This window comes from Equus quagga, chromosome 2 (assembly GCF_021613505.1).
Source record: "Equus quagga isolate Etosha38 chromosome 2, UCLA_HA_Equagga_1.0, whole genome shotgun sequence".
NCBI classification, from domain to species: Eukaryota; Metazoa; Chordata; class Mammalia; order Perissodactyla; family Equidae; genus Equus; species Equus quagga.
The window spans coordinates 23,539,423-23,610,123 of record NC_060268.1 but is presented as its reverse complement, the minus strand read 5'-3'; the positions used below and the strand labels follow the sequence as shown (position 1 = coordinate 23,610,123).

Here is a 70,701-nt window from a genome sequence, read left to right as displayed (position 1 = left end):
GGATCCTCTCCTATGAGGGCGCTGTGGGACTGTGCTTTGGTCTAACGTTTAAGGACAGGAAAGCAGGCAGGTGAGGATGACACTCAGCACGGAAGGTAAGCCATTTAACCAAGATGGGAGCCAGCTCTGAGGAGCCACCTGATTTGACTGCTGCACACCCAGGGAGCAGTTTTCTAACACCTGTGCCCAGCGTGAGGCAGAGTGTTGCAAATTCATCATCCGGATGGAGCACCATCTTGGATGCATCTCAGGCCCCTGGTAGGCTCCCAGAAGGCCTGTGACTCCACACTCTGGTTGCTCCTCCCTTCTCTTCCCAGGAGAAAGATCAGAGTCTAGGGGGTAAAGAAGTCCCTGCTGCTTGGGTCTCCAGATCCCCAAACACCCCGCTCCCCAGAGCCCAGCTAGGAAGATGCCCAGTCTCACCGTAAAGGAAGACTTCTTTTCCTTTGGGTTCCCCACGCACAGCTGAGTGGTACTGTTGTGATAATTGTGTAAGTAGGATTCACGCTCCCTGTCCTGCTGCGCAGTCAGCTCCACCTCCTGCAGTGTGTCTGAGAAGCTGCCCATTGGGGTGACTTTCCCCCATCCCGCCACACTGCACACCTGTCTGGGCCTCACCTGGGCCTTGGACCAGGGCAGGCGGAGGGGCCACACAGCTGCAGTCAGCTTGGTCTTTCTCTCCAGCTGATGGGAAGAGGCAACAAGGCCTAGCTCAGCCACTGGCCTCTTGGGCCTGGACACCGTGATGGGGATGAACTGACTTCCTTCCCCCCTGAGCCACTGGGACTAGTCTGGTGGCCAGGATGGGAAGGAGGGAAGGGACAGGTCCCATTGGGAGGGGAAATAATGTGGACCCAGGACAGCAAGAGCAGCGGGGAGGTTCCCTTACCATTAGTAACATGATGTTGTTGGAGAATTTCAAACGACAAAAGTCTGGGTCGCGGATGGCTTCTTTCACAGGGATGACGTCCTGGGTCCTCTCCTGCTTCTTAATGTTGTGGGCCCCCAGGGTAACATTGATTGAGCTTCACAGAAAGTACAGTGGGGATGAGGGGGCATGGAGTCACAGGAGATCCAGCCCTGGAGCCATGAAGGGTAGGTGACAGCCTGGGAAGGGCAGGGCTGCAGCTAGGGTAGATTGAGACAACAAAAGGGCCCAGTGCTTAGGGACACTGTGCCCTGTGCTTCTCAATGACACTGAGAGCAGAGATTCTGGAAGCTTTCTCTTGCCCTCAGGCAGTATTGTGAAAGGACTCTGAGTTTGCATTTTGACTGTAATACGTATTTTCCTCCTCCAGAGCTGCTTTATTTGGCCAGTGTGGTCTCTCTTCTCAACTGGGCCACTTGCTCTCATCTCTGACCCTCTGATGCCAAAGCTTACCTGTCCTGTTTCTCACTTTCCATCACCCAGTCATGCTCTCAGATGGCCCCTCTCAAGAGCTCTCATGGCCCTGAGTTACCAGGAGCCAGGACAGCTACCCTGGGCTGTAGCCCCTGGGCAGAGGACAGGGGTCCCTGTAGGGGTCTCAGGAGGTGTCAGTTGTCTGCGGCCCCTCACTTTCCCCAGCAGCGACCTGCCATCAAAATAAAGTACTTTCTTGTGAGGACACCTCCACATTTCACGGTCTTCTTTTCAATCAGAAACCTAACCAAGGCCATGTAGGGGCGGGAGTGGGACCTGGCCTCATGTCCTCCAGTGATGATTCCTGGAAGAAAAAACTGGAAGATGGGCTTTCTGGAAGCAGCTGTGGTCAGGAGGGAAGGCTCTGGAAGGTAGTGATTGAGGGTGGGGTCTACAGTGCCCTGCTGACACTGGGGACAGTCCTCCCAGGTCCTCCTTGCAGCAGATTAAACTTTTCTGAATGTCAAGCCCCAGAACCCCCTGTGTTAAAAGGGAGCACAGTGCTTGTTGTCCCAGTTCTGCTTCAGACCATTCATGGAGGAGGTAAGAGGTGTCTTCACGATGGTGGAGCCCAGGGGATTGTGGACGGGGCTGCCCTGATGCCTTCTGTCTCAGTTAGTCTCCCAACCCTTCTGAGCCTCTGCTAACATCTCGACTGGTGCCCGTATCTAACAACCTGTCCATGAGCTTATGGTGTTGGGTTTTCTGAAATCCTCATGTCATAGGGTCTAACCCAACCTAGGATCTCAGTAAACATTTTTTGACTGTGTGAATGAATGGCCTTCAGTTAGCTTTCTGCTGAGGTTTGGTGGGGATCATTCTTGTGGGATTGAAGGTCATCATCATGGGGGGAGGGCCCTGTGTGGAGCAGCCTATGGCTTGGGAAGTTGGGGGAGGTGTAGTGGAAAGTGGCGTCCTTGTGCCTCTTGTGAGCCAAGGCAACAGGGGAGCCCTGCATGCAGTCACCTAGTTCTTTCTGAGATGAACTGTTCCCTGGGCTCCTCACCTGGGCAGGGGTGACGGGCTGAGGGCACCGAGAAGTGAAACTGCTTCTTTAGCTGGGTCCAGGGACAGGTCCCACGACTGCAACCAGACTGTCTGAACTTCCCTTTCCTGAGTTGGAGCGAAGAATTTTAATTACTTATCTTTTGTATGGCCATTTCCTCTGCCAAATGCCTTTCTGTGAACAGCCCGCTTTCCAGTTGATAAGAGAGAGTTTCACAAGCTAAATCTTTTAGTGAATACCCTTTCTTCATGCTATCCTTGATGAGTGTCTGTGTAACATCTGTTACATGTGTTAGTCTAAGTTTAGGATGGCAGCTGAGTTCTAGAAAACTCTTGGTCTGAAATTGAGGGAAATCTGTGACTGTGCTGGGTGGAAGGGTCAGGAGTCTAGAAGGTTTTGTGAGATGGGCTGGAGCCTCTGGAATGGGGATGGTCACTCACCTGTCCCAGCCTCAGGAGGCAGAGGAAAGGCCAACAAGAGCAGGAGTGGCTGCATCTTCCCTGAAGTTCTGCCCAGGTCTGAGCTGCTGGTGTTTCTTCCTTCCAGACACACAGCCCAGGAGGGGAAGGCAGGGGTGTGGCTCAGGACCTCACAGACCTCCTAGAAGTGTGCTTCTGGTTTTCCTGCGCCATCTGGTAGGTAGTTTGTCGAAGTTCTCTGGCTTGGGATAGGTGACAGTAGCCCTGTCACCACACTTGCACTCCTAGTGCTGAGTCACAAGGTGAAAGCCAGAACAAAGAATAATAAAGGGTGGCCTTTGCTGCAACCAGCAAAGAAGCTGGACCCTAGAAGCCCCTCAGTAACTGAATCTAGAATGTCTCTATTTCTCAGCTCTTGGCTCTTTTTCCATCCTGATGAAGTCATGAATAATTATTTAGCAAGCTAGCTCCAGGGAGATGAGCGAGATGGCTACTGCCCTTGACAAGATGATGGTCAGCCAGAGTAGACTGAGAATCTGTGGTTAGAGTACAGTCTGGTAAGGGCTGTGGTGGGGGTGTGCTTGGTGGTGTGAGATAGACGCTGGACCTGCCTTAACAGCATGTAGATCTGGACACACCCATACACCCCAAATGGTAACCCCACTTCCTCTCTGACCACCAGTCCAGACTGGTAGTTTGGAATATTTAGAATCCCCTCTTTAAATGTAAATATTCTGTGACAAAGAGAGATTCTCTTATCCTACACTTTTGAACAAGGTTCCTGGAAGTGATATTCATTGGACCAAAACAAACCATCAGCGGGTCTCTCAGAATTGAGTGGCCTGATTGGTTTATGCTGGAGTCTTGTATCATGCCTGCACCCGAGGTGGGGACTGTTCCTCCCAAATCATAGTGCCTGTTCTCTGGGGCAGGAGTTCACTCAAGAAATGCTGGTCACTGTTGCCTGGTTATGGGGAAATGGATGCCAATTGTCCTAATAATTACTATGCACAAAGAAGTCTCTGTCTAGGGTCCAGTGAACCATAGCTCTGATATCTCTTGGCCTAACGGTTATAAATATTTGCAAACAGATTATCCCAACACTCTCACCAGTGTGATGACAGATGAAGGAGTAATGAAAAGAAGGCATTATGAGTTCCAAACAGCCCAATTCCAAGTCTGCTAAAGGAACAGCATCCTATGAAGATATAGAAAAAGAGAGGAAGGCAACTTGCTTAAGCATTAATGATGAAGATCTCTGGGTGGTGGAATTCTCAGGGGTTTTAATCTGCTTATTTCTGTTTTCTGCTTCTACTGTGTTTCTCTGTTGTATGTAATACTTTTCAACCCAGCATACATTTTCCTGTAGTTGAAGCATGCTTATTAATGGCAAGCATTGAGCAGACCAGGTTGTTCTACTCTAGCTTTCTCTAAGGTGGATGCTTTAAAAAATGTTTTAAAATTAAAGGTTACTTTTATGAATCAATTCTTATATAAAAAAGACATTCTTGATAAATAGAAGAAAAATTTACTCAGTAAGCTACAGTCTATAGGACATTTTGGTGAGTAAAGGAGGAATCAATGATTTCCATTCTAGAGGTGGAAGTTTTTTAAGTCCCTAGCAGCCTCCCCTCCACTCTACTCTGCACAGGGCACTTCTGGCCTTGCCTCAAAAAAGATGGGCGGATCAGTCCTGGGGGCACCTGAGTCTGGGCCCTGCCACCTGAAGTATTGGGCTTTTTATCCAGGGCAAAAAGCTCAAGATCCTGGTGAAGCTATATTGAAGCTTCCCATTCTTTTTTGCAAAAGAGACAGTGCCCTGAGTCACGTTGTTACACATGAGGGGGTCCTTGGAGTCCCTCTGTGCACAGAGAATGGAGAAGTCTCACTCAGAGCCCTCTGGCTTCACCTAGCTCCGCATCCTTTTCTCCCTGGTGCTCTCCTGCCACCCTCTACGGGCCAAGCTGTTAATAGGGGTAGTGGCTGAGTGGTTACCATACATCTTGGCTCTGAGTGTCAGGGGGATTGGTGGATCCTCTGTGATATACCCGTACCATGACCTGGTGTCATGGCTGTGTCCTCTCTCCTGCTCAACCCAGTTCCAGAAGCTCCTCTTGTTGTCCATGGGCAAAGGCCAAGAGATTGGCTGCAGGGAGATGCCTGGGCTCCACACTCTGGGAACAGCATGCCTCCACCCATGACTGGACCCAGGTCAACCATTGGTTGTTCAGTGGAACAAGTCCTGACAATGTCGCCCCAGCCTCATTGTGTCCCTGGGCAAGGTGGGAGGACACTTGTCTCCTTATGCTTGCAGTGCCCTTCTTGTCCTTAGAGTTCCCCATTCCCAGCTGCATGGAGTTTTTTGCAGTTTTAGAGGAGGTCCTTGCACTTCTGCTCATTCTGCACATCTAGATTCACCTCCCAGTGCATGTTTGCCTTTTTGCCATTTGCTAGTTGTCCCCAGACTGCCACACTGCACACCTGCCCCAGCCTCACCCAGTCCTGGCTCTGCGGCAGGGCAATGGTCTTCACACCCCAGTTGAATTGAACCTTGTTTTGCAGCTGGTCAGAAAGGTGAGAGATGGCAGGTCAGGTCCCGCCCTGGAGCTGGGCTCAGAACCAGGGGTGAGGTTGCCTGTACCCATGCCTGGAGTCTCCCAAGCCCCCTTCTATTGCACTGACTCAGTAGAGTGGACAGGTTGGAGGAGAGGAGGGGACTGAGACCCCAAATGAGCTGTCTGCTCCCTCGTGACCTGTGTGAGTAAACCTGAAAGTTGGTACCCTCAGTAGCATGAGGTCATTGACCTTTGAATTATCATTATAATCTTTGTGAGGGAAGGTTTGAGCACAGGAATGACCTGCTTGCTGTTTTTCACTTTTCTGATATTGTGAGCACCCAGGATGACACTTATTTCTCTGTAAAGAAAAGGTGGATTGGGTCAGCCACAGGAGCTACAGCTCAGTCTCTGAAAGGCAGGTCGAAGTTCCAACCTAAGGCACACCTGCAGCTGAGTCAGATAAGGAGGAATGGAAAAGGGGACAATATCGCCATTCTGTGCCGTGCAGCAGTCACCCAGCCTGGTTCTTCAGCAGCCTGTCTGTCACCAAGACTTCTTTCCATGCAGTCCACCCCTGAATCCCACACTCACTGTGTCCTGGTCTGAGTAGATCAGATTGCTCCTCTGATTAGTCATTTGCTCTTTGTGCACAGTGACCTTCCTGATTATGGGCCATGGGACCATACCAGGGGATCCTAGAAAGACAAGGACTCATTTGTGCTCATTCCCTTCGATTAGAGTGAGCTGCTGTCAGCAGGAAGTTGTCTTGCACCAGGACCCCTCACATCTACTCCAGCCTTCTTTGTCATTGTAGGAAAGCCCCTGTAGGGCTGGGAGGTGGTCTGAACTTTCTGCCTCATCTGATCTTCCCCGAAAGAGAAAATTGCCCTGGATCTCTGTGTTCATGACAAACATGGGCCAAGCACTGCCTGGTGGCCTCAACTCATGGGATGTTTAGAGGCTGGGATGGCTGTAGTGTCCTCATGGACCAACACAATGAGAGGGGCTGCAGGTTTCAGAGGGCAGCTGGCAGGCTTGCAGCATGACTTGTTTCCTGGCTTAGTTCTCAGGCTCCTCCTGTAGAGATGAGGAGCTCAGCCCTTGTTCTGGAGCAAACCTACTTCATATACATGTTAAGGGGACTCTCCTAGAAGATCTGGAAATTACTCTCTCTGACCTACCCTGGTGAATTTGTCCCTGAGCTGCTCAGACCCCTGTGACCTGCTTACTTCCAGGATGTGTCTGGTCTTAGAGCTGAATATTTAGAGCTCATGGAGCAGAAGACTCTGGCTTCTTTCTCCCCACTCCTGGATCAGGCACACAGTACATACCCCAGAAACGCTTGCTGGATTCATAAATGAATGGTCCTCAAATCTGCTTGGATCAGAAGCTGGGGAGGAGTGGTTTTATTGTAATGTGAACTCCAGCACAGTTTATCTTTCAAAGGCACCCAGAGGACAAAATACAAAGGAGGTGGAATCAGAGTGAGATGGGGACTAGGGTAGAGGGGGCTGGAAGGGAGCCAGTCTGCACTAGAGTCATGGGAACAGTGGTGAGGCAGCACTCTGACGGCTCCTTTAGGTTATGGATGTGTGCTCTGGCAGAACTGAGTGGCTCTATAGAATGTGGCAAGGTGAAAATGACACCTAGGAAACTTAGTATTAGCTAGCTCTTCTATTCTTGATCCAGACAATAGCTCCTGGGATAGATAACCACACGTACCTTTGTAGAATGAGAATTATAGTGCTTATTTCAGCTTTCTCCTTCCACCAGCATCACGTGCTATCCTAATATTATGTCATTTTCCAGGTGACAAGGATGTAACCCTTGGAAGGGAGAGGACTTACCAGGTATCCTTTGGAGTAGCTTTCTTTTCTTTAATTTCTCCACACTACATATCCAATGAAGATATAGGGATCATCAAATTTCTGGGAATGGACCGAGGCAAGAAATGGTCATAATGATAGTCTCACTGGGAGACTGTGGAAGTGTCGCTGTTGGAATATTCTAGGCCTCTCAGGATCTACAGGGACACTTAGCTCCTTCAGCCCTGGAGGGTAGGAGATTGGCCAAGAAGAACAGAAGCAGCAGCATCTTCTCTGAAAGTCTGATCAGGTCTGAAGTGCTGTGTGCCTTCTCCTCCCAGGCTTTTCAATCCTAGAGGTGAAGGAAAATGAGGCAGGCTCTGTGACCAACAATTTCCTCCCAGTTTTATTGATTCTCAAGATTGGAGCTTTCATCACATCCCTCTTCCCCTTACAGTGAAAGGGCTGTGTGGTGAGGGTTTTGCAAGAACCATGTTCGAAGGCTGTTGATAGCATGACCATGTTTATCAGGATAAAGTACTGGACACTTTGAATGGAGAAGGAGCTTTGGGGTGCTTTAGCATTAGCCAGACAAGGTGTCCCCTTTGCCTAAGTGAGATCTTTCAACAACAAGAATACGACCCAAACGTGACTTGAATTTGTGATTATGCAGTGTCTACCTCCTAAAATAGAATGCGTCTATACAATCCTACTATTTGGAGAGCTTCATTTTTTTGACAACCCAAGGTTTTTCATTCTTATTTTTAGTATAAATGCTGAAGTACCAAGCACTGGTGTCTCCTAAAACACACCAGCCAAGAGCCTAGTCATCCATCAACTTCATGGTTGTTGCAGGTAACTGCAAACTGTTGGGGATGGGAGTGAGAGCAGCTATTGGGGATGAAGTGTAGATGGAAGGCTGATGAGAGTGCTAGGAAGAGAAGGCAATGACAGAGTAGGAGAGTTTGAGAGGAGGGGTTTGACAGACAAATGCACTTGAGTTCCCTATGTGGTCCCAGGTTGCCCTGATAAAGCTAATGTTGGCCTCAACTTCGGGATATTTCAAAGCTTTAAAAGACCCCAGTGTTGAAGTAGCTGGGGACATGCAGTTAAAGACTGAAAGAAGACAAACAATGCTTTGCTACTCATTCTGATTTTCCTTCATAACTCCTGTCCCACCTAGAACAGGTAACCTGATGCCCCAGTGCAGACTTGATTTAGGAAAAGGTTCTGTCCCCGGGGCTCCCTGTCCCTGGTGAGGAACCTGGCATGGTTGCTCTCAAAGTTCTCTGCACACAGGAGCTTGAGGGATGTCAGGTTTTGGATGGGAAAAGTTTCAAGGCATCATGCTACTAAGAATACAAGCAATCAGCATGACAGTTTAAATTATTTTTCTTTGTTCTAATATAATTTAATATAGATATAAGGAGACTTTTGAAGTTTTGTCTCAAACTGGGTATATTGCTTATGTTGCTTTTCCATCTGTTGGATCAGTCATTACCCAGAAGGTGGAACATGTCAAGTATCTTCTCATTTTCATTCTCTGTCCAGACATGTTTGCTGCTTACAGGAGATATCATTGTTCTCCTACCTTTGGTGTTTTATGCCTCCTCCCCACCCTCAATTTGGAAATCACAAATATGTTCAACAATGTTGTAGTGATTTATTAATTAAATGTCTGTTAACCTCTTGGGTTATGAAGTACCTATTAAATAATGTCTGAAGTTTTGCAAGCACAGACAACCAATCAAAGATGATAGAACGTAATTTTGGCTCTAAGGAGGTGTTTATCAATTGAGTGCATCTTGTCACATAAAACCATGAGAGTTTTCACAATTTACATAGCTGGTTTTCTTATTGAAACTGAAGAAGGTTCCCTCCTGGCAAGTTAAATCAGACTCTCCACAAGAAGTAGTTGTGTCACAAATTAAAGTATATTTGCTCCAAATAGGAAAGAAGGGGAATTATTTCCAGAGGCATGCCGTCCCCAAACAAAGGGCAGCAGAGACCTTTCTTTTGAATGGGGAGTGAATATTTAAAAGGGAGAAGTGAGTATTCTCCTGTGCAGGCTCAGCTGGAAAACATGCTTCCACATACACTGCAGGTTCCTGGAATAAGGCCTAAGCGTCTCCTGGAGAGATCTTGGCATTAAAATTAAGGAAAAATGTCATAAGCATAGCCGTCTGGTGAGGCTTGGTCTAGTTCAGGGTGGTTGATGATTGCATCTCCTTAATATTACCTAAGGTAAAGAACAATTTGGAAAAACAGTCAAAATATCCAAACCCACCATTGGGTTCCTTGGAGTAACTAGTCAGTGACAGTTTCTTGTACATTTGGCTGCGCTATCACATTTTTCTGATAGATAACTTTCCTCTGACTACTGGCACACTACTCAGAGCTATTTGTCGATGTGGGCTACACATCCACCCCACAAATGACACAGGCCCCCATTGTCTCAGGGTGACCCATGGATCCGGATCATATCAGCAAGCAGTTGCCTCCTTCGGCTCTCCTGCTGCCCCTCTTTGACCCCTGTCTCATCTGACCCACACCTAACTGATCATGACTCTGATGCCCTGGCCAAGAGCTGAAGGCACCTGTGCCTGTACTTAGCTATTGTGACTGGAGAGAAGTTGGCTGCTCTTCTGAGGCTCTCATTACTACATGTGTAATTGCTCTAGAACTTTTCAGTGAAAGGAGGAGAAAAGAAAGAAGTGAAGTGAACAGAGTGTCAGAGATGTGTGGGACACTGCATTCAATACACGTGTAATGGGAGTCCCAGAAGGAGAGGAGAGAAAGGAGCAGAAAAAAAATTAGAAGAAATATTGGCTGAAAATTTCTCAATTTTGTTGACAAAACCCCAAAACAAACCAATAATATTAATGTACACACCCAAGAAGCTCAGTGAACTCCAAGGAGGATAAAGTATCATAGAAGAATGGGCAAGATTTCCCCCATCTCTCCTCTTTTACCCTAGATCTCGTGGTCTCATTTCCAGCCCAGCCCTCTCTCCAGACGTCTCCTCTGGATCATTCTTCCCACAGCTGCTGCTTCTATGTCATGTTAACAGGGGAAAAACTCTGGATGGAGCCACTTCTGAGTCTGTGACATCAAGCACACATTATGCCTCCTCTGCTTGAATTAGAACCCAGAGAGCTCAAAGGAAAATGTAGCTCTAACAATGTGTACATGTGCAAAGCAGGTCTCTGCCCACTTTCTCCAAATAACTCTACTACCATTAGAACCTTATTCCTTTTTGTATTACAAGAGATTCTTTTCCACTGTTACTTTTTAAATTGTAGTAAAATAAAAATAAAACTTAACTCTTAACTATGTTTAAGTGTACAGTTCAGGGACATTAAATATATTCACATTGTTTTGCAGCCATCACAACTATCCATGCCCGAATTTTTCCTTTTCGCAAATTGAAACTCTGAATCCATGAAACAGTAACTTCCCTTTTCCATCTCCCCTTAGTGCCAGCCTATCACCATTCTACTTCTTGCTTCCATAAACTTTTGAGAAATTCTTGTGTAAATGTAAGAGCCTTGAGCATGGTCTCATCTTAAGCTTTACCCGTTACTTATCCATTGGACATCCTTAGGCAGTAGGCCAACTCTAGGCAATGAGATTGAAAGAAAAGTGGAAAGGACAGAGGAAGAGCTGGGGAGTGGCAAGTGATAGCACACAAGCCTGCCTGAATTCATCCTTCTGCCCCCGACCACATGAGGAAATTGAGCTTCCTCCTAACTTCTCCAGAGTGTCTTCAGGTGGGATAGAGAGGCCTGGCTCTGCACACTTTTAGATAATTTGGAAGATAAAGAGAGAGATGAAGGGCGAATTTCTTCATCTGAATGGGATTTTGATGTCATCAGGGACAACTGACCAGTGCTTGAAGCCTAGCGAGGGCTTCTGTTCTTGTTTCCAAGGAAAAAACAGTCCCAGTGAAGAGTGACTGTCTCCACCTGGGCTCTGGTCCTCTGCCCTTTCTACAAAACTCACTGTCTTGAGAAGTGGGAACATAAGCGACATTTCCTCCAGAAACCACATCCTTAGTCCTGATCCTCAATGGAGCTTCTCAGTATAGTGCAGATTGGGCTCTTCCTCCACTTTCTGGTTTCCTTCACTACCTGACAGGTTAACTTGGGACAAGGTGTGAGACACCTCACCTTGAGGCTGGGTCTTGGAGGCACATGCCTTGGACTCTGATGAAAATTCTTGAAACCACAGGACTGCTGTTGTGGCCAGACCTGGTTAGTCTGTGGAGGTGGACGTGGTAGGGAATGGAGCCTTCTCTCAGGACCGCTACACGTTGACTTGGGGCTCCTGGCTTCTCTTGGCAGAATGGTGGCCTTGTGATATGGCCTGTTTCCTTCCTTTGTTCTCGATTTCTTCCAGTTGTGATGAAGAGCTCAGCTCTGGTCTGTATCAAGCATGCTTCAGATACATCTTACAAGGATGGGTTCTGTCTTTAGGGTAGACTGTCCAGAAGACCTGGAAAACACTTTCTCTTGCCTATGCTGGCTGGTTCTTTGTCCCTGAGCATCTCAGATCCATGTGTCCTGCTCCTTAACAGGTTGAGGCTGGTCCCTAAGACCTGAATATTTGAGATTATTGGGCAGAATACTGTGGTGTCTTTCTCTTCCATCCTGAGTAGGAGACATATGAAATACCCATAAAGGTTAGTTTGATTCATAAGTGAATAATACATAAATTTGCTTTAGCTTGCATGTTAGTGGGAGATGTCCACATGGGTTTCTGAACTCCTGCATGGATTTAACTTACTAAGGCATTGAGCTCTCAGAATAATGAGGGCAGACTGCAATGGATGGGACATCAGAGTGAGATGGGTAAATGGGCAGGAGGGGCCTGGGTGGAAGCCATTCTCCAACAGGGCTATTGGAGCAGTGGTGAGGCAACACTCTGATGGCTCAGTTAGGTTCTGGGTATCTGCCCTGGTAGAACTGAGTAGTTCAGCAATAGAGGGACAGGGTGAAAGTGACACCTAGGAAACTATTAGTGAGCTCTTCTATTCTTGATGCAGAAAATAGCTCTTGGAATACATAACCACTCTTAACTTTGGACAATGGAAAGTTGTATCCCCCTTTTTCAGTTTACCAGCCACCAGAGTTAAGTGCCATCTTAATACTTGCTCAGTATCTTGCCTACAAGTGAGCAAGCCATGAAATGGAGAGGCCCACCATTGCCCTTTGAGAAAGTTTTCATTTCTGTCCTTTCAGTGAATTATTGTCAACAATAGTGCTGGGGTTCAGAAAATTCCTTGGTAGGAGTGGGGCAAGGATGGCTCACAGAGATAGCTTGGCTGAGGCTCTCTGCAAGAGCTGAAGGTGTGGTGAGAACCCCATTCTTAGGCAGTTGCTGAGTCAGCCTGACCACGTTCACCAGGAGGAAATACTGGGCTCTTAGAAGGAATGAATAGAGCTTTTGGGGACCCTGGCCTGAGTCAGAAGTGATGTTCCCTACCTTAGTTGAATTCTGGGTGTTCAAAGAGGCTGAATATCACCCCACATCGTCCTGCATGTGTGATTAGCATCAAGCTACTTCCTAAAATATCATCATTCGACCCCATCCTTTCCCTTTTAGTCTCTCACTGTTTGAAGCCTGAGCCCTTTTTTCACATTCATGCAAAAGTGCCCTTGTGGCCTGCCCTGTGTCAAGTAGTTAGTTTTATGGGCTCCTTTTTGGCAGCCCTGGGTTCTCCAGTTCTGATCTTGTGTGCAGACCTATACACTGCTCATTAAGCCATGCTGTGATGACATCCCATATAGAAGAACTAGAAGAACCTACAACTATGATATACAGCTATGTAGTGAGAATTTGAGGAGGAAAAACAAAAAGAGGAAGATTGGTAGCAGATGTTAGCTCAGGGCCAATCTTCCATAACAAAAAGCATACTTAAAACAAAACAAAACAAAACAAAACAAAACAGTGCCCAGCTCTGGTCTCGCCTGAAACATGCTAGCTAAGAGCCCAGTCATCCATCAACTTCTTGGTAGTTTCAGACAACGGCAGAATCCTGGGTGTGTGGGTGGAGCATGGAGATGAGATGTTGAAGAGAGTAGGAGGAAGGTAAGGAGAGGCCAGAAGGGGAGCCCTTAGAAGAGGGAGGGTTGAGGACTAATGTACTTGAGTTCAGCATGTGTTCCCTACAGACCGGAGGTCTACTTTATTTCCAAGTGAGATTACTAAGAATGAGCTTGTCATGGTTTTGTGACTTCCCAGTCACTCAGTAGGGCCTTTAAAGAACAGAGTCTGCACCAGGAGAAAGAGTGGGAGGAATTGTGTCCTTTTGCACTAGAGTTCTGTGTGCAAAACACTAAGGCCAGAATTCTGCTGCTGAGGTTTCCTGAATACAGAAGAGTGCAGAGCTGTGGGAGGTGGTGGGCCTGGCCTCTGGGATGGTCAGGAAGGAATTGTCTCCTGGAGGTGAGTGCCATGAGGCATGGAACTCTTTGCAGCAGAGCAGCTGGAGGCAGAGAGCTGCCTGGGAAGTGCTGACAGGCAGAGAAAGACCTGGAGGTGAGACATGTCTGCCCTGGGTGTTTCCTGGGGACTGAGTCCTGAGACTGGGTCGTGCTCTGGGGCTCTGGGTAGCTGTTGCAGAAAGGAAGGGCTATCTGGGGGACTCTTCCAGTGCTCTACCCTACCCCTCCCCACCATCAAGTATTCTTTCCGTTTGCCACCTGAAATATTTAATGGGACTGCTATCCTCCCAAGCAGGATAGTAAAGGAAAATTCCTGTGGGTAGATGGAAGCAAACATAGAGAGTGACTGAGTGTTGTCAAAGATGTATTCTTGATTAAAATTTCATTGATAAATGGCTTACACTGAATATTAGCCTAGTGAGTTTGTGATAAGCAAGACCCATGTAGTAATGGTCACATTTACCAGAGCATTTCTGTGCATAGTCACCTGGATTGTATGAAATATGTCCTCAGTGATTATTACATTTAAGATCATGGAAATTTCAAAAGTTCAGATAGTATGTGTCATACTGCAATGAGTAAAGACATTTTTTCCTTTATTTTATTGGGATCATGAAGGTTTATAACATTGTGTAATTTCAGGTGTACATTGTTCTTGATCAGTTTCTGTATACACTGCAAGAGTAATTTACATTTTGCTCGAGGTAGAAAACTCTGCCAGCTCATTCTGTATAGTTACCTCAAGAAGGTCTTTAAAACATGATTTTAAATTAAATGACTTCAGTAATCTTTTCTTTGAATTTGGGATTATCTTTAGTCTAAAAGTCATTTTATTTTGGTCAACATTTTGTGTGGCATTTTCTATATCTTCAGAGCATCCAAAGACGAAGTTGACCCTCCTCACATTGAAAATGAGAGCATTGCTCCACAGTACGGTGGGGGTCAGTGTGTTGAATTGTTGAGGAGGGGGACTCTGGCTGTGATGGACATGTGGGTTCCTTCTATCTCTTGGCCATTGTGAATAGTGCTGCTGTGAACATGGCTACTAGCTGGTTAGCTATCTTTCAGCAAATAAATCTTTTTTCTTCCAGTACTTGTATGGTTTAATTTTTTGCTTTTAGACATCTGATCCACTTGAGGGTTATTTTAGACTATGGTGTAAGGAGTGGATCCAACTTTCTCTTTTTCCCCAAATAACTACCTGGTTCTTCTAACACCATCTTTAAAGGTTTATTGTTTCCGAGTGATTTGAGATGCCACATTTACCATGTATTAAATTAGGCCTCGTATGGCATTTCGGTTCTGTCCCTTGTTCTGCCTGTCCCACACACACACCAATGGCACTTAGTGTTAGAGTTTACAGTCATCCCTCAGTATCCAAGGGGGATGGGTTCCAGGACCTTCATTGATATCAAAATCTGCAGCTGTTCAATTCCTTGTATAAAATGACAAATTATTTGCATATAACCTATGCAAATCCTCCCTATCATACATTTTAAATTATCTCTATTACTTATAATACTTAATAGAATGCAAATGCCGTGGTGGTTAATACTGTAATTATTGTTTAGGGAATAATTACAAAAAAGAGTGTGTACATGTTCAGTACGACACAACCATCACAGGCTTTTAGATCTCCATTGGTTGAATCCTCGGGGGACACAGAGGTGGATTGTACTTTGATATGGGTTAGGGGGTCTCTGGTAGGGTGGAAAGGAGGAAGCTTTTCCCTGGGGAGAGAGATGTCCTTCCATCCCTTCCCAAGGCCATGTGGGGAGGGAGGATAGGGAATGGGCGGCTTAGAGGAGGGAAGAAGCTGATCCTGATCTCCAAGACATTGAGGGGGATTCATTTATCCTGAGGAAGAGGACTCATTTTCCTGGATTTGCTCAGACTTGGTCCTGGCATACATTTGTTGTCTACTGAATGATGTTGAATGAGCAAATGAGAAATCGGCTATTTCTGCTCTAGACGAGGTTGTTTATTAAGGCTCTGGGAACCCCCCTGGAGCTGGCCTTTACCCCAGAGAAGAAGAGTAAGTCATGGGGGGGGGTGTCTCAGTCTGATCCCACTGTTTGAAGTATCTCATTGTTCTCCTTATGCAGGGTAGGCAGCTGGAAACCCTGGTGAAGACTGCTGGAGGAGTCCCCATCCTATTTCCATAGGAGCCAATGCCCTGGGCCTCCTAGTGGCACACCAGGGAGCCTGTGGTGTCCCTCTGTGAGTGATGAGAGGAAGGGACATGAAATCAGGCCCACCAACTCCTGGCATCCTAAGGCACAGTCTTCAGAGGAGATAGGGATGGGGGTCTCCTTCAATGCGGGGTGTGTGTGAGATGGGAGGTTGTTGGATGGAGAAGTCAAACTTCTGGATCTTTCCATCGCTAGGCTTCAGTCCTTACTGTGGTTACTGTCTGTATTCAACCAAAGCAAGGGTACCTTCCCCTTCCCCAGGCTGTACATGTACAGGTTGTGTGTCCGATGCTCTTCCAATCCCCCAGAAATCCTACTGATAGAGGAAAGCCCCATGTCACTCAGGTCTAGGCCCCAGACTGAAGCTGTGGGCATGTGGTCTGTTCCAGCTGGTCAGTACTGCCGAAGCCTGTCTGTTTTGTAAAGTTTTGCAGATGCCTGGGCCTTACCAGGAAGGTGGACTTCCTCATCCTAGGCGTCCCCACACAAATCTACATTGGACAGGTGTAGAAATTGAAGCGATGGTTGCACCGCTGGTCCCTCTGCACATTCAGCCGCACATCCTGGGCTATGTCTGTTCTATCATACAGCCGAACCAGGCCCCACCCCTCCACGATGTACTTGGCCCCAGGACTCAGCCTGGCCTTGGTCTGAAGCGGAGCACTGGCCTCATGACTCGGTTCAGTCTGGCTCTATTCTCCAGCTGGCAGGAAGAGTGCAGGCCATCAGGGACCCTTGGGCAGAGCTCACCCCTTTCCCCCACCACTACCTGGACTCTGTACCTGCTTCCTATTCCATAGTTCCAACATAGGGTGGAGCCTCCCATGCTGGGAAAAAGACAACTGGGTTGGAAAACCAGAGGTTCAGCTGGTGGTACCTGCAGTAACATGATGTCATTCAGGTTGTTCTGCTGACATGGATGCTCCGAGCACTGATATGCGCTGCTGGGTGCTTTCCAGCCTCCCCATGTTGTGGGCGCCCACAATGACATTTACAGCACTGCTAAGGAAAGTTGGCCTAGAGGTAGGTGTGAGCCCCAGGAGCTCAGTCCCCAGAGCCGTAGGACAGGAGGACAGCCCAGGATGCTGAGACAGTAGCTGAGGGAATTAAAGGGACAGTAGTGCTCTAGGGCTGAGCTGTCTGTGCCCTCTGATTCTCCAAAGCCCTGAGCTGGGGATGGTGGGGGTCACTGGGACGTTGAGTTTTACTCCCTGTAGAATCAATTGAGAGAGTGCTGGAATTCATATTTTGGACCCCAATATCTGTCTTCCATTTCCACCATTGCTCTTTTTCATCATGTCCTTTTCTCCTGTTCTCTGGTCTGTTCTCTACCCCTAAACCTACCTGGTGCCCTTGTCATCCCTTCATTGCTAAAACCCTGCTTTCGGATGGCCCTTCTCCTGAGCTCTTCTGCGCCAGTGTGATTGGTCACCCAGGAAGCTTCTTAGTGCCTCACATTCCTCAGCAAAGAGCTGCCATCAGCACAAAGTCTTCTCACACCAGGAACACCCTGCAGGTGCCCGGACCTGCTGGCCACTGGGTCTGAGGGTTGGCCATGTAGGGATGGGAATGGGTTCCGGCCTCTTGGCCTTTGATGACTTCCTGTGGAAGGAAGCATTCAGTCGTTATCTCTGTGCTCTCAGAATCCTCAATGTGGGTACCAGCTTGGTGCTCCAGAAAGGCTAGAAGATGGGAGGCAGGAGAGATGATGCAGAGGACAGAGGAGTCACTGACTGCAGGGGTCTGCTCCACACATCAGAAGAGCACTCCAGGTTCTTCAGGAAACACTGCTGACTCTCCATCCCAGACCTCAGCTCCCTCCCACCTCCCTCAAAGGAGGAGAGGAATCCTTTGTCCAATCCTGGTCAGCTTCAGCCTCCTCTGTTGAGGAGAGATGTTCTGCTGTTGGATGGGAGCCCAATGGACTGGCTTCTTCCTGAAGTCCCTGGTACTTTCTTCTCAGGGAGCTTCCCAGATCCCTCCGAGTCCAGCTCATGGCCAGCTCACGACCAGCAAGGGACTGATTTGAAGATTCTAGATGCGAGCCAATGAGACTGTTATTGCTGTCTCCTTATCTCCTAGGCTCTGACACATGGATGTCAAAGTGAATTTAGAGAGCACATTTATATAGCACGTTCTAGGTGCCAGGGGCAATTCCAAGAGTTTTATGTACACCAACTAATTTAACTCTTATAGGAATCTATGAGGTAGGCATGAAATGATTCCTATTTTAGGGTGAGGAACCTGAGGAATGTGAATTCAAATAACTTGCCCCGTGAAGCTGAGGTAGGCAGTACCTAGGCAGGCTGGCTCCAGGGTCCAGGGTCAGATCTCTGAGGTTGGGGATGGTCACTCACCTGTCCCAGACCTGGGGGGTTGAGAAAGGCCATGAGGAGCAGGAGGGTGTGCATCTTCCTAGGATGGCTGCCCAGTGAGTTACTGCTGGTACTTCTTCCTGACAGACTTTTAGCCCCCGAGACAGGAAGGAAGCCTAGGGTAGGGGGTCAGAATTCACAGTCTCATTAACCTGGTGGTACAATAGGTTTCATCACCCAAGGTGCCCAGGAGGCTTGCCCCCTAACTGCCAGTGATCTGGAGCCAAAAGAGTCATCCCAGCCAACACCCGCAAGCCCCCTCCTACTGCTGAGTCAGTGCTGGCAGCAGAAACTGGAACCCAGGGTGATGGAGGGCTGCTTGGAATTTATGTCTCAGAACGCTAAACCCACCAAATTCAATAATTTCCCAACAACGCATGAAAGCTGGTGGCTGCTCATTTCCTCTATTTCCTGTGTCTCTGGGATTAGACCTCAGTTGTTTGGAATTTCAGCTTCTCTGAATGAATATAAGTTTGCTGGATTCCTTCTTCATTTCTACTTAGTAATGAATGAAGAAAGGTGAAAGAAGCACAGGTGTGTTGGTGGGATGTGGTAGGGCACCAGGAATCAGTTGAAGGAGATGAAGGAGCAAGGATGAAACCTGCCCGTCTTCACCCTCTGAACCCCAGCCACCCTGCTGAGACCCTGGCTGCTCCCACTTCCTATTTGTTTATTTATTCATTTATTTTTATTTTAATGAAGTCACATTAGTTTATAACATCATGTAAATTTCAAATGTACATCATTATACTTTGGCTTCTGTAGACTGCATTGCATTCACCACTGAAAGTCCAGTTTCTCTCCGTCACCATATATATGTGCCCCTTATTCCTTTTCACCTTAGTCTACCTGCTTACCCTCTGGTAGCCACCACTCTGTTCTTGGTATCTATGTGTTTATTTGTTTTCTTATCTTCCACACATAAGTGAAATCATATGGCATTTGTTTTTCTCTGTCTGACGTATTTCGCTTACTGAAATGCCCTCGAGGTCCACCCACATTATTGCAAAGGGCAAGTTTTGTCATTCTGGGGGCTGAGTAGTGTCCTGTTGCATATACGTACCATGTCTTCTTCATCCATTCCTCCTTTGATGGGCACTTACGTTGCTTCCAGGTCTTGTTTATTGTGAATAACACTGCAATGAACACAGGGGTCCATATCTTTTTGAATTAATGTTTTCCTGTTCTTTGGAATAATATCCAGAAGTGGAATAGCTGGATCATATGATATTTCTATGTTTAATTAATTTTAATTTTTTATTTTTTGAGGAAGATTAGCCCTGAGTTAACATCTGTTGCCAATCCGCCTCTTTTGGCTGAGGAAAACTGGCCCTGAGCTAGCATCTGTGCCCATTTTCCTCTACTTTATATGTGGGACGCCTACCACAGCATGGCTTGTCAAGCGGTGCCATGTCCACACGGGGATCTGAATCTGCGAACCCGGGCCACTGAAGTGGAATGTGCAAACTTAACCGCTGCGTCACCAGGCCGGCCCCTCTATGTTTAATTTATTGAGGAATCTCCATGCCGTTTTCCATAGTGGCTGAACAAGTTTGCATCCTCACCAGCAGGGTATGAGGGTTCCCTTTGATCCATATCCTCTCCAACGCTTGTTATTTCCTGTCATTTTAATAATAATCATTCTGAAGTGTGTGAGGTGATGTCTAATTGTACCTTTGATTTGCATTTCCCTAATTGTTAGTGACGTTGAAGACCTTTTTAGGTGCCTGTTGGCCATGTGTGTATCTTCTTTGGAAACATGTCTGTTCATATCCTCTGCCTATTATTTGATTGAGTTGTTCGGTTTTTTGTCGTTGCGTTATATGAGTTCTTTATCTATTTCAGGAATTAACCCCCTTGGATATATGATTTGCAAATATTTTCTCACAGTTACTGGGTCGTCTTTCTGTTTTGTTGATAGTTTGGTTTGCTGTGCAGAAGCTTTTTAGTTTGGTGTAGTCTCATTTATTACCCTTTCTTTTGTTTCCCTTGCCTGAGGAGACATGATATTCAAAAAGATACTGCTAAGACCCAGGTCAAAGAGAGTACTGCCTATGTTTTCTTCTAGGGGTTTCATGGTTTCATTCTTACATTCAAGTCTTTAATCCATTTTGAGTTAATTTGCATGTGTGGTGAAGATAATGGTCCACTTTCATTCTTTCTCCTGTGGCTGTCCCGTTTTCCCAACAGTATTTAGAGAAGAGACTTTCATTTCTCCATTGTATGTTCTTGGCTCCTTTGTCAAAAATTAGCTGTCCTCTATGGGGCCCTCTGCTGGTGCAGCAGTCAAGTTCTCACATTCCACTTCGGCCGCTCGGGGTTCACTGGTTTGGATCCTGGGTGCCTAACCTAGGCACACACCAGTCATCAAGCCATGCTGTGGCAGGCATCCCACATATAAAGTAGAGGAAGATGGGCATGGATGTTGGCTCAGGGCCAGTCTTCTTCACCAAAAAGAGGATGATTGGCTGAGGATGTTAGCTCAGGGTAATCTTCCTCAAAAAAGAAAAAAAAAAAAGACAAATTTAGCTGTCCTCCCATTTCTTTCTATGAGTTGTTCAAGGAGAATGGGAGGTATGAGAGTAGATAGGGTTATGTATGTTTTTAAAATGCATTTATTTTCCATTTTAGTAAAAAGTTGTAACATCAGATCAAATATGAGTGTGAAACATTTCACAACATCCATAGCCCGTTACATCTACTTTGGACTGTTTCATTACATTTCTGTCAGTTACATCTTTTTCTCCTCTCAGATGTTGTGACATTAAAGTTGTGTGTTCCCGCCTTCTCCCGGAACCCCCTAGGCCGCCAACAATGTAAATCTTCTGGGCAGGCTGCTGCTGGGTCCCTTCCCCTTCATCCCTCTGATGCTGCTGTGGTCAGAAACCAATCTTGGTGCTCTTGGCTTTGTAGGAGAGCAGTGTACTACTGAGCCATTCCAGACATCCTCAGGGCTGCCTTAGTGTCACTCTCAGAAGGACGTTTTGGAAGCTCCTTGAGAAGTTTCTTCTGATGAGCCTGTGATGTTTTCTGGAGTGTCAGTGCTGGGAGAAGGCTGTGCCCACGCCATTGTCTTCCCACCACACGTGTCTGTTGGGAGTGAGAAACTCTCTTTCCAAGAAGTGGCTGGTGATGTTGTCCTTGTAGGAAGGAGCAGGTGACACAGGACATTCAGTGACATCAGCATACAGTCTTCCCCTCAGAGTAGTCAGTGGAAAAGAGGGCCCCAGACCCTGGATGTGGCAGAGAACAATTTGAAAAAAGGTGCAAGACCCTCAGTGTTTCCTGGCAGAAAAACTTACTTCTGAGACTGAGCTGCTGACCTGGGGCCTCTCCGTAAACATAGAAAGACGTGGAGGTGGACATATTCCCTAAGACCCTCTTCTGCAAATGCTCAGACAGTCCAATTGTTCAAGATAGGAGAGTTGTAATATACATTGTGATATGTTCCTGGGATGGAATGCTGACCTGCTGTTAAAAAGCATCATGTTTTAGATGACTGCTTAGTGGCATGGAGCGGTTTGTGTCATCCAGTGTTAAGGAAAAAAAGTAGACTGTAGAACGGTGTATACAATTTGATACTATTCTTTTAATGTGAAAGACAAGAACCAGAACAACCATTTTATGTGACTCTTATTTTCACCTTTCCATTATCCAATTTTTTTCTATAATGGAAATATATTAGTTTGATAGACAGAAAAACAATTTAGGGCCCGCGGTCCCTATAAACAGCAAACACTATTAAGCATCGCGGTAGAGATGAGCTAGCAGTTTACCCAGACAATTTCCTTTTCTTCCAGGGGACACAGGTGAACCCCATTGTGCAGCCTCACTTGAGGTCTCATGTGGCTGTGTGACTGTTACTGAAAATGGAATGTGAGTGGAAATGATGTGGGCACCTTCCAGACTTGGCCCCAAACAGAGGCCTGTGCCCGACCATGCAGATTTCTCCCCTTCCAAGGTTTGACGCAAGTGATCATGGGGAACACAGATACCATCTTTAGGGGACTGTGCCTGGTCCTTGAGCATGGGTTGACCATCTAATTATTGTCCAAACAAGGACACTTGAAAGTAAGAGGGGGCACTACTCTCCAGGAAACTCCTTTTAGATGGTGTGTGAGCAAGAAACAGACTTCTCAGGGCATCCCTGTGGCACAGCAGTTAAGTTTGCATGTTCCGCGTCAGCAGCCAGGGTATCACCCGTTCAGATCCCGGGTAGGGACATACGCACCACTTGTCAAGCCATGCTGTGGCAGGCGTCCCACATATAAAGTAGAGGAAGATGGGCGTGGATGTGGCTCAGGGCCAGTCTTCTTCAGCAAAAGGAGGAGGATTGGCAGCAAATGTTAACTCGGGGCTGATCTTCCTCAAAACAAATTTAAGAAAAGAAAAGAAAAAGAAATAGACTTCTCTTGTGTTAGTCACCAAAATCCTGTCTGTCATTTAGAATAGTTAGAGTTATCTTAACTAACATATGGACCATCTTACTGAAGCCTTTTTCTGAATTTTACTATTTATAAAAATAAAAGTATTTTAATCATTGTCCATTTTCAAAAAGTAAATAAACTAAAAAATAGAAAGAAGAAAAATATCAGCCTTAATGTCACCACCCAACTGACCATGGTTAACAGGTGTTTTTCCACAAGACTTTTTCTATGTATGTTTTTATATAGGCGTGATCACAACATATTTAGTTTTTCTTCTTATAATTTACTCAACATAAACATTTCCCTCATTTTGTTAAAAATCTATTATTGAATATCATTTTATGATCTCCTTCGTATTTAATAAATACACTTTAAAGTGATCTAAATAATACAGAAAACTTATGAAAAAGAATATGTAGGAGGAATAAAAGCCAAAAGGAAAATATAAGCAAAGATATGATTGTAGTCTATACTGACCTTTAACTAGTGTTCACTTCAACAGACCAAAGGAACATTCTTCCATGTGATGAAATGAAATTCTATCTCAAAACATTGAAGTTTCCATAGTGTTCGATGGTATGAAACTTTTCAAAAACGAATCCCCAAATTGGTGCTGAACATTGGCACTTATTTAGATGATTTGACATTTGTAACAAGTCTATGAGGAATAACCTTGTCCACTTTTCTCAGTGTGGTTGATCACGAGGTGAAAGACTCTTTTTGTCTTTTTTTTTTTAAGGACCTTTGTGCTCAAGGTGTGAAAATGCCATTTTCTCAATGTCCATACTGAGTGTAAACATCACTGGTTTCGTAAATCCTTCCCAATTAGAGAAGCACAAAATTACTAATATTTTAATTTGCATGATTTTTTAGTGAGCTTTTCCTTTTTTGCAAACGTTTATTAGTTTTTTATCACTTGCCTATTAATGTTCTTAGCCGAGTTTCTTAGACCCACGAATAATGTGGATGTTAAGAGCTGTAGAGTCAACAATGAGCATGCACCATATGTTACCCTTTTCCTCCTTGGAAATTAATACTGATTCCAATTTGGGGTCTATTATTGAATAATGGTGTGATGAACATCTGTATGAATAGCACACAAATACATACACACACACATGCTTTTAGACCTCATGTAGGAATAAGAAAAATCGCTAGATCAAGAGAGAAATAGATGTAAAATAATGTGGAAGCCATTTTAAGAAAAAAGGTGCCATCAGGAGCAGCCAAGTCTTCCTGATGCTACAGGTATTAGAAGGTCATCGTTTTCCTTCATGATGTGTGTCATTCAATATCAAGTGTTCCTGTCAGGTGTGATGGGAAAGTGACCCACCAGGCACTGTCATTTGAGGACACACATGCACGTCTCTGGTGGCGTATTTCCCTGGCTACTCTCTCGCTGGCTCTGGCTTACACCCTGGGACTCTGTGGGGCGCCTCATGGCCGACTTTCTGGGGTTTCTAATTCTGTAGTGTGATGGCTTCTCCTAAGAGTGTCCATTTCTACTGCTGGGACCCAAAGTTGTCCCCTGGCTTGTGCACCTTCTACTATTCACTTGCTTGTCTCCGCATGTGCACTCAGCTCTTCCCTCCCCTGTGCTTCTGCCGGTGCTGTGAGCCCCAGGGGAGGCTTGGCAGATGGACATGGGGACAGTCATGAATGGAAAATAAGCTTTCTTTTGCTTTTCATCTTAGTTTTCAATGTACTGGCTTTTGCTTTTCATATCTGTGCGATTTATTTGTTATTCTTTTTAATGATGGTGCTTCTCTTTTTGATGTTGGTCCCAGTTGATTCGGTGTTTGTCCAGCTATCATGAATTTGCTGTGTTCTGTCACATTCAGTTCACTGGTGGTGCTGTTTGAAGGATGCAGGATCCTAAAATAAGGTTGTCTGGGTCATAATTGGTGACAAAAATAATCAATGACCAATCTTTAGATAGGAAATATGGAGTGATATTTATTGAGCCAATTTGCTGCAGACTAGCCTGGAAGTGCTGTCTCCCCCAAGGAAGAAAGCTCTCCTGAGAAGCATGGTCACCTCATGGCTATAGACCATTCCACAACAAAGAACATACAGGAAGCATGATAGGAATATAATGTTTTTCCAAGTCACAAGGCATGTTTTTCTGCAGTTTAACACATGCATAGCAGGTCAACTTGACCTTGGTCCTCTGGGAAGAAGAGCTTACCTTGAAAGAAGTGCTGGTATTGGCGTCAGAGAAAGGCAGACATTCATCCCTGTCTTTAAAGAGTGCATTCTTTACTTTGGGAAAATGTTTGAGCAGATGTATAATGCGTGTTTTGTGGGTCATAAGTCAGGCTATGCTGGGAAAAACAAGTTTTAGGTCGATCACGGTTAAACCAGAATGCCTTCCCCATACACCTCAAGATGTGAAAGCTTCTTATTACTCTTATTGTTTTCATCACAATGAAAGGGCTTGCACTTGAAATGTGGCACTTTGTGGGTTTGTGGACTGAGGGTCATGCCTTCCACATGTAAATAAGCAAAAATATGGCTGCCCCAAGTGCCTCTTCCCTCCCTCCCCTCCAGACATGGACTCCACTGAGCACAGACTGCGAACTTCAGGACCTGTGGGTCTCGAAGTCTCTTCATTTTCACACTGACCTTCTGGAATCAAACAAGATCACCCATGTGAAACTCTAACATGCACTCGAGATAGAATACAGAGAATTTAATTACTTTCAAGGCAAGATGTCTTGAGGATTCCAAACACTGATCCATTGGCCAAACTGGCGGGCCTGGGGAAAGAGGAGGCACCAGGGGAGTTTAGAGGAAATTTCCCCTCACTGTAAGTTTCCCAGTATCAGGGACAGAGCCTGTTATGTGCCTGGCACAAAGACTCAGGTTGCCAGCAGGGGGAGTCCGGATAGTCTGCCAGGGCCTGAGGCTCTTGGAGTGACTCCACAAGCCATGATGGCAGAAGGCCCCGGGATGCTGGGCTGCATGGAGGACCTGAACTGTCTCTGCTCAGATGGGAAATGGGTACTGGGTGTTCTGATTGTCATCAGGTGGGCTGGTGGTTATGGTATGACAAGGACAAGCTATAGAGGAGAATTCAGACGGGGCTTTAGGATCTCTGTTAGGGATCCCAAGGAAGCAGGAATCACACACCTTAGGGAGATGAGAGAGAGGCTGGTGCAAAACAGGGGGGGCTGGAGGGAAAGGAGCTGGTGGGCAGGGCAGTCACATGGAAAACAGGGGCTGATGTGGGACGGCCAGTCAGGAGGATGGTTGACTGAACTCAGTGCTGGGCACATTGTAGGGCAGGAAATGGGACGAGAGTGAGGCTAGAGGCCATCTAGGGAGCATCTGAGTGTGTAAAGCTGCAGATGGTCCTGGCTGTGGGAGAAGCTGCCCCCACAGCAGAGAGAGGCCCTGGAAATAGGAAGCTCAGTGTCCATGGCCTGGCCCCTGCCCTCTTGGGTTCTTGGAATTACTCCCTTTCCACTGCCCTGCTTCTCTTCCTGCCAAATTGTTGGGGGGGGCTGGTGACGGTGGTTGGCTTAGAGAAGGTAAGAATTTTCAATGTCCCAAGGAGGAACATATTTTGGGGAAGAAGTTTGTCCTTTTGTAATGGGCACCCTTCAGATTCAGCCATTGCATAGGGCTAAGCACCACAGAGGTGTGACTGAGAAACTATTCAGCATGAGGTTTAGGGGGAAGCAGGACTGGAAAAGAAAGGAGGAAGGCCAGCCCACAATTGACAGCAGAGGGCTGCCTGGAGCATGCTGTAGCGTGTTGAAAGTGGTTCAGTGAGTCAGTGAGACTTCAGTCACACTCGCTAGAGATCCATTTACTACGGCCCTGCAGTCCCACTGCCCGCCCCATGGGATTCCTGTCTCTGCCCCAGAAAAGGTGGTCAGGCACAGAGGAAGGTCAGCATCACACCTGCTATGAGAAGAACTTCATTGTTCTCTTTATCCAGTGCAAGTAGGGTGACACCTTCATGAAGACTCCTGGAAGGGTCCCTCTCTCTTGTACATGGGAGGAGATACTCTGGACCACATTTTCACAGACAAGGGGGCCCCCTGAGTCCCCCTGGAAGCAGAGAGAGGAAAGACTGAGCTTGCATCCTCGTGGCCCTGCCCTTCTCACCACCCCTAGGGCCAGTGGTATCTTAGGGGGCCATGTGTGAAATCAGAGCAGGGCGGGCCTTGTCACCTCCCTCATCCCAGGGCTCCAGCCTGGCTCTGACTGTCACATGCAGCTCCACCCAGGCCAAGGCTTTCTCTCTAATCCTCAGGGAAATTTTGGTGAGTACTCTGCTGTGGGATGACTGATCCTTCCTCAGCTTGCACCCCTGATCTACCCCAGGGAAAAAACTAAAGACTGGATTTGTGGACCCAGTCAGCCCACCTCTCAGGCTGAGGCATGAAGATATGGCCACTCCCATTCCCCAGAGCTCCCCATTTCCTCTCTTCCCGTGTCTGTCTAGGTAGACGCTGGAAACATTACCTCAGAGTTGGTCTTCAACTTCTTTGGGTCCCCTACACAAATCTGAGTGGCCCCGCTGGAATACCCAAGGAAGCAGGAATCACACACCTCATCCTTCTGCACGGTCAGCTTCACTTCCTTCAGAGTGGTTGCTAAAATGCCCATTGAGATTTTCCCCAGCCGGCCACGCTGCACACCTGTCCAGGCCTCACCTGGGTCTTGCCCTTGGGCAGGCTGAGGGGCCTCACAGCTGCAGTCAGCTTGGCCTTTCTCTCCAGGTGATGGGAAGAGGCAAGAAAGTACCCCTCAGCCACTGCCCTTGGGCCCCGACACCACGTTGGGGCTGCATTGACTTCCCTCTCCCCTGAGCCACTGGGACTAGTCAGGTGGCCAGGATGGGAAGGAAGGAAGGGACAGGCCCCAGTGGGAGGGGAAGCAATCTGGACCCAGGACAGCAAGAGCAGTAGGGAGATTCCCTTACCTTTAGTGACATGACATCATTGGAGAAGTTCTTAGGATTATAGTGTGGGTGGCAGATGGCTTCTCTGACACGGATGACCTGCTGGGTCCTCTCCTGCTCCTGAATGTTGTGGGCCCCCAGGGTCATGTTGATTGAGCTGCCAGAAAGTAGAGTGGGGATGTGAGGGTCATGGAGTCACAGGAAATGCAGCCCTGGAGTCATGAGGGGCAGATGACAACCAGGGCAGGGTAGGACTGCAGCAAGGGGAAATCGCGACAACACGAGCTCTGGGTGCTGAGTGACTGTCCCCTGTGCTTCTCAAAAACCCTGAGGGAAGGACACTTGGAAGCTTGTCTTGCCCTCAATCAATATTGTGAAAACACTCTGAGTTTGCCTGTTGACCGGAATACATGCTTTCATTCTCCACAGCTGTTTTATTTGGCCAGTGTGGTCTCTCTTCTCAAATGAGCCTCTTGCTCTCACCTCTGACCCTCTGACCCTCTTACCCCAAAGCTTACCTGTCCTGTTTCTCACTTTCCATGAACCAGTCATGCTCTCATCATGAACCAGATGGCTCCTCTCATGAGCTCTCATGGCATTGAGTTACCAGGAGCCAGGGGAGCTCCCCCGGGCTGTAGCCCCTGGGTAGAAGACAGGGGTCCCTTTAGGGGTTTCAGAAGATATCTATTGTCTGCAGCCCCTCAACTTTCCCAGAGTGAGGAGCCATCAAAACAAAGTCCTTTCTCATGAGGACACCGCTGCACCTGCCTTGATTCTCCCCCTCCACAAAGTGAACCAAAGCCATGTAGGGGTAGGAATGGGTCCTGGCCTCATGTCCTCCAATGACGTCCTCTGAAAGAAAAGACTGGAAGATGTGCTTTCTGGGAGTGGCTGTGGTCAGGAGGGAAGGCTCTGGAAGGTGGTGATTGAGGATGGGGTCTACATTGCCCTGCAGACCCTGGGGCAGAGTCCTTCCAGGTTCCCCTTGCAGCAGAATAACCTTTTCTGAATGTCAAGCCTCAGAACCCCCTGTGAGAAAAGGGAGGACAGTGCTTGTGGTCCCCATCCTACTTCTGACCTTGCATAGAGGAGATAAGAGCTGTCTTCATGATGGTGGAGCCCAGGGGATCATGGACAGGGCTCCCCTGATGGTTTCTGTCTCAGTGAGTCTCCCGACACCTCTGAGCCTCTGCTAATGTCCCACCTAGTGCCCATATCTCATGTCTGTCCTTGAGCTTATGGAGTTTGATTTTATAAAATGCTCATGTCCTACAGCCTAACTCATCCTAGGATCTCAGTGCACATTGAATGAGTGAATGGCCTTCTCTTAGCTTTAAACTGAGGTTTGGTGGGCTTTGTGCTGGTAGGATTGAAGGCCAATGGCATGGGGGGAGGAACTTTGCGGAGCATCGGAGGGCTTGGGAAGGCAGTGGAAAGTGTGGCTGTAAATGGCTGCCCAGGGCTGAGACAGATGTAAGGCACCAGGGGAGCCCTGCATGCAGTCTTCCACCCCCTTCTGAGATCTACTGCACCCTGGACTCCCCTCCTGGACAGGGATGAGGGGGTGATGGCAGCGAGAAATGAAACTGGTTCTTGAGCTGGTCCAGGGACAGGTCCCACCACTGCAGTCGGTTTGTCTGAGCTGCCCTTTCCTGAGCTGAAGGGAGGGATTTTAATTACTTGTCTTTTGTAGCATCGCTTCCTCTGCTGAATGCCTTGCGATGAAGAACCCACTTTCCAGGTGATAAGGGAGAGGCTCACACGCTAAATATTTCAGTGAACACCCTGCCTTCTGGCCATCCTTGTTAAGTGTCCATGTAGCATTGGGCTTGTTAGTCTAGGCTTGGGATGGCAGCTGGGCACCAGAAAGTTCTTGGGCTGAAATTGAGGAAAATCCCTGAACGTGCTGGGCAGAAGGGTCAGGTGTACAAAGGGGTTTGTGAGATGAGCTGGAGCCTCTGGAATGGGGATGGTCACTCACCTGTCCCAGCCTTGAGGGCAAAAGAAAGGCCAAGCAGAGCAGGAGTTGCTGCATCTTCCCTGAAGTTCTGCTCAGGTCAGAGCTGCTAGTGTTTCTTCCTTCCAGACACACGATCCCCCAGGGGAAGGCAGGGGTGTGGCTCAGGGCCTCACAGACCTCCTAGACCTGTGCTCCTGGTTTTCCTGTGTTATTTGGGAAAGTGGTTTCTCAAAGTTCTTAGGCTTGGGTTAGGTGACAGTAGCACTGTCACCACACTTGCACTCCAAGTACTGAGTCACAAGGTGAAGGCAAGAAGAACAAACAAGAAAGCGAAGCCTGTGCTGCAGCCAGCAGAGAGCTGGACCCCAGAAGCCCCTCAGTGACTGAATCTACAATGTCTCCATTTCTCAGCCATTGGCTCTTTTTCCATCCTGATGAAGTCATGAATAATTATTTAGCAAGCTAGCTCCAGGGAGATGGGCAAGATGGCTCCTGTCCTTGAGAAGACAGCGGTCGGCTGGAATAGACTGAGAATCAATGGTTAGTGTACAGGCTGGTAAGGTCTGTGGTGGGGCCTCCACTTGGTGGTGGGAGATAGAGACTAGACCTGCCTTAGGAGCATGTAGAGCTGGACACACCCAAACACCCCAAACGGTAACACCACTTCTTCTCTGACCACCATTCCAGCCTCGTATTTTTGGAATATTCAGAATTCACTCTTTAAATCTAAACATTCTGTAACCAAGAGAGCTTCTCTTATCTCACAATTTTGAACAAAAGTCCTGGACTTGATATTCATTGGACCAAAGCAAACCACCAGCAGGTCCATTGGAGTTGAGTTGCCTGATTGGTTCAATCTCGGGTTATTTAGCACCCCTGGGCCAGAGGTGGGGACTGCTCCACACAAACTGCAGTGCCTGGTTTTGGGGAGAGGGTTCTCCTACAGGAAGGCTGGTTACTGTTGCCAAGTGATGGGGAATTGGATGCTGATCATTGTAATAATTACTACCCACTAAGTGTTCTTTGCCCAGGGTCCAGTGAACCATGGCTATCACGTCCATGTACCCAACAGTCATAAACATTTGCAAAAAGATTATCCCAACACTCTCACCAGTGTGATGACAGATGACAGAGTAGTGGAAAGGAAGGCATTAGGAGTTCTAAACAGCCCCATCCCAGTTCTGTTAAAGCAACGGCAACTTATCAAGACACAGAAAAAAAGAGGGAAAGGCAACCTGCTTAAGCATTAATGATGATGACATCTGGGTGGTGGAATTCTCGGGAATTTTAATGCTCATATTGCTATGTTCTGCCTTTCCCTGTCTTTCTATGATGAACATGTATTGCTTTTCTACCCAGTAAACATTTTCCCGTAGTTGAAGCACATGCATCAGTGGCAACCATTCAGCAGACCATTTCTTTACAGTTCAGCCTTCTCTAAGCTGGATGTTTTAAAAATGAGGTTATTTTTCTGAATCCATTCTTATATAGAAGATTTAGAGACTGTTGAAAAATAGAAGAAAAATTTACTCCGTAGGCTATAGGCTATAGGTTATTTTGGTGAATAAAGAAGGAATCAATGATTTCCATTCTAGAGATGGAAGTTTATGAAGTCCCTGGCAGCCTCCCCTCCACCCTGCTCAGCCCAGGGTAGTTCTGGCCTTGACCCGAGAGAAGAACAATCATGTCCCATCCAATCCCGTCCAGATCAATCCTGGGGGCACCTGAGTCTGGGCCCTGCAACCTGAAGTATTGTTCTTTCTATTGAGGGCAGATAGTTTGAGATGCTGATGAAGACAAATGGAGATTTCCCATTGTTTTTTCCAAAGGAGATTACACCCTGGGCCACGTTGTTACACATGAGGGGCCCCCAGAGTCCCCCTGTGCACAGAGAAGGGAGAAGTCTCAGTCAGAGCCCTCTGGCTGCCCTTCTCAGCATCATTTTCTCCCTGTTGCTCTCCTGCTCGTCTCTAGGGCCCAGCTGTTCAGATGTGTAGTACCTGATTGATTACCATTCACCTTGGCTCTCAGTGTCAGGGGGCTAGGTGGATCCGCTGTGACCTACTCACCCCATGAGCCTGTGTCCTGGCTGTGTCCTCTCTCACACTCAACCCAGTCCCAGGCCCTGCTCTTGTTGTGCCATGGACAAAGGTGAAGAGACTGGCTGGAGGGAGATGCTTGGGCTCCACATGCTGGGAACAGCAAGCCTACACCCATGACTGGACCCAGGTCAACCATTGGTAGTTAGGTGGGAGAAGGCCTGGCCATGTCACCCCAGCATCACTGTGTCCCTGGGGCAAGAGTGGGAAGATCCTTGTCTCCTTACACTTGCACCAGCCTTCCTGTCCTTAGGGTTCTGCACGCACAGCTGGATGGACTAGTTGTAGTTATTGAGAGGTCCTTGTACTTCTGCTCATTCTTCACATCTAGATCCACCTCCTGGATTATGTTTGCCTTTTGCCACTTACCGGTTGTCCCCAGCCTCCCACACTGCACACCTGCCCTGGCCTCAGCCAGTCCTGGCTCTGCGGCAGGGCAATGGTCTTCACAGCTGAGTCAAGTAGAGCCTTTGTTTTGCATCTGGTCAGAAAGGTGAGAGATGGCAGTTCAGGTCCCGCCCCCTGCTGATCTCAGAACCAGGGGTGAGGTTGCCTGTACCCCCTGCCTGGAGTCTCCCAAGCCCCCTTCTATTACATTGACCCAATAGAACAGACAGGTTGGAAGAGAGGAGGGGACTGAGACCCTGAGTGAGCTGCCTGCTCCTTTGGGACCTGTGCAGTTTCACCTGAAAGTCAGCAAAATGGTACATTCCATAGCATGATATAGTTGACCTTTGAATGATCATTATAATCCTTGTGAGGGAAAGTTTGAGCACAGGAGTGACCTGCTTGCTGTTTTTCACTTTTCTGATATTGTGAGCACCCAGGATTACACTTATTTCTCTCTAAAGAAAAGGTGGATTGGGTCAGTCACAGGAGCTAGAACTCAGTCTCTGAAAGGCAGGTTGAAGTTCCAGCCTAAGGCACACCTGCAGCTGAGTCAGATAGGGAGGAAAAGTGGACAGTGTCGCCCATTTGTGCTCTGTGGCAGGACTGAGCCTGGTTCTTCAGCAGCCTGTCTGTCACCCAGGCCTCGGTCCACACACTCCACCCCTGAATCCCACACTCACTGTGTCCTGGTCTCAGCATATCAGATTGCTTCTCTGATTGGTCATTGGCTCTGTGTTCTCAGGGACCTTCCTGAATTGTGGGCTGTGGGATGGTACCAGCTTTCCCAGGAAGACAAGGACCCATTTGTAATCCTTATCCTCCACTACAGTTAGCTGCTGTCAGTACCAACTTGTCTCATGCCAGGATCTGTCCCCCCAACATCTGTTCCAGCTTTCCTTGTCATTGTAGCAAAGGACAAATGCCTTATGGGGCCGGCAGTGCACTCTGGCCTCTGTCCCATCTGATCTTCCCTGAAAGAGAAAATTGCCCTGAATCTGTGTGTTCATGGAAAAAAGGGAATGGGCATTGGCTGGTGGCCTAAACCCATGGGATGGTCGAGGCTGGGGTGGTTGTAGTGTCCTCAGGGACCCAACACAATGAGAGGGGGCTGCAGGCTTTAGAGGGCAGCTGGCGGGCTTGCAGCATGACTTGTTTCCTGGCTTAGTTCTCCGTTTCCTCCCACAGAGATGAGGAGCTCAGCCCTTGTTCTGGAGCAAACACACTTCATATGCTTGTTAAGAAGACTCTCCTAGAAGACCTGGAAATTTCTCTCTCTCTCTGACCCTGGTTGCTTCTTTGCCCCCGAGCTTCTCAGACTCCTGTGTCCTGCTTACTTCCAGGATGGGTCTAGTCTGACCTGAATGTTTTGTGCTCATGGAGATGAATACTCTGGCTTATTTCTCCCCCATCCTGGGTCAGGTACATGGTACATACCCCAGAAATGCTTGTCAGGTACATGAATGGCCAGTCCTCAAATCTACTTTGGTCAGCAGCTGGAGAGGAGTGATTTTAATGAAATCTGAACTCCCCACAGTTTACCTTTCTCAGGCACACAGAGGGCAGAATACAAAGGATGGGAAATCAGAGTGAATTGGGGAAATGGGTTGGAGTGGCTGGGTGGGAGCCAGACTCCACCAGGGTCGTGGGAGCACTGGGAAAGCAACACTTGGATGGCTCAATTAGGTTCTGGATATCTGCTCTGGTAGAGCTGAGTGGCTATGTAGAATGGGGACACTGTGAGACTGACACTTAGCACACTGAGTAGTAGCTGGCTCTTCTATGCTTGATCCTGACAATAGGTCCTTGGATAGATAAACATGTAGCTTTAGAGAGTGGGAATTACAGTGCTTATTTCAACTTTCCCTTCCACCAGAATCATGTGCTATCCTAATACTGTCATTTTCAAGCTGACAAGAATTTGACCCTTGGAAGTGAGAAGACCCACCAGGTCTCTTTGGGAGTGGATTTATTTTGTGTAATTTCTCCACACTGCAGATCTAGCGACAGATCTGGGGATCAGCAAATTTCTGGGAATGGTCTGAGGGAAGGAAGGATCATAAGGACAGCCTCACTGGGACACTGTGGAAGCATCCGATAGAATAAGCCAGGCCTCTGAGGATCTACAGGGGCACTTAACTCCCCCAGCCCTGGAGGGTAGGAGATTGGCCAATAAGAACAGAAGCAGCAGCATCTTCTTTCACAGGCTGATCAGGTCTGAAGTTGTATGTGCTTTTTCCTCCCAGGCTTTTCAATCGTAGAGGTGAAGCAAGAAGGAACCGGCTCAGTAACCATCAATTTCCTCCCAGTTCTATAGATTCCCAAGATTAGAGCTTTCATCAGCTCGCTCTTCCCCTTAGAGAGAGGGGTTTGTGTGGTGACGGTTTTGCAAGAAACACATTCTTAGGCCGTTGATCACATGACCATATTCACCTATAAAGTACTGGACACTTTGAATGGAGAAGGAGCTTTGGGGGGCTTTGGCATTAGGCAGACATGGTGTCCCCTTTCCCTAAGTGAGATCCTCCAAGAACATGAATATGACCCCATTATGCCTTGAATTTGAGATTAGGCAACTGTCTACTTCCTAAAGTACCATGCATCTATGCAATCCTACTCTTTGTGGAGCTCCATTTTTTGATGGCCCAAGAGTTTTTACTTTTATTTTTAGTATAAATGCCAAAGTACCAGCACTGGTCTCTCCTAAAACACCTCAGCCTAGAGCCAAGTCTTCCATCAGCTTCTTGGTAGTTTTAGGCAGCGGCAAACTGCTGAGGTGGGGGTGAGAGCAGGGATTGGGGATGAAGTGCTGATGGAAGGCTGATGAGAGTGCTAGGAAGAGAAGGCAATGACAGAGCAGGAGAGTTTGAGAGGAGGGTTTGACAGAGAAATGCATGTGAGTTCACTCTGTGTTCCCAGGTTGCCCCGATATAGCTAATGTTGTTCTCAACTTCTTGATATTTCAAAGTTTTAAAAGACTCCAGTGTTAAAGTAGTTTCGGACATGCAGATAGAGACTGAAAGGGGAGAAACAAAGCTTTGCCTCTCATTCTGAGTTCTGTGGTCACTCTTGTCCCACCTGGCACAGGTAATCTTGTGCGACAGCGAAGAACATGATGGAGGCAAAGATTCTGCCCCCAAGGCTCCCTGTCCCTGATGAGGAACGTGGAATGGCTACTCTCAGAGTTCCCTGCACACAGGAGCTGGAAGGCTGTCAGCTTTTGGATGGGAGAAGTCTCAAGGCATCATGCTACTAACAATACGCAATCAGCTTGACAGTTTAAATTATTGTTCTTTGTTCTTATATAATTTAATATAGATATCAGAAGACTTCTGAAGTCTTGTCTCAAACTGAGTATAATGCTTTGCTGCTTTTGCATCTGCTGGATCAGTCATTGTCCAGGAGGTGGCACATGTCACGTGTCTTCTCATTTTCATTCTCTGTCCCAGACATGGTTGTTGCTTACAGGGTACATCATGTTCTCCTGCCTCTGATGACTGATGCCTCCACCCCACCCCTAATTTGGAAACCAAAAGTATGTTCAACAATGTTGCAGTGATTTATTAATCAAATGTGTGTTAACCTGTTGGGTTATGAAGTATCTATTAAATAATGTCTATGAAGTTTTGAAAGTATAGAAAATCAAAGATGATAGAATGTAATTTTTGCCCAAAGCAGATGTTTATCATTTGATTGCATTTCATCACTTAAAACGATGAGAGTTTTCACAATTTCCATAGCTGGTTTTGTTACCCAAACTGAAGACTGTTCCCTCCTGGCAAGTTAAATTAGACTCTTCACCAGAAGCAGTTGTGTCTCCAAGTATATTAAATAAGAGAGCATGGGGAATCATTTCCCAAGTCATGGGGTCCCTGAAAACAGGGAAGCTGGGACATCCATTTCAGACGGGGAATGAATATTCAAAAGGGAGAGGTGGGTATTCTCTTGTGCTGGCTCACATGGAAAACATGCTTCCACACACACTGCAGGTTTTGGTAATAAGGCCTAAGCCCCTCCTGGAGAGCTCTTAGCATTAACGATAAGGCAAAGGTCGTAGGCATAGATCTCTGGTGAGGTTTGGTCTGGTTCAAGGTGGTTGGTGATTGCATCTCCTTAACATAGGAAAAGGAAAAAAAAAAAACAATTTGGAGAATGGTTAAAATATCCAGACCCATCCTTCAGCTCCTCGTGGTAACTAGGGGGTGACAGTTTCTTGTACCTTCGGCTGCGCTAGCACAAGTTTCTTATACATAACTTTCCTCTGAGCTATTGGCACACTACGTAGGGCTATACATCCACCCTACAAATAGCTCAGATCCCCATTCTCACAGCTTGACCTGTGGATCCAGATCATATCAGCAGGCATTTGCTCCTTTCTGCTCCCCTTCTGCCCCTCTTCACCCCCTGTCTCATCTGGCCTACACCTGGTTGATCATGACTCTGCTACTCTGACCACGGGTAGAAGGCACCTGTGCCTCTGCTTAGCCATCGTGTCTGGAGAGAAGCTTGGCTGCTCTTGTGAGTTTCTCATTAATAAATTTGTAATGGCTTTAGAACTTTTCAGTGAACTGAAAGAGAAAATGAAGAAGGGAAATGAACAGAGTGTCAGAGATGTGTGGGACACTGCATTCAATATATGTGTCATGGGAGTCCCAGAAGGAGAGGAGAGAGAGAAAGGAGAAGAAAAAGATATTGGAAGAAATAATGGCTGAAACTTTCTCAATTTTTGTGAAAAAACCCCAAACAAACCAAAACTATTAATGTACACACCAAAGAAACTCAGTGAAGTACAAGGAGGATAAAGGATCATAGAAGAAATGGGCAAGAGTTTCCCCATTCCTCCTTCCCTTCTATCCTAGATCTCATGGTCTCATTTCCAGCCCAGCCTTCTCCTCAGACAGCACCTCTGGCTCATTCTCCAGCTCATTCTCCAGCAGCTGCTGCTTCTATGTCATGTTAGAGGGGAGATCTACTGGGATGGAGTTGCTTTGAGTCTGTGATATCAACCACGCATGATGCCTCTTCTGCTTGACCTAGAACCCAGAGAGCTCAGAGGAAAATGTAGCTCTAACAATGCCATGCATGTGCAGAGGACGTCTCTGCCCACTTTCTCCAAATAGCTTCTTCTACAATCAGAGCTTTGCTCCTTTTGTATTACAGGAGATTCTTTTTTACTATTACTTTTTAAATTGTGGTAAAATATACATAACATAAAATGTAGCTATTAACCATGTATACATGTTCACATTAAATATAGTCACATTGTGTGCAACCATCATGGCTATCCATCTCCAGAACTTTTTTTCTTCCCAAATTGAAACCCTGAACCCATTAGACAGTTACTTCCTTTTGCCCTGTCCCCTTAGTGCTGGGAAATCACCATTCTACTTCTTGTCTTTATAAATTTGCAAGACATTCTTATGTAAATACAAGAGCTTGAGCATGTTCTCTTCTTAAACCTTACTCCTTATTTATCAATTAGAACTTTTTAGGCAGTAGGCCAACTCTAAGCCAGCAGAGATTTGAAGGAAAGTAGACAGTACAGAAGAAGAGCTGGGGAGGGAGCAAGGCATGGCACAGTTTGCCTGAACTCATCCTTCTGCCCCCGACCACCACGAGGAAGTGGAGGGTCCTCCTAACTTCTCGTGAATGTGTTCAGGTTGGACAGAGAGGCCTGGATCTCCACACTTTGGGATATTTTGGAAGAGAAAGAGAGAGGAGAAGGACAATTCTTTATCTGAGTGGGGTATGGGTGTTGTCAGGGACAACTGAGAGGTGCTTGATGCCTCATCAAAGAAAGAACAGCCCCAATGAAGAGTGACTGTCTCCCTCTGGGCTCTGCTTCTCTACTCTTTCTACACAACTCCCTGCCCTGAGAAGTAGGAATATAAATGGCATTGCCTCCAGAAACCACATCCCTAGTCCTGATCCTCAGTGGAGCTTCTCGCTAGGGTGGAGGATTGGATCTTCTTCCACAACTCTGATCAAGTTCATGACTGACAGGTTAGCTTGGCACGAGGTATGAGAAAGCTCAACTTGAGGCTGAGTCTAGGAAGTCCTCGTCTTGGGCTCTGAGGAGAATTCTAGACACCAGAGGACAGATCTGGTTACCAGACCTGGATAGTTTGTGGAAGTGGACATTGTGGGGAAGGGAGCTCATTGTCAGGACTGCTACACACTGAGTTGGGGCTCCTGGCTTTTGTGGGAAGCATAGTTGCCTCATAGCATGCCCTGCTGCTTCCTTAGTTCTCAGGTTCTTCCTATTGGTGAGTTGCTCAGCTCTGGTCTGTATGAAGCATGCTTCAGATATATCTTAGCTGGAAAGCTTGTGTCCTTAGGGTAGACTGTCCAGGAGACCTGGAAAACACTTTCTTTGGCCTGTGCTGGTTACTTCTCTGTCCCTGAGCATCTCAGACACTTGTGTCCTGCTCCATTCCAGGATGAGGCTGGTCCCTAAGACCTGAATATTTTGAGCTGATTAGGCAGAATACCCTAGTATCTTTCTCTTCCATCTTGAGTCAGACACATATGAAATACCCATAAGAGTTTGATGCAGAAGTGAATAATACACAAATTTGCTTTGGCTTGCCTGTGTGTGGGAGATGTGCACATCTGAAGTCCTGTCAGGCTTTATCTTCTTAAGGCATTGAACTCTCAGAATAATGAGGGCAGATACAAAGTTGGGACCTCAGAGTGAGATGGAGAAATGGGGAAGAGAGGCCTCGGTGGGAAGCAGTCTCCACTACAGCCTTGGGCGCGATGGTGAGGCAACAGTCTATGGATCAGTTAGGTTCTGAGTATTTGCCCTGGTAGAAGTGAGTCGCTCAGCAGTAGTGGGACAAGGTGAAGGTGACACCTAGGAAGCTATTAGTAAGCTCTTCTGCTTTTGATCCAGACAACAGCTCTTGAGATAGGGAACCACTCTTAACTTTGGAGAATGGAAAGTTATATCCCCCATTTTCAGCTTTTCCTCCACCAGAATCATGTGCCATCCTAATACTTGATCAGAGTCTTGGTTACAAGTGAGTGGACCACGAAATGAAAAGGCCCACCATTGCCCTTTGAGAAAGTTTTTATTTCTATCCTTTCAGTGAATGGTTTTGGACAATAGTGGAGGGGCTCAGCAAATTCCTGGGTTGGACTGAGACAAGGATGGGTCACAGAGATAGCCTGGCTGAGGCTCTCTGCAAGAGCTGAAGGTGTTGTGAGAACTCCGTTCTTAGGCAGTTGCTGAGTCAACCTGACCACATTCACCAGGAGTGAATGCTGTGCTGTGAGAAGGAATGAATAGGGCTTTGGGGAACTCTGGCCTGAGTCAGAAGTGATGTTCCCTACCTTGATTGAATTCTGGGTATTCAAAGAGCCTGAATATCACCCCACAATGCCTTGCATGTGTGATTAGCATCAGCCTACTTCCTAAAATATCATCACTTGACCCAATCCTTTCCCTTTTAGTCTTTTACTGTTTGAAGCCTGAATTCTTTTTTCATATACATGCAAAAGTGCCCTTGGGGCCTGCCTCATGGTCCAGTGGTTAAGTTCACAGGCTCCTCTTTGGCTGCCCTGGGTTCACTGGTTCTGATCTTGGGCGCAGACCTACACACTGCTCATCAAGCCACACTGTGGCAGCATCCCACATAGAAGGACTAGAAGGACCTACAACTAGGATAAACAACTATGTACTGGGACCTCAGGGAGGGAAAAAAAAGAGGAAGATTGGCCATAGATGTCAGCTCAGGGCCCATGTTCCTCACCAAAAAGAATACTTTAAAAAAAAAACAGTGCCTTCCTCTAGTCTCACCTGAAAGACACTAGCCAAGAGTCCAGTCATCCATCAAATACTTGGTAGTTTCAGACAAAGGCAGAATCCTGGGTGTGCGTGTGCAGCCTGGAGATTGGGGAAGGAGTGGAGATGGGGTGTTAAGGAGAGTAGGAGGAAGGTAAGGAGAGGCCAGAAGGGAGCCTTAGAGGAGGGTTGTGGATGAATGCGCTTGAGTTCAGTGTGTGCTCCCTGCAGACCACGAGCTCTGGGTGAGGTTACTAGGCATGAGCTTGTCATGGTTTTAGCAGTTCCCAGTCACTCAGTAGGGCCTTTAATGCACAGTCTGCACCTGGAGAGAGAAAGTGGGAGGAATTTTGTCCTTTTGCACTAGAGTTCAGTGTGCAAAACACTTTCTTGCCACAGTTCTGCTGCCGAGGTTTCCTTAATAGAGAAGAGTGCAGAGCAGTGGGAGGTGGTGGGCCTGGCTGCCAGGATGGTCAGGAAGGAATTGTCTCCTGGAGGTGAGTGCTGTGAGATGTGGAAATCTTTTCAGTAGGGCCGCTGGAGGCAGAGAGCTGCCTGGGAAGTGCCACAGGCACAGAAAGACCTGGAGGTGACACATGTCTGCCCTAGGTGTTTCCTGGGGACTGAGTCCTGAGAATGGGCTGTGTTCGGGGCTCTAATTGACACAGAAAAGAAGGGCTGAATGGGGGACTCTTCCACTCCTCTCTCTTACCCCCTCCCCAGCATCAGGTATTCTTTCCATTTGCCAATGCAAACAGTTAATAATGAGACTGTTATCCTCCCAAGCATGCTAGTAAAGGAGAATTCCTGTGGGCAGATGGTAACAAATATGGAGAGTGACTGAATATTGTCAAATTTTGTTGATAAATGGCTTACACTGAATATAATGACTTTCTGATAAGCAAGACCCATAAAATAATGGTCACATTTACCATAGCATTTCTGTGTATAATCACTTGGATTTTACGAAATATGTCCTCTGTGATTATTTCATTGAAGATCATGGAAATTGCATAAGTTCAGATGGTATATGTCACCCTGCAATGAGTAAAAGCTTCATTTTTTTCAGTTATTTTATTGAGGACATAATGGTTTATAACATTGTGTAATTTCAGGTGTATATTATTATATGTCGGTTTCTGTATACACTGCAAGAGTAATTTACATTTTGATGGAGATAGAAAAATCTGCCAGCTTATTCTGTATAGTTACCTTAAGAAGGTATTTAAAGCATGATTTTAAATTAAGTGACTTCAGTAATCTTTTCTTTGAACATGGGCTAATCTTTAGGGTAAAATTCATGTTATTTTAGGGGCCAGCCTGGTGGCATAGTGGCTACGTTCACATGTTCCGGTTCGGCAGCCTGCTGTGCGCCACTTCAGACCCAAGGTGCAAAAAAGAGGAGGATTGATGGCAGATGTTAGCTCAGGCCTATCTCCCTCAAAAAAAAAAAAAAAGTCATGTTATTCCAGTCAACATTTTGTGTGGAGTTTTGTACGTCTTCAGAGTATCAAAAGAATAAGTGGACCCTGTTCACGTTGAAAATGAGAACATTGGTCCATAGTTCAGTGGGGGCTGGTGTGGTGAAGTGTTTAGGGGAAGGACTCTGGCTGTGATGGACCTGTGGGTTGCTTCCATTTCTTGACATTGTGAATAGTGCTGCTGTGAACACAGGCGTTTTTTAGGTTTTTTCAGCAAGCAAATTTTTTTTTCTTCTAGTTCTTTTATGGTTTAATTTTTTCACGTTAGATGTCTAATCCATTTGAGGCTTATTTTAGATTATGATATGAGGTGTGTATCCAATTTTCTCTTTTTCCCCAAATCACTACCTGGTTGTTCTATCACCATCTATTAAAAGTTTCTTGTTTCCCAGTGATATGAGATGTCACCTTTACTCTGTGTTGAATTGGGCTTTCTGTGGAATTTCAGTTCTGCTCTTTGTTCTGCCTGTTCTACACACACCGTGGCACACAGTTTTAGAGTTTACAGTCATCCCTCAGTATCCGAGGGGGATGGCTTCAAGACCCCTGTTGGTAAGAAAATCTCCAGCTGTTCAATTCCTTGTATAAAATAACAAATTATTTGCATATAACCTATGCGTGTCCTTCCTACTGTGCATTTTAAATTATCTCTATTACATATAATACTTAATACAATGCAAATGCTATGGCTGTTAATACTATAGTTGTTGTTTAGGGAATAATGATAAGAAAGAGTCTGTGCATGTTCAGTAGGATGCAACCATCATTGGCTGGTCTATCCCTGTTGGTTGAATCCTAGGGGGATGTGGAAGGTGCATTGTTTTTTAATATCTACTAGAGGGTCTCTGGTAGGGCAGGGAGGAGAGAGCTTTCCCCTGGGAGAGAGATGTGCTTCCATCCCAACCCAAGGACAGAGGGAATGCATAGTTTGGGGAGGGAAGAAGTTCATCCTGGTCTCCAAGACATTGTAGGGGATTCATTTGTCCTGAAGATGAGACCCCATTTTCCTGGATTTGCTCAGACTCAGACCTGGCATACATTTGTTGTGTACTGAATGATGTTGAATGAGCAAATGAGAAACCGGATATTTCTGCTCTAGACGTGGTCGTTTATTAAGGCTCTGGCAACCCCTCTGGAGCTGTCCTCTGCCACAAAGAAGAGTGGCTCATGGGGGGCGTCTCAGTCTGACTCTGCTGTTTGAAGTGTCTCATTGTTCTTCTTATCCAGGGCAGGAAGCTGGAGACACCAGTGAAGACTGCTGGAGGAGTCTACATCCTATTTCCATAGGAGATGAGGCCCTGGGCCTCATGGTGACACACCAGAGGGCCTGTGGTATCCCTCTGTGGGAGATGAGAGGAGGGACATGAAATCAGGTCTACCAACTCCTGCTATCCTAAGGCACGGGCCTCAGAAAAGATAGGGACTGGTGAGCTCCTTCAATGCAAGGTGTGTTTGAGATGGGAGGTTGTTGAGATGGAGAACACAGCTTCTGGATCTTTCCATTGCTGGCTTCCATTCTGACTGTGGTTACTGTCTGTAGCTCACTCCAAGGGTAGCTTCTCCTTATAGAAGACAAGGCTGCACATGTGTAGGTTGTGTGTCCAGTGCTCCTCTAATCCCCTAGAGACCAGACTGATAGGGGAAAGCTCCGTGTCACTCAGGTCTGGGCCCCAGACTGAGGCTATGGGGATGTAGTCAGTCCTGATTGGTTAGTACCGCTCAGGCCCGTCTGTTTTGGGCAGTATTGGCAGATGCCCTGGGCCTTACCAGGAAGGTGAAGGTTCCTCAGGTTCTCCATATGAATCTGCATTGGGTGGGTAGAAATTGAAGTGATCACTGCACTCCTGACCCCTCTGCACTCTCAACCTCACATCCTGGACTATGTCTACTCTAGCACACAGGCCAACCAGGCCCCATCGCACCACAATGCATTTGGCACCAGGACTAGGCCTGGCCTGGGTCCAAGGCAGAGCACTCAAGACCCTGTTCAGTCTGGCTCTATTCTCCAGCTGGCAGGAAGAGTGCAGGCCCTCAGGGACTCCTGGGCAGAGCTCAATCCTTGCCTCCACCACTACCAGGACACTGTGGCTGCTTCCTCCTCCATGGTCCCAAGACAGGGTGGAGTCCCCACGATTGGAGAAAGCCAGCTGGGCTGGGGAGCCAGAGGGTCGGGTAGGTGGTACCTGCAGTAACTTGAGGTCATTCAGGTTGTTCTACTGATCACATTCAGGGTGGCGGAAGCTCTGAGTACAGATATGAGTGCTGGGTGCTTTCCAGCCTGCCCATGTTGTGGGCCCCCAGGATGACATTTCTATGACTGCAAAGCAAAGGTGGCCTAGAGGTAGGTGTGAGCCGTAGGGGCTTGGTCCCCCACCTCTCCAGGGCAGGAGGACAGCCCAGGGTGATGTGATTGCAGCTGAAGGAATTGAGGGGACATGAGGGCTGTGGGGCTGAGCTGTCTGTGCCCTCTGCTTCTCTAAACCCCTGAGCTTGGGATCATGGGGACAGTGGGACCCTGAGTTTTACTTCCTGTAGAATAAATTGATAAGTAGCTTGAATTCATATTTTCGGCCCCAATGTGTGCCTTCCATTTCCCCTGTTGCTCTTTTTGATTATGTCCTTCTTTTTTCCTTGTTTGCATTGGCCCATTCTCTACCCCCAGACCTCCCTGGTGTCCTTGTCACCCCTTCATTGCTAGGACCCTGCTTTCAGATGGCCTCTCTCTTGAACTCTTTTTAGCCTGTGTGATTGGTCACCCAGGAAGCTCCTTAGTGCCTCATGTTCCTGAGCGGAGAGCTGCCATCAGCACAAAGTCTTCTGGCACCAGGAATCCCGCAAGTGGCCAGACCCACTGGAGTCTGGGTCTGAAGATATACCATGCCAGGATGGGAATGTGGCCTGGCCTCTTGGCCTCAGATAATCTCCCCTGAAAGGAAGCATTCAGTACTTATCTCTGTTTTCTCAGAATTCTCGACGTGGGGAACAGCTTGGTGCTCCAGAAAGACTAGAAGATGGGAGGCAGGAGACACGATGCAGAGGACAGCAGAGCTTGGGCCTGCAAGGGTCTGCTCCACACATTGGGAGGGCGCTCCAGAGTTCGTCAGGAAACACTGCTGACTCCCCATCCCAGACCTCAGCTCCCTCCCACCTGCCCCAATGGAGGAAAAGAACCCTTGGTCCAGGCATGGCCAGCTTCAGCCTGCCCTGTTGAGGAGAGATGCTCTGCTGTTGGATGGGAGCCCACTGGAGTGGCGTCTTCCTGAAGTTCATGGTACTTTCTTCCTCGGGGAGCTTCTCGGATCCCACTGAGTCCAGCTCATGGTTAGCTCATGACCAGTATGGAACTGGCTTTAAAATTCTAGATGTGAGCTGATGGGACTGTTATTGCTGTCTCCTTGTCTCCCAGGCTCTGACACATGGATGTCAAAGTGAATTTAGAGAGCACATTTATATAGTACATTCTAGGTGCCAGGGTCAATTCCAAGAGTTTTATGCACACCTACTAATTTAAGTCTTATAGGAACTCTATGAAGTAGGCATGCAATGATTCCTATTTTAGGGTGAGGATCCTGAGGAACTGTGAATTCAAATAACTTTCCCCACGATGCAGAGGTAGGTAGTGCCTAGGCACTCTGGTTCCAGACTCTATGAGAGGGATCAGATCTCTGAGGTTAGGGATGGTCACTCACCTGCCCCGGAACTGGGGCCTTGAGAAAGGCCATGAGGAGCAGGAGGGGGTGCATCTTCCTAGGAAGGCTGCCCAGTGAGTTGCTGCTGCTGCTTCCTCCTGCCAGTCTTTCATCCTCCAAGACAGGAAGGAAGCCTGGGGCTGGGGGTCAGAATTCACAGTCTCCTTCACCTGCTGGTGTGATAGGTTTCATCTCCCAGCTGCCCAGGAGGCTTGCCCCCTAACTGCCAGTGATCTGGGGGCGAGAGAGTCATCCTAGCCAACACCACCATCCCCCCTCCTACCGCTGAGTCATTGCTGGCCATTCAAACAGGAACCCAGGGTTACGGAGGGGCGCTTGGAGCTTGTGTCTCAGAATGCTAAACCCACGAAATTCAATAATTTCCCAGCAACACGTGAAAGCTGGAGGCTGCCCATTTCCTTTGTTTTCTGTTTCTCTGGGATTAGAGCTCAGTCATTTGGAATTTTACTTTCTCTGAATAATATACGTTTCCTGGATTCCTTATTCGTTTATACTTAGCAATGCTTGGAGAAAGGTGAAAGAAACACAGTCATGGTGTTGGTGGGATGTGGTGAGGACACCAGGAATAAGCTGAAGGAGATGAAGGAGCAAAGGGGAAGCCTGCCCGCCTACCCTCTGAACCCTGGCCACCCTGCTGAGACCCTGGGTGCTCCCACTTCATATTTATTTATTTATTCATTTATTTTTATTTTATTAAGGTCACATTTGTTTATAAGATTATGTAAATTTCAGGTGAACATCATGAGATTTCAGCTTCTGTATAGACTGCATTGTATTCACCATTAAAAGTCTACTTTCCGTCTGTCACCATACGTATGTGCCCCTTTACCCCTTTTTGCCTCAGCCCATCTGCTTACCCTCTGGTAACCACCAATCTGTTCTTAGTATCTATGTGTTTGTTTTTTTATCTTCCACCTTTGAGTGAAATCATATGGTTTTTTGTTTTTCTCTGTCTGACATTTCACTTTGCAAAATACCCTTGAGGTCCACCTATGTTACTGCAAATGGCAAGATGTCATTGTTTAGGAGGCTGAGCAGTATCCCATTGTATATATACACCATGTCTTCTTTATCCATTCCTCCATGATGGGCATGTAGGTTGCTTCCAGGTCTTGGTTATTGTGAATAATGCTGCAATGAACATAGGGGTCCATATCTTTTTGAATTAATGTTTTCATGTACTTTGGAATAATACCCAGAAGTGGAATAGCTGGATCATATGATATTTCTAATTTTAGTTTATTGAGGAATCTCCATACCGTTTTCCATAGTGGCTGCACCAGTTTGCATTCCCACCAGCAGTGTATGCGGGTTCCCTTTGATCCATATCCTCTGCAACACTTGTTATTTTCTGTCATTTTAATGATACTCATTCCGAAGTGTGTGAGGTGATATCTAATTGTACCTTTGATTTGCATTTCCCTAATTATTAGTGATGTTGAAGACCTTGTCATGGCCTGTTGGCCATCTGTGTATCTTCTTTGGGAAACTGTCTGCTCATATCCTCTGCACATTTTTTGATTGAGTTGTTCCTTGTTTTGTTGTTGAGTTGCGTGAGTTCTTTATGTATTTTGGAAATTAATCCCCATGGCATATATGATTTGCAAATATCTTCTCACAGTTGCTAGGTTATCATTTTGTTTAGTCGATGGCTTCCTTTGCTGTGCAGAAGCATTTTAGTTTGGTGTCGTCTCATTTGTTTATTTTTTCTTTTGTTTCCATTGCCTAAGGAGACAGGATATTCAAAAAGATACTGCTAAGACACATGTCAAAGAGAGTACTGTCTGTGTTTTCTTCTAGGCGTTTTATGGTTTCAGGTCTCACATTTTAGTCTTTAATCTATTTTGAGTTAATTTATGTGTGTGGTGAAGATAATGGTCTACTTTCCTTCTGTCTCCTGTGGCTGGCCCATTTTCCCAAGAGTATTTAGTGAAGAGACTTTCATTTCTCCGTTGTATGTTCTTTGCTCCTTTGTCAAAAATTAGCTGTCCTCCTATTTCTTTCTATGAGTTGCCCATGGAGAGTGGAATGTATGAGAGTAGATAGGAATACCTATGTTTTTAAAATGTTTTTATTTTCCATTTTAGTAAAACGTTGTAATATAGATCAAATATGAGTGTGAGATGTTTCACAACATCCATAGTTGGATCTACTTTGGACTATTTTATTTCATTTCCAACAGTTACAACATTTTTCTTCTCTGGGACGTTGGGACATTAAAGTCTTGTGCAACCCACCTCCTCCCTGGGCCCGCTAGGCTGCCAACAATGCAAGTCTTCTGGGCAGGCTGCTGGCGGGTCACTTCTCCTTCCTTCATTCTGACGCTGCTGTAGTCAGACACCAATCTCGTCGCTCTTGGCTTTGTAGGAGAGCAGTGTACTACTGAGGCATTCCAGACGTCCTCAGGGCTGCCTTACTGCCACTCTCAGAAGGACGTTTTGGAGCTCCTTGGGAAGTTTCTACTGATGAGCCTGTGATGTTTCATGGAGTGTCAGTGCTGGGAGAAGGCTGTGCCCACGCCATTGTCTTCCCACCACACGTGTCTGCTGGAGCGAGAAACTCTTTCCAAGAAGTGACCTGTGCTGTTGCCCTTGTAGAAAGAGCAGGGGACACAGGACATTCAGAGACATCAGCATGCAGTCTTCCCCTCAGAGAAGTTAGTGGGAAAGAGCGAATTAGACTCTGGATGTGGCAAAGATTTGAAAAAGGTGCCAGACCCTCGGTGTTTCCTGGCAGAAAAGCTCACTTCTGAGACTGAGCAGCTGATCCTAGGGCCCTGAGTAAATATAGGAAGAGGTGGAGGTGGACATAGTCCCTGAAACCCTCTACCACAAACACTCAGACAATCCAAATATTCAAGATAGGAGAGTGGTGACACACAATGTGATGCATTCATGGGTGGAATGCTGTCCAGCTGTTCAAAAGCACCATGTTTTAGAGACTGCTTAGTGGCATGGAGCAGTTTGTATCATCTAATATCAGGTGGAAAAAGTAGACTGTAGAACGGTGTACTCAATTTGATACTAATTCTCTTAAAGAAAAAGACAAGAACCAGAACAACTGTTTTATGTGACTCTTATTTTCACCTTTATCTTATCTAGTTTTTTCTATAATTGAAATGCATTCATTTTATAGGCAGAAAACAATTTAGGTCTCACGATTGTTATAAACAGCAAACACTATTAGGCATCGTGGTCAAGATGAGCTAGCAGTTTAATAAAACAATTTCCTTTTCTTCCAGGGGACACAGGTCAACCACACTGTGCAGCCTCACTTGAGGTCAGGTGTGGCTGTGTGACTGTCCCCACAAATGGGATGTGAGTGGAAATGCTGTGGGCACCTTCCAGACCAGGCCCCTAGCATAGTCCTTTGCTGACCGGGTAGACTCCTTCCCTTCCAGGGTTTGATGCAGGTGAACATGGGGAACACGGATGCCACCTTCAACGGACTGAGCCTAGTCCCTTAATCATGGGTTGACCATGTAATGATTGTCCAAAATGGGACACTTGAGAGAAAGAGGGGCACTACTCACCAGGAAACTCATTTTGGACTGTGTCTGAGCAAGAAATAGACTTCTGTTGTGTTAGTCACTGAAATGCTCAAGTTTATCAGTTAGAATAATTAAAGTTATCTTAACTAACACATGGACCATCTTACTGAAGGGTAACTTTTTCTGAATTCTAATATTTATAAAAATAAAATTATTTTAATCAGTATACAGTTTAAAATATAGAATAAATTAAAAAAATAGAAAGAAGAAAAATATCATCCTTAATCCCACCCAACTGACCACTGTTAACAGACGTTTCTCCATGTAGATTTTTTTCTATGTGTATTTTTATCTAGATGTGATCACAATATATTTAGTTTTTCAACCTGTCACTTAAATGATTCAGCATAAATATTTCCCTCATTTTATTAAAAATCTATTGCTGAAAATCATTTAATGATATCATTCATATTTAATTAATAGGCTTTTAAGTTATCTAAATAATACAGAAAAATTATGAAAATGAATATGTTGGACTAAAAAAACCTACAAGAAAAATATAAATATAAACAAAGATATGATTGTAGTATATATGGATCTTTAACTAATTAGGCTTAAACATACCTGGTGAATATTCTTCTCCACAAAAAAACGTAATTCAGTCTCAAAACTTTCAAGTTCCCATAGTGTTCACTGCTATGAAACTTTTCAAAAGCTCATCCCCAAATTGGTGCTGAATGTTGGCATTGTTTCGAAGGTTTGACTTTTGTAACAAATCTGTAAGGAATAACCTTGTCCGCTTCTCTCATTGTGCTTGAAGGCTAGGTGAAAGACTCCTTTGTTCCTTTTTTCTTATGAACCTTTGTGCACAAGGTCCGAAAATGCCATTTTCTCAATGTCCATACTGAACGTAAGCATCATTATTTTTGTAAATCCCTCCTGATTAGCTAAACAAAAATTTATTAACATTTTAATTAGCATTGATTAATAAGTGAGCTTCTCCTTTTTTCCAAATGTTGATTAGTTCTTTTATAACTTACCTGTTAATATTCTTAGCCCAGTTTTCTCCAGCAGTGGATACTGTCGACGTTAAGGGCTGAGGAATCCATAATGAGCAGGTGCCATATTGTACCATTTTCCTATTTTGGAGATTAATACTGATTCCAGTTTGGGGTTAATTATTAAATAATGGTGTGATGAACATATTTATTAACACACACACACACACTCCTATACTTTAGACCTTGTGTAAGAATAAGTCCTAGAAGAAAAATGACTAGATCAAAAGAGAGAAATAGATATAAACTGACTTAGAATTCATTTTAAGGAAACAAGTACCGTCAAGAACATCCCAGTCTTCCTGATACTACAGGCATCAGAAGGTCATCATGTTCCTTCCTAACGTGTGTCATACTATGTTAAGTGCTCTTATCAGGTGAGAAGGGGAATTGACCCACCAGCCACTGTCCTTCAAGGCCACACACCCAAGCCCCTGGTGGGGAATATCCCTGTCTACTCTCTTACTGGCTCTGGCTTACACCCTGGGGCTCCATGGAGCTCCTCATGGCTGACGTTCTGGGGTCCATTTCTTTCTTGTGACGGCTTCTCCCAAGAGTGTTCTTTTTATTGCTGTGACCTGAAGTTGTCCCCTGGCTCCTGCCCCTTCTACTATTCACTTGCTCATCTCCTCACGTGCATTCAGCTCTTCCTTCGTGCCTCTGCTGGTGCTTCTGCCGGTGCTGTGGGTCCCACAGAATGCTTGGTGGATGGACATGGGGACTGTCTTGAAGGAAAAAGAAGCTTTCTTTGCTTTTCATCTTAGTTTTCAATGTGCTGGATTTTCCTTTTCATATCTGTGGGATTTGTTTGTTATTCTTCTCCATGATGGTTCTTCTCTTTTTGGTGTTGGTCCCAACTGATTCAGTGTTTGTCCAGCTGTAACGAATTTGTTGCATTCTGTCACATGCAATTTATCGGTGGTGCTGTTTGCAGGATACGGGACGCTAAAATAAGATCATCTGGGTCATAATTGGTGATGAAAATAATAAATGACCAATCTTTAGATAAGAAAGATAGAGCGATGTTTATTGAGCTGTTGCTGAAGACTAGCCCGGAAGTGCTGTCTCCATCAGGGAGGAAAACTCGCCTGAGAAGTGTGGTCACAGCATGGCTATAGACCATTTCACAACCAAGAACATACATGAAGCAGGATAGGAATGCAATTTTTTCCAAGTCACAAGGATATGTTTTTCTGCAGTTTAGCACATACATAATAGGTCAACTTGACCTTGGACCTCTGAGAAGAAGAGATTATTTTCAAAGAACTGCTGGTATTGGAATCAGAGAAAGGGAGACATTCATTCTTATCTTTAAAGAATGCATTCTTGGGCCAGCCTGGTGGTGCGGTGGTTAAGTTCCCACGTTCTGCTTCGGGGAGCCCAGTTTGGATCCCGGGTGTGGACCTAAGCAGCGCTTATCAAGCCATGCTCTGGCAGGTGAACCACATATAAAATAGAGGAAGATGGGTATGGATGTTAGGTCAAGGCCAATCTTCCTCAGCAAAAAGAGCAGGATTGGCAGTGGATGTTTGCTCAGGGCTAATTTTCCTCAATAAATAAATAAGTAAATAAATAAAATAAAAAATGCATTCTTTGCCTTGGGAAAATGTTTGAAGCAGATGTACAATGTTTGGTGGGTCAGAGGTCAGGCTGCTCTGGGGAAAACAAGTTTTAGGTTGAATCATGGTTAAACCAGAACAGCTTCACCACATGCCTCAAGATGTGAAAGCTTCTTGTTATTCTTACTATTTTCATCACACTGAAGGATCTGGACTTGAAATGTGGCATTTTGTGCATTTGTGGACTGGGGCTCATGCCTTCTACATGTCAATAAATAAAGATACTGCTGCCCAGGTGGCTCTTTCCTCTCTCCCTCCATCCTGTCCGGTCATGGGATCCCCTGAGCACAGACTGGGAAACTCAGGACCTGTGGGTCTTGAAGTCTCCTCCAATTTCACACTGTCCTTCTCGAATCAAACAAGATGACTCATGTGACACTCTAATGTGCAATACAGATGAAATACAGAGAATTTAATTATTTTCAAGGCAAGATGTCTTGAGGATTCCAAATACCACTCCATCTGCCAAACTGACCTGCCTGGGGGAAGGGGAGGAACCAGGATAATTTAGAGGAAATTCCCCTCCATGTAAGTTTCCGAGTATCAGAGACACATCCTGTTATGTGTCTGGCACAAAGAGAGAGATCAGCAATTGACTTATTGATGGACAGCCAAGTGGTACTTTCTGGCCCAATAGCCCTAGAGTCCTCAGGCTCACTGAGCTGCCGTAACCCAGGTTGCCAGCATGGGGAGACAGGCCAGGCTGAAAGGGGCTGAGGCTGCTGAACGACTCCACAGGACATTGTAGATATGGCCCTGGGAATGCTAGGCTGGATGGAGGACCTGAACTGTCTCTGCTCAGGTGGGAAGTGGGTACTGGGTCCTTTGATAGGCATCAGGTGGGCAGGCAGCTCAGGCATGACAGGGACAAGCCATAGAGGGGAATTCACATGGGACTTTGGGAACTCAGTTAAGGAGATGAGAGAGAAGCTGGCTCAAAACACGGTGGGCTGGAAGGGAAAGGAGCTGGTGGCCAGGGCAGTCACATGGAAAACAGACGCTGCTGTGGGACAGTCAGCCAGGGAGGAAGGTTGAGTGAGTTCAGTTCTGGGCCCAGGGTAGGGCAGGAAATGGGACCAGAGTGAGGCTGGAGGCCATAATGGCAGCATCTGAGCATCAGAAGCTGCAGGTGGTCCTGGCTTGGGAGAAGCTGCCCCACTGGAGACAGAAGCCCTGGAAACAGGAAACTGAGTGCCCACGGCCTGGCCCCCTGGCCTCCTGTCTCCCTGGAGTTATTCCCCTTCCACTGACCTGCTGCTCTCTCTGCCAAATTGTCAGGGTGTCGGTGATGGTGGTTGATTTAGAGAAGGTAAGAACTTTCTAAAGCCCAGGAAGGAACATATTTTGGGGAAGAAGATCATCCTTTTATCATGGGCAGCCTTCAGACTCAGCCCTTGCACAGGGCTCAGCACCACAGATGTGCGACTGAGAAAGGATACAGCATGGGGTTTAGGGGGAAGGAGAGCTGGAGGAGATGGAGGAAGGACAGCCACAACTGACAGCAGAGGGCTGCCTGGAGCATGCTGTTGCGTGTTGAAAGTGGTTCAGTGAGTCAGTGAGACTTCAGTCACACTCGCTAGAGATCCATTTATTACGGCCCCTCAGTCCCACTGCCCGCCCCATGGGATTCCTGCCTCTGCCCCAGGAAAGATGGTCAGGCGCAGAGGAAGGTCAGCCTCCTGCCTGCTGTTAGAAGTGCTTCATTGTTGACTTTATCCAGGGCAGAAAGTGTGAGACGTTCATGAAGGCTCCTGGAGGGGTCCCGTTGTTTTGTCCATAGGAGAAAATACCCTGGATCAGCTTGTTGCAGATGAGGGGGCCTCCAGAGTCCCCCTGGGGGCAGAGAAAGGAAGGACTGAGTTGGCCATCTCGTGGTCCTGCCCTACCCTCCCACCCAAGGGTCAGTGGTCTCCATTATGGGCTATGTTGGAGAGCAGGGCTGGGGCAGGCCTTGTCACCTCCCTCATCCCAGGCCTCCAGCCTGGTTCTGACTGTTACATGCAGCTCCACCCAGGCCAATGCTTTCTCTCTAATCCTTAGGGAAATTTGGGTGAGAACCCTACTGTGGGGTGACTGATCCTTCCTCGCCCTGCAGCCCTGATCTGCTCTGGGGAAAAAAACTAAAGACTGCATTCGTGGACCCAGGCTGCCCAAGCTCTCAGGCTGAGGCAAGAAGATATGGCCACTCCCATCCCCCAGAGCTCCCCATTTCTTCTCTCCCCAGGTCTGTCTTGGTGGATGATGGAAACCCTACCTTGAAGCTGTTGTTCATCTTCTTCGGGTCCCCTACACAAATCTGGGTGGCCCGGTTGCAATGGTGGGGGAAGTGGGAGTAACAATCATCATCCTTCTGCACAGTCAGCTCCACCTCCTGCAGTGTGTTGGACACTCTGTCTACTGGGGAGACTTTCCCCCAACTGGCCACACTGCACTCCTGTCTAGGCTTCACCTGGGCCTTGCCCCTGGGCAGGCTGAGGGGCTGCACAGCTGTAGTCTACATGGCCTTTCTCTCCACTGATGGGAAGAGGCAAGAAAGTCCAGCTCAGCCACGGGCCTCCTCGGCCTGGACACTGTGATGAGGCTGCAGTGACTTCCCTCTCCCCTGAGCCACAGGGACTAGTCAGGCAGCCCGGAGGGGAAGGAGGGGAGGGACAGGTCCCAGTGGGAGGGGAAGCAATCTGGACCCAGGGGAGCAAGAGCAGTAGGGAGGTTCCCTTATCTTAGTAAAATGATGTCATTGGAGAGGTTCTTAGGATTTTAGTCCGGGTGGCAGATGGCTTGTCTCACAGTCATGACCTGCTGGATCTTCTCCTGCTTCTGGATGTTGTGGGCCCCAAAGGTGACACTGATTAATCTGCATAGAAAGTATAGTGACGTGGTGTGGTGCATGGAATCAAAAGAGATCCAGCCCTGGAGTCATGAAGGGTGGATGACATGGGGCAGGGCAGGGCTGCAGCCAGTGGAAATCAAAACAAGAGGAGGACTGTCACTGAGCGACTGTGTCCCCTGTGCTTCTCAGTGACATTGAGGGTAGGTCACCTGGATGCTTTCTCTAGCCCTCAAGTCATATTGTGAAAAGACTCTGAGTATGCCTTTTCACACTAATGTATGCTTTCATCCTCCCCAGCTGCTTCATTTGGCCAGTGTGGTCTCTGTTCTCAACTGAGTCACTTGCTCTCACATCTGATCCTCTGACTCCAAAGCTTACCTGTCCTGTTTCTCACTTTCCATAGACCAGTCATGGTCTCAGATGGCTCGTCTCATCAGTTCTCATGGCCTTGATTTACCAGGAGCCAGGGGAACTACCCTGGGCTGCAGCCCCTGGGCAGAGGACAGGGGTCCCTGTAGGGGTCTCAGGAGGTGTCAGCTGTCTGTGGCCCCTCACCTTCCCCAGCAGTGAGCAGCCATCAGAACAAAGTCCTCTCGCATGAGGACACCGCCACACCTCCTTTTGTTCTCAAGCAGAAACTGAACAAATGCCATGTAGGGGCGGGAGTGGGGCTTGGCCTCATGTCCTCCGATGATGTCCTCTGAAAGAAAAGACTGGAAGATGGGCTTTCTGGGAGCAGCTGTGGTTAGGAGAGAAGGCTCTGGAAGGTGATGATTGAGGGTGGGGTCTATAGTGCCCTGCTGCCACTGGAGAGTGTCCTCCCAGGTTCTCCCAGTAGGAGAATAACCTTTTCTAAATGTCAAGCCTCAGAACCTCCTGTGAGAAAACGGATGACAGTGCTTGTTGTCCCTGTCCTACTTCAGACCATGCATGGAGGAGATAAGAGCTGTCTTCACGATGGTGGAGCCTGAGGATCGTGGACAGGGCTCCGCTACGCCTTCTGCCTCAGTGCGTCTCCCAACCCCTCTTAGCCTCTGCTAATGTCTCAACTGGTGCCCGTTTCTAATAATCTGTCCGTGAGCTTATGGTGCTGGATTGTCTACAATCCTCATACCTGAGGGTCTAACCCGTCCTAGGATCTCAGTAAACATTTTGTGGCTGCATGAATAAATGTCCTTCACTTAGCTTTCTGCTGAGTTTGGTGGGGATCTTGCTGGTGGGATTGAAGGCCATTGGCCTGGAGAGGGGACACTGTGTGGAGCAGCCGAAGGCCTGAGACAGCAGGGGGAGTGGGGCTGAAAATGTGCTGCCCAGGACCACGGCAGAGCCACGGCAACGGGGCGCCCTGCTTGCAGTGATCCAGCGGCTTCAGAGATCAGCTGCTCCCTGGGCTTCTTTCCTTGACGGGGGTGAGGGGGTGAAGTTTCCAGGAAATGAAACTGAATCTTAAGCTGGGTCCAGGACAACTCTCATTACCACACCCGATTTTTCTGAGCCGCCCTTTCTTGGGTTGGAGTGAAGGATTTTAACTACTTGTCATTTGTAGCTTCCCTTCCTCTGCCAAATGCCTTTCTATGAACAACCTACTTCCCAGGTGATAAGAGAGAGGCTTACACACTAAACCTTCTAGTGAACACCCTTCCTTCCTGCCATCCTTTTTGAGTGTCTATGAAGCATCGGAATTATTAGTGTAGGTTTGGGATAGAGGCTGGCGTCTAGAAAGTTCTTGGGCTCAAACTGAGGAAAATCCCTGACTGTGCTGGGCAGAAGGGTGAGGAGTCTGGAGGGTTTTGTGAGATGGGCTGGAGTTTCTGGAATGGGGATGGTCACTCACCTGTCCCAGCCTCAGGAGGCAGAAGAAATGCTAAGAAAAGCAGGAGTGGCTGCATCTTTCCTGAAGGTGTACCGAAGTCACAGCTGCTGGTGTTACTTCCTTCCAGACACACAGTCCCCAAGGGGAAGGCAGGAGTGGTGGCTCAAGACCTCACAGACCTCCTACACCGGTGCTCCTCTAGTTTTCTTGCATCATCTGCAAGGTGGTTTGTCAAAGTTCTCTGGCTTGGCTTAGGTGACAGTAGCACTGTCACCAATGACACTTGCACTCCCAGTGCTGTGTCACAAAGTGAAAGCAAGAAGAAAGAACAAGAAAGTGAAGCCTGTGCTGTAGCCAGCAGAGGAGCTGGACCCCGGAAGCCCCTCAGTGACTGAATCTACAATGTCTCCATTTCTCAGCTCTTGGCTCTTTTTCCATCCTGACGAAGTCATGAATAACTACTTGGGAAGCTTGCTCTAAGGACATGAGTCAGATGGCTCCTGCCCTTGAGAAGATGGCGGTCGCCTTGAGTAGACTGAGAATCTGTGGTTAGAGAGTAGGACAGTAGGGGCTGTGGTGGGGGTCTGCTTGGTGGTTAGAGATAGATTCTGGACCTGCCTGAGGGGCATGTAGAGCTGGACACACACAGACCCCCCCAGTGGTAACCTCACTGCCTCTCTGACCACAAGTCCAGCCTTGTGTTTTGGAATATTTAGAATCCCCTCTTTAAATGTAAATATTCTGTGACAAAGAGAGCTTCATTTATCCCACAATTTTGAATAAAATCTTGGACTTGATATTCACTGGACCAAAACAAACCATCATTGAGTCCATCAGAATTAAATGCCTAAGTGGTTTATGCTTGAGATATTGAGCACCCCTGGACCTGAGAGGGGGATTGTTCCACCCTAATCAGAGTGTCTGTTTTCTGAGGAGGGAGTTGCCCTTGAGAAGTGCTGGTTACTGGTGACAGATGATGGGGAAATGGACGCTGATCATCCTAAAAATCACTATCCACTAAGTACTCTCTGTCCTGGGTCCAGTGAATCATGGCTCTGATGTGCCTGGGCCTAACAGAAGTATTTGCCAACAGATTATCCCACCATCCTCTCCAGTATGATGACAGATGAGGGAGTAGTGGAAAAGAAGACATTATGAATTCTAAACAGCCCAATCCCAATTCTGTTACAGCAATGGAAGGTTATAAAGACAAAGAAAACGAGGGGAAGGCAAGCTGCTTAAGCACTAATGATGATCTCAAGGAGGTGAAATTCTTGGGAATTTTAACCTTCTTATTTGTCTGTTCTTCCTTTAACTGTCTTTCTCTGATGAACATGTATTACTTTTCTACCCAGTAAACATTGTCCCGTAGTTGAAGCACACTCATCAATGACAAACATTCAGCAGACAACGTCTTTCTAGTCCAGCCTTCTCTAAGGCGGATATTTTAAAAATGAGTTTACTTTTCTCAATCCATTCTTATATACAAGATTCAGAGATTGTTGACAAATTTACTCAATACACTATAGGCCCTAGGACATTTTGGTGAATAAAGAAAGAATTAATGATTTCCACTGTAAAGATGGAAGTTTAGTGAGTCCCTGGCAGCCTCCCCTCCATGCTCCTCTACCCAGTGCATTGCTGGCTTCTGTCCCAGAGAAGATGGATGGATCAATCCCGGAGGTAGTTTTTCCCCGAGGTAGAAAGCTCGAGGTCCTGGGGTGGACAGGTGACAGTTTCCCCTTATTTTTTCCAAAGGAGACAATGTCCTGAGCCACCATGTTTCACACAAGGGAGCCACTGGACTCCCTCAGTGGGCAGGGGAGGAGGGGCTGGGCTGGGCCTTCTCCTGCTCCTCCTCTCCCTTATGCCCTGAGGTTAAGCAGTCTCTGTTTGGGGGCTGTGAGTAAGATGTGTCTCAGGACAGCCTTTGTGCCCCTCTTTGCTTCTGGGACCCCAGCCTGGCCCTGACAATTCCCTTCTTCTCCTCCCCCAGGAAGACTTTGACAATAAGTGGCTGTGGTAGAGTCTCCTATCCCTGCAGGGTGACAGGACACCAGACTGACTTGGTGACAAGGCTGAGTACACAAGGATATAGCTAGTTCCCTCTGCCCCAGATCTCCTCAAGCTTGGCTGTTCCCCAGGCTGGGCGTGGACAGTGCTGGGGATCTCACCTTAAAAAGAGTCTTACTCTTTGTTGGGTCCCCTACACATATCTGGGTGACGGTGTTGTAATGGTCTTTGTAGTGAGAGATGCGTTACTCATCCCTTTGGATATCAAGCTCTACTTCCCACAGTTTTATGGCGGAGGGAGTGTTCCCACCAAGGCGCTCCCAGTCAGCCAAACTGTACACCATCCCTAGCTTTGCCAGCAATCTCTTCCTGGGCAGCCTGAGGGGGCTCACAGAGGCAGTCAGGTTGGCCATCCTCTTCAAGCTCAGGGCAGAGGAAAGGAATTCACAAAGACTCCAGGAACTGTCATGGAGTTGCCTTCTCCACAGCCCTGAGACAAGTGAAAGGGTCATACTGGGAAGGAGGGACAGGAATGAGGTCGTGGGGGATGCAAAACCTTAGGATTAAAGTGTGCAAGAACCAGTGGAGCAATGTGCCCTACCCTTAGTGACACAATGTCCTTGGAGAAATTCCTAGGCTTGTAGTCTGGGTGGGGGATGGCTCTTCTCACAGGGATGACCTGCTGGGTCCTTTCCTGCTCCTGGATGTTGTGGAGCCTCAGGGAGAAGTGGGTTAAGCTGCACAGAGCAGAGTGGGACGTGCAGTCACAGGAGATGCACCCCAGGAGCCATGAAGGAGGCACGAAGGCTTGGGACATGGCAGGACTGGACTGAGGAGGAATTACAGGGGTGGGGCCCTGGGGCTGAGCATCCCCGTGTCCTCTGCTTCTTGGTGTTCCATGCTGGGTAGTGGTTCCTGGAGCAGATCCCCGGTGCTCAGTCAGATGCAGACCTTGCCTGTGTCTAAGCAAAACCGTGAATTTCTCCCCTGTGCACTCTGGGCATGGAGCACAACCTCAGCCTCCTCCCGATGCAGCTTTGACCAGCCCGTCTCTTCCACAGGCCCCTTGAACTGACCTGTTCCTCTCTCCCCAAATCTTCCCTGTCCTCTGAAGGGCTCTTCAGTGTTCCTAGTTGGCTCACTGAGAAGGCAGTTCTCTGTGAAGTGTCGCCAGAAGGGTGGGGCCACAGCTGCTCCTCACCTTCCTCAGCAGCGATCGGCTGGCAGCACAAAGTCCTCACACACAAGGAAACCCCCCGCAGCTTTTTCTTTTCTCTGGAGTCTGGATCAGAAGAAATGCCAGATAGGGACAAGAATAAGGATTGGCCTCATGGCCCCTGATGGTTTTCCCTGAAAGAAAATTCTACCCTACTTGTTGTGCTCATGGAGTCACTTGGTGGAGCAGGGAGATGAGGACAAAGGAGACCAGGGCGGAAGGAGTTGGGGTGGCAGGTAGTGTGGTCTGCAGTATCCAGCACCAACCAAGTAGAGGGTCCTATGCATTCCTGGAGTGACAAGCCTGGCTTGCCTGGTGACCCTCCAGACTCAGATTCTCTCTCTGACAGAGAGAAAAGCAGTCCTCATTCCTTAATTCCTGATGCAGACACAAGTGTGGCAGACAGGAATAGTGTTTGGAACAAGCGTGGAAGGTCTGTTGGATCCTGGAAAATCCTTTCCCTGACGTTCTCTGGGTCCTCTCCCCCTCTTATTTTCCAGACCTGACTGGGCTGCTGGTCTGTAATGTTCGGAACATGAGCTCAAGATGCTGGGTTGTGTTTGCTCTGTATCTGCTTGAGCCTGACAGGTTGTAGGTACCCAGTAAATGTCTTTTCTGCCCAAAGGAATGGCTCCCAGTTAGCCTCTGAGGAGGGTAGGTTGGGATAATCCTGGTAGGGTTCTGAGCAGCAGGCAAGATGGAGCCTGCCAAAGCTGCTGTGCCCATTGACTGAAAAATTCCCAGAGAGAACTTGAGACTGATCCAGCCGAACATCAGTTTAAGGGAACTGAGATGCTGCCAACTCTGGGATCAACTGGATCCTTAGTTTCTTTCCTGGGCAGCATGGGAGTGACAAAGCTTGGAGAAGGGAGTGGATTTGGAGGATATGTTTTAGGACATCGAGGTAGACAGCTAGTGGGCCCTACTTTGATTTCAGAAGTCAGTCCCTTTCTCCAAGCTGCCCTTTCCTCGGGAATTAATTATTTCTCAATCCCAGCTTCCAATCTCCTTCCAGATGCCTTTGTAAAAGAACCCACTTTCCAGATGACAAGGGTAGGACCTGGGGAGGAACAGCACCCACTGGCCCTTGTGGAGAACAGCGTTCCGCCCTGCCATTCCTGCTGAGTTTTCATTATGCATCAGATTTGCTGGTGTTTGAGGGATGTTGGACCTGGAGTTCAGAAAGTTCCTGGGATGGACCAGCACTAGGATGTGTCTGAGTGCAGCATCTGAGCAGTGCTGAGCCAGTGTGGGATGCGGCTGGGCCTCTGTTAGTGGGGACAGTCACTCACCTACCTCTCCCCTGTAGGACAGAAGAAACGCCACCAGGAGTGGCAGTGGCTACATGTCCCTAGGAAGGCTGACCAGCTCACAGCGGCTGATGCTTCCTCTTTGTCATCAAACTCCAAGTGTCTCCTCATTGTTGTGGCCGTTATCACGTAAGCTTCCCTCTGAATGCCTCACACTGCTGTCTGATCAAGTCCTTGGGCCTGAGTGGAGCAAGAGCTTATCAGTCACCACAAAAGCACTCGTAGCTCTTGTCTCAGTGCTGATCATACTCACAGAAAGCAGGAACTGCCGGCTACACGTGGGGTGGTTGGAGATATTGATCAGCCAGTAGCAGGTCCCTGAGCCCCAGAAACCTGAGTCTTGTGATGATAGATCCAACACTATCTTCATTTCCTTGGCTCTCTTTGGCCCTCATTATTGAGGACGATCATTTATGGAGGCCCCTTTCTGTTCCATGTGAGACTTGGGGGTATTGAGATGAGATTCCTTGCTTCTAGTGGAGGAGACGAAACCATCAGTGATCAGACAAGGGTGGTGAAGATGGTGGTTAGATGCATGGACAGAAGGGGTGGCCATGGCTGAAAAGGGCTTGTTCCATTCCTAAAGAACTGAGTGGTTTAAAACAACAGCAACCACAGTGATTTTGCCCACGAATCTGCGTTTTGCTCTGGGTTTAGTGTGGATGGCTCCCCTCTGCTCCCTTTGGTGTCAGCGGAGGCTTGACACTTGGAGGCCAGAATCACCTGAAGGCTCGTTCACATGTGCCCAGTGGTGGTGCTGGCTGTCCACTAGGCATGTTCCTTCCTATCCATGAGGGCCTCTCAAGTAGTCTCTGTGCATGGGACTGTCGGGTCTTCCTCGCAACGTGATGCTTGGCTTCCCCAGAGTGAGCATCTCCCAAAGAGCGAACCAGGCAGAAGCTGTGTTCTTTTTATTGCCTAGACTTTGAAGTCATAATGCATCCATTCTATCCTATTTCCCTGCTTGGGGCAATCAAAAGGCACCCCTGGCCCCAATTAAATAAGAAAGTGCATAGACCCTGCCTGTGAGCGGGAGGAGTGTTGCAGTCCTTTACGAAGAGCCTGTGGGATGGGAGATACACAGAGGCTGTCCCAGCAAAGCACAATGTGTCACGCTGCTCTAGGTGCCTGTAGAGTTGGTCAGAGGCTCTGATGTCTCTAAGCGCAGGTCACAGCCTTTGATTGGCTGGAGTCTGCTCTGTCCAAATCCTGTGTCCTGAGAATGGAAGAGAACTGATTCTCCCCAAAGTTATACTCCTCAATGAATTACTGTTACCACGTGAAATGGGAATGGATGCCAGGGAGTCAAAGCAGTATTCTCTCACCACTGCCCAGAGAACGACATCTCTGATATCCCAGTACTGTTCTCTACAAGAATTCTCTTGATTATCTCCCCATAATGGAAAAAGAGGAGTTCGTCATGGAATTGAAAATTCTGTTGGTTCTAAACATGTTCTTCCCAATTCTCTTAAAAAGCGACAGAACCTTAATTAAAGAAACAAAGCACGATGACAGTGGTGACTCTGGAATGGGAGCCACAGTGAACCAGAGTGAGGTATTCAAGCCATGCCTGTGTGGGGTGGGGAAGGTGCTCACACCTGGCCTCGCTCCTGTGTGGACACCTTACTCACCCCACATTAGCTTGGACACCCTGCACTGGCCTGTGTGGCTTGGGGAAGTCAGAATACATGTGAGGTGAGGATGGTAGCTCAGTGCAGGGAGTGATGCCCAAGTTGGGTGAGCAGGGTGTTCACACAAGGGTCTGGCCTACTAGATGGTATCAGAGCTCAAGTGGGGAGACAAGGCCCTCTACAGGGGGGCAGGCCGGTGCAGTTTGTCAGAGCAGGCTGCTTAGGGTGAGGTGGGCTTTGATGTGAAGGGGCTGCTGATGTGGAATGTCAGAGCCTACACGGAGGAAGGAGGGGACCCACTTAGGGGAAGATGGGGATGTGAGAGATTTGTTAAATAAATCTCTGTGGGGATTAATCTAATAATTGAACATAGTGAGGCTAATGATTAGATGTCTAGAAATTAGTTGGTATTGATAATATGAATATTAATTTCCTGGGTTTCGTGGCTGGAATGTGGTTATGTACGAGTGTCCTTGTTTGTAGGAATTACACACCAAAGTATTCGGGAAGTGAGAGAGCACCATGTCACTAACTTTACTCTCTAATGGCTCAAGAAAACAAAAGTTCTTTTTATTGTACTTGCAACTTCTCTGTAAGCTTGAGATTGTTTCAAAATTAGAAGGAAATCCTTAGCTTTCACATATACAAACAACCATCAGTTTGAAGATATAACTACAAAGAAAATCTGCTATAGTAGTAACAAAAACCCAAGATGCTAGGAAAAGCTTAATCAGAATTGTGAAAAATTTATTCTAGGAAAACTTTTAAATAGTCCTAAAAACAGAGAAACAGACTTGAGAAATAGAAAGATAGTCATAGTTCTCAGATAGGATGGATCTACACCAAAAAAGTATAATTTCTCCCCAAAGTAATATATACATTTAAGGTGATTCCTATAAAAATATCATCATTTTTCCTAATGTTGCACAAGTCCTGGACAATTTCTAAATTTACCTGGGAAATAAGCAAGCAAGATTAGCTAGGAAAATTGTGACAAAAAGAAAAAGGACTAGTAATGGAGAGGATTAACCTTGTCAGATATTAAAAACATCTTATAAAACTTCTTTCCTGAAAACAGTGTGGCTCTGACTCATGGAAAGACAGAGACCAATCAGACAGAACAGAAAATCCAGAATCATCCCCAAGCACATATGGAAATGTAGTTTTTCATAAGGGGGAATTTCAGATCATTGGGGAAATGATGGAGTTTTAAATAAATGACACTGGAAAAACTAGACAGTGATTTATTAAGAGATTAAGTTGGAGTCACATTTCATGTAAACCACCAGAGTAAACTCCAAATAGACAAGATATTCAAATATACAAAATAATACCGTACTTGCACTAGAAATAAACATGGATAAATTCCTTTATAAACTTAGAAAATGGAAGTCCTTTCTAGAAATGACGCTAAAGCCAGAAACATTGAAAGAAAATATTGATAGATAAACTTTGACATATAAATAAAAATCTTTTTTAATTTGTACTTTGAAAAGCACTGTAAGCAAATTCAAAATACAGACAGCAAACTAGGAAAAAAAACCTTTTGCAACACATATCACAATTAAAGAGCTAATCTATCAATATATAAAAAAATCTGAAAGTTCAGAAGAAAAAGACCAAGACCTGATAGAAAAATGGGCAAAAGACAAGACAGTTCACAGTAAAATATAATTAAAACATAATGAAGTCTTAGCTCACTCATATTAAGAGAAATGGAAATAAAATATGGAAAAAATGGAAATAATAATTCTACCAAGACACTCTATTTTATCTCGTAGCTGGCCAAAATTCTAAAATTAAAGAGCGCACTCCATGGGCAAGGCTCTTTTCTTTGGATTGGTGTTGCAGGACATGTCTTTATTTTTCCTTCTATCATTTTACTTTCATCCTACCCATGTCTTTATATTTGAATATCTCTTGTGCACAGCACACAATTGGTCTTGCAGTTTTTATACAGACTGACAATCTCTGCTCTTCAGTTGGAGTGTTTAATCTGCTTACATTTAATGCAACTACTGATAGGGTTAGGTTGAAAATATCATATTGTTATTTGATTTCTATTGTGTGATATTTGTTCTTTTGTCCTTCTTTTCCTGTCTTCTTTTGTTGTATCTGATTTTGCCTTCTTTATCGGTTTTTGGTTACATCTCTATATAGTATTTTAGTGGGTACTGTAGGATTGCAATATGCTTACTTCACATATCACAGTCTACTTTGAATTAATGTTATACCACTTCATATAAGAATATTGTAATAAAATATTTCCGTTTATGCTCCCTCCCATCCTTTGATTTATTTTTGTCATCATCTTGCTACTATATTGCATAAACCTTAAAGCATTTTTGCCTTAAATAGTCGTTAATCTTTGAAAGAAATTTATATAAAGTATTTTATATTTGGTCACATTTACACTTCTTTATTCTTTTTCCTTCCTTCCTACGATGGGGATCTTTTCCCTTCAGCCTGAGGAACTGCTTTTAGTCTGTCTTGCAGTGCAGGTCCGATGGCAACAAATTCTTATACCCTTGTTTTTCTGAAAATGTTTTTACTTTGCCTTTATTTTTCAACAATATGTTCACTGATCATAGAGTTCCAGAAAGAGGTTGCCTATTTCTTTTTTCTTTCTAAACATTTAGAAATGCCATCTCACTGTCTTCTGACTTCCGTCATTTCTGATGAGAGCTTATTGTTAGTCTTATTGTTGTTTCTATAAAAAAGGACATTGCTTTCCTCCCTGTCTACTTTCAGCCTTTTGTCTTCATCTTTGTTTTCTTTTTCTTCTGAAGAAGACTGGGCCTGATTTGACATCTGTGTCCATCCTCTTCTATTTTTTTGTATGTGGGATGCCTGGCACAGCATGGCTTCATGAGCGGTGTGTAGGTCCACGCCTGGGATCCAAACCAGCAAACTCAGGGCCACCGAAGCGGAGTGCACAAACTGAACCACTGCACTGCTGGGGGGGGACCCTATCTTTGGTTTCTACCAGTTTGACTATTATATGCTTACATGTGGATTCCTTTGCCCTCCCCGAGGTTCACTGAGCTTCCTGAGTCTGTGGATGAGGAATGCAGTCTAGCAATAGGCCTATGATGAAAAGGAACCAGTGGCTGCACTTCTTTTATGGTGAAATGTGTTTGTCGGACAAAAGCAGTGTTGTGTGGGATAGCAAGACAGGAAATCAACCCTGTGAGTTCTGTAAGTCCACAAAGGTGGAACCGGCAGAAGTACGGTGGTGGGCAGGAAGGAAGAGCCATCCGAAGACATGATCCCAAACAAATTAGCAAGGTCTTACTTTCCTTTGGGCCTCTCTGCCCCAGGAGCAGGCCTGGCGGTTTTCTCCCTGCCATCCTGGGACCCAGCTCTTCTGGTGGGTCTGGAGGGAAGGAAGGGAGATGGGAGTGACTTTTGGTGAGTAGCAAGGTCTCCTTGAGTTCATTACAGAGATATTTTGTTTATTTTTATTCTTAAATTTTTGTTACCGAGATGTTGAGAAACAGAAGGATCGTTTCCTCAAAGGCAGGGGTGAGGCAGGGGACACTTCCACAGACAAAGGAGGTTTGAAGGAATCAGCATGATTAGGGGGCTTCCCCACTCCCATCTAAATGTGCCCCTGAGCAGACTTCAGCTCACCAAGGGAGTCCTTGGAATCCTTGTCACAGAATGCCTGCACAGCAGCCCAGAGGTTTCCTCTCCAGGGAGGTGTGTGAGCAGAAGCTCAGCTCTTGTTCAGGGATGCCAGGAAGTCATCACGGGGCGGGGGTTAGACCACATGTCAGGGCTCTTGCTGGCCTGGCTGTCAGGGTGCCTGGGCTCAGTCCAGGCTCTGTTCTAACTCTGTGGTCCCTTCAGTCGGCCACTGCCCCCTCCTGGGACTGTGTCTCTCCCTCATCTCTCACAGGAGGAAGACCTGCAGCAGGGTCCTCAAACTTGAATCAAAACCACAGAACCATTTCCTTAAGTAAATGTCATATCTAAACTCAATATGCATGTGCCTGGGCTACTTTTTTAAATATTATTTTTGTTTTGCTTTTGGCATTTTCCGTTTTGTCTTTTTCCATCAAGGAGCCAGGTTCTTAGTATGTCTTAGATACAGAGATATTTTTTCAGTTCCAGATCGGAAGCTGCGAGTCCTCACTGCTCTCCCCTTATGAAAGTGCCTGCAGTCATGAAGAGATTGTGTTGCTGCCTGCGTTGTGCACAACAAGGTGGGAAAGGTCGTGCCTGAGAGGATTACATGATCCCAGAGTACGTACCCCTTGTGGTGAGAGGGTAGTGCTGTGTGTGTTTGGAGCAGGAGCTCAGAGCTGGAACGTATGCTCAGCTCCCAGGTCGTGCCCCATATGAGTGGCAAGCCCTTGGAGAGGTGGGTGCTGGGCGTGTGTTCTGAGGTGAGCCCAACACAGGGAGATCCTCACTCAGCAAAGGATCCTGAACTCCATGTGTGGGCTCCAAGCCAAAAACCTCCTCAAGTCAAAAAATCTGGGTGGTCTGGAAACTACAGATGCAGCAGTAACCACAGTGGCCCTAAGAGGAGAGGCCTTTCTCTATGTTTCCATACCATGTGAATCTCCCTGATTCTGGTTTGATTCTCCGCAGGCAGGATGTACAGTAACCACAGGGACCAGCTTTCCAGCCAGTCCAGTTGGATGGGTGTTTAGAGTCTGACTCTAGTTGCCTTCAAGCTAATACTTAATACAGTTGTTCCTATCATCTGAATCTGTACAATGACACTCATACCTGATACTTTGAAGGCAAATGAACGTAAGGCTGGCCTCGCTGCCCTTCTCCCTCCCTACGGGCTGCCCTCTCCTCTAGGTGCAGACGATGCTCCACTGGACAGAATTGGGTGACTTCATCCCTAGAAACTGAATGACTGATGCAATTTCCAAATCCCACGCCCTGCTGTCCTACAGTCACACGTGCTCACGCTCACACGGACTGTGACCAGCCATAGAAACAAAACGCAAGTACTTTATTCCTGTGGATTTCCCACGAGATCTAGGCCATGTGCACTCATGTGAGGAGGGAGAGAGAGGTACATGATTTGGGTGAACTCCCACTATCAGTGTCCCTCGGGTTCAGATGACAGAGTCTGTATTAGGTCCACTGTGGATCCCCAGTGCCAGGCCCTTAGGAGCTCAATCAGTGTGTGTTTGTTTATTGATTGAAAAATTGTGCTTTCCAGTCCTACTGCAGAGAGGGTAGGGCTACTAACTCAAAAGGCTGAGACAGCTGTATGTGGGCAGTGAGGGGTCTTAGCCTAGAGGCCAGCAGTGAGTAAGAAGGACAGGCTGAAAGGGACTCAGGCTACCAAATGACCAGGTGGCCAATGCACCCTGAGCACTTGGGGGGTCACTGGGCTGAATGTGAGGGGTTGAGCTGGCCTTGCCAGGTGAGAGATGGGGCACGAGTTCTGGAGAGACAGCCTGCCTGCTGTGTCCTGCATGAGTCCCGCCTGTTGCCAGCACAAGCCTGATTCCTTGTGGCACTCTGTGCCACAGCATGAGCTGGGCTGGCATCTCAGGTGAGAGACCCTGCTGGAACCACACGGAGCTCTGAGTGTCCTAGGCAGGAGGGCTATAAGGAAGGGGTCAGCTCAGATCAGGCTTGTGTGGAGGGGACAGGAGTTAGTGGACACTGAGATCTCTCAGTGGAAAGCCGGGATGGAGAAGAAGGGGCAGCCAGGAGACTGGAGGGCAAGCTGGGCCCCAAGGTCACAGGAGGGCAGGGAGGAAACTCAGGCTGGGTGAGATCGAGGAGCTTCTCCAGAGACCCACCCTGACTCCACGCCAGGTCCCTGGCTGTGGGAGACCACTGTCCTTCTCAGGCAGCCTCTCCCCTCCCCAGTGTGGGGGTTGTGCCGTTGAGCTTCAGCCCCAGGCTTGCCTGCTTGGTGTTCGGGACCCATGGTGTCATCCCCCTTCCTCTTTGCCATATAACACAGGGAAGCAGGTAAGAAGTTTGCCCTGAGCCACAGGACCAGAGAGGTTCATGTTTTCTCCTGATGATGCTCAGCTGCAGTCTTGGTAGAAGGGCAGGCCCAGAGAAAGGTGTGGGTCAGCAGGAGCTGGGGAACAGCTTTGCTTGAGGTTTGGGGAAGGTGGTGGGAGGGGCAAGAGGAGGAAGCAGAAAACAGCAGATTTGTGCCATTGGCCTTCTAAGGACAGAGTTAGTGCCTGTGACTGAGGGTCAATGAATAAACGAGAATCCAGCCCTTCCCGCTCAGCTAGGAGACTTTTATTTAGTTACTGGTGTCATTCTGGATCAGCTCCAGAGAAGGTGGGCTGGTTCCTACAGTTAGAGGCTTTTCATGGTTTTCTTTCTTTCTTTTTTTTTAAAGATTTTAGCTTTTTCCTTTTTTTTCTCTCCAAAGCTGCCCAGTACATAGTTGTATATTCTTAGTTGTGGATCCTTCTAGTTGTGGCATGTGGGATGGCCCCTCTGCATGGCCTGATGAGCAGTGCCATGTCTGCGCCCAGGATGCGAACATGCAAAACCCTGGGCCGCTGCAGTGGAGCGCAGGAACTTAGCCACTCTGCCACAGGGCACGCCCCTTCATGGTTTTCTTTATCCAGGGCAGGAAACTCGAGACTTTGGTGAAGGCCTGTGGAGGAATCCCGCCTATTCGTCCATAGGAGACAATGCCCTGAATCACGTTCTTACACACGAGAGGGCCCCCGGAGTCTCCCTGTGGAGAGAGAGCAGGGAGGACTGAGTCCATGCTCTCCTGGGTCCTGCCCACCTGCATCCCAAACGCCCTCTCAGTGAAGGCCGCCTGGCCTGGCCTCCATGTGGGAGATCAGAGAGCAGGGCAGGCCCCTGTGGGCCCCTCAGCTGCCCAGTCCTGACCCTGGACGTTGTCAGGACTTCATTTCTCTCAGGGGGCGGCTCCCTCTCCTCCCCGCTCTCCTGGATCCTCCCCCATGAGGGCGCTGTGGGACTGTGCTTCCATCTACCATTTAAGGACATGGAAGCAGGCAGGTGAGGCCGACACTCAGCGTGGAAGGTGAGCCATTTAACCAAGATGGGAGCCAGCTCTGAGGAGCCACCTGATTTGACTGCTGCACACCCAGGGAGCAGTTTTCTAACACCTGTGCCCAGCGTGGAGCAGAGTGTTGCAAATTCATCTTCCAGATGGAACATCATGTCTGGATGCATCTCAGGCCCCTGGTGGGCTCCCAGAAGGCCTGTGACTCCCCACTTTGGCTTCTCCCCACTTCTCTTCCCAGGAGAAAGATCAAAGTACAGAGGGTGAAGGAGTGAACCCCTCCCACTGCTTGGGTTTGAAAGTTCCAAAACACCCCTCTCCCCAGAGCGAAGCTAGGTAGATGCCCAGTCTCACCTTAAAGGAAGACTTCTTTTCCTTCGGGTCCCCCGCACACAGCTGAGTGGTACTGTTGTACTTTTGTAAGTAGGATTCGCACTCCTGGTCCTGCTGCACGGTCAGCTCCACCTCCTGCAGAGTGTCTGATGCTCTGCCATTTGGGGCGACTCTCCCCCAGCCGGCCACACGGCACACCTCTCCGGGCCTCACCTGGGCTGTGCCCCTGGGCAGGTTGAGGGGCCACACAGCTTCGGTAAGCTTGGCCCTTCTCTCCAGCTGATAAGAGGCAAGAAAGTCCAGCTCAGCCACTGGTCTCCTGTCGCCTGGACACTGCGATGGGTCTGCACTGACTTCCCTCTCCCATGAGCCACTGGGACTAGCCAGGTGACCGGGATGGGAAGGAGGGGAGGGACAGGTCCCAGTGGGAGGGGAAGCAATCTGGACCCAGGACAGCAAGAGCAGCGGGGAGGTTCCCTTACCTTTAGTAACATGATGTCGTTGGCGAAGTTCTTAGAATTATAGTCTGGGTGGGGGATGGCTTCCTTCACAGGGATGACCTGCTGGGTCCTCTCCTGCTTCTGGATGTTGTGGGCCCCCAGGGTCACCTTGATTGAGCTACACAGAAAGCAGGGTGGGGATGCAGGGGGCTTGGAGTCAAAGGAGATCCAGCCCATGAGCCATGAAGGGCAGGTGACAGCTGGGGCAGGGCAGGGCTGCAGGTAGGAGATTGGAAACAACAGGAGTACTAGCCAGTGGGTGATTCTGAGAGGGGATTCTGGGAGCTTTGTAGGTGCTCAGTCAATATTGTGAAAGGACTCTGAGTTTGCCTTTTGACCCTAGTGCATGGTTTCATCCTCCACAGCTGCTCCATTTGACCAGTGTGGTCTCTCTTCTCAACTGGGCCAGTAGCTCTCACCTCTGACCCTTTGACTACAAATCTTCCCTGTCCTATTTCTCAATATCCATAACCCAGGCATGCTCTCAGATGGCTCCTCTCATGAGCTCTCATGGCCTTGAGTTCCCAGGAGCCGGCGGAACTCCCCTGGGCTGCAGGCCCTGGGCAGAGAACTGGAGTCCCTGTAGGGGTCTCAGGAGGTGTTCATGGTCTTTGGTGCCTCACCTTCCCCAGCAGTGAGCAGCCGTCAGAACAAAGTCCTGTTGCACGAGGACACCGCCACAACCGTCCTTTGCCTCTTCAACCAGAAATTGAACGAATGCCATGTAGGGTCGAGAGTGGGGCCTGGCCTCATGTCCCCCGATGATCTCCTCTGAAGGAAAAGTCTTATCTACTTGTGCACACCCAGTGAGTCCACCAGGCATGTGTCACCTTGACGGCAGGACTGCTGGGCATCTGGGAGCCCGAGATGGCCTGGAGTTGAGAGGGGCTGGGGTGGGGCTTTCCCTCTAGAAAAAGGAAGAGGAGCAG

The 70,701-nt window shown here is 47.3% G+C and overlaps 2 protein-coding genes and 2 pseudogenes across 2 annotated transcripts in view; all 4 read right to left on the bottom strand.

Annotated features, from left to right (window-relative positions):
- Positions 1 to 2,903, bottom strand: part of LOC124236174 (granzyme B-like) — a 3,269-nt gene extending 366 nt beyond the window's left edge. The window contains exons 1-4 of the mRNA XM_046654936.1: positions 2,849 to 2,903; positions 1,559 to 1,706; positions 890 to 1,025; positions 424 to 684 (exon numbers count right to left, since the gene is read on the bottom strand). Of these exons, the coding sequence (XP_046510892.1) occupies positions 424 to 684; positions 890 to 1,025; positions 1,559 to 1,706; positions 2,849 to 2,903 (600 nt within the window). The remainder of the gene's footprint in view (positions 1 to 423; positions 685 to 889; positions 1,026 to 1,558; positions 1,707 to 2,848) is intronic.
- A 23,639-nt stretch (positions 2,904 to 26,542) lies between these two features.
- LOC124234980 (granzyme H-like) lies at positions 26,543 to 28,654 on the bottom strand (annotated as a pseudogene).
- A 24,170-nt stretch (positions 28,655 to 52,824) lies between these two features.
- On the bottom strand, positions 52,825 to 55,854 carry LOC124236094 (granzyme H-like; annotated as a pseudogene).
- A 12,568-nt stretch (positions 55,855 to 68,422) lies between these two features.
- LOC124236424 (granzyme B-like) overlaps positions 68,423 to 70,701 on the bottom strand; it is a 3,283-nt gene continuing 1,004 nt past the window's right edge. Inside the window, exons 2-5 of the mRNA XM_046655427.1 lie at positions 70,396 to 70,543; positions 69,755 to 69,890; positions 69,294 to 69,551; positions 68,423 to 68,639 (exon numbers count right to left, since the gene is read on the bottom strand). Of these exons, the coding sequence (XP_046511383.1) occupies positions 68,478 to 68,639; positions 69,294 to 69,551; positions 69,755 to 69,890; positions 70,396 to 70,543 (704 nt within the window). The 3' untranslated portion in view covers positions 68,423 to 68,477. The remainder of the gene's footprint in view (positions 68,640 to 69,293; positions 69,552 to 69,754; positions 69,891 to 70,395; positions 70,544 to 70,701) is intronic.